The sequence below is a fragment of the Cololabis saira genome, chromosome 21, assembly GCF_033807715.1.
Source record: "Cololabis saira isolate AMF1-May2022 chromosome 21, fColSai1.1, whole genome shotgun sequence".
NCBI lineage: Eukaryota > Metazoa > Chordata > Actinopteri > Beloniformes > Belonidae > Cololabis > Cololabis saira.
Window position 1 is genome coordinate 572539 of NC_084607.1, and position 72089 is coordinate 644627.

Below are 72089 nucleotides of genomic sequence, written 5' to 3' on the forward strand. Positions count from 1 at the left end.
CGCATGCGTTTTTTCGTGCCTTCGTTCGTGCGTGCGTCCATGCATGCATTTTTGCGTGCGTGCGTTTTGCGTGCCAGCGTGCGTTTTTTCGTGCGTGCGGGCGTGCATTTTTAAGTGAGTTCGTTCGTGCGTGCGTGCGTGCGTGCGTCCATGCGTGCATTTTTGCGTGCGTGCGTTTTGCGTGCGAGCGTGCGTTTTTTCGTGCGTGCGTTTTTTCGTGCGTTCGTTCGTGCGTGCATTTTTGCGTGCGTGTGTTTAGCGTGCGAGCGTGCGTTTTTTCGTGCGTGCGGGCGTGCGTTTTTAAGTGCGTTCATTCGTGCATGCGTCCATGCGTGCATTTTTGCGTGCGTGCGTTTTGCGTGCGAGCGTGCGTTTTTTCGTGCGTGCGGGCGTGCATTTTTAAGTGAGTTCGTGCGTGCTTGTGTGCGTGCATGCGTTTTGCATGCGAGCGTGCGTTTTTTCGTGCGTGCGTTTTTTCGTGCGTTCGTTCGTGCGTGCATCCATGCGTGCATTTTTGCGTGCGTGCGTTAAGCGTGCGAGCGTGCGTTTTTTCGTGCGTGTGTTTTTAAGTGCGTTCGTTCGTGCGTGCGTCCATGCGTGCATTTTTGCGTGCGTGCGTTTTGCGTGTGAGCGTGCGTTTTTTCGTGCGTTCGTTCGTGCGTGCATTTTTGCGTGCATGCGTTTTGCGTGCGAGCGTGCGTTTTTTTGTGCGTTCATTCTTTCGTGCGTTTTCGACATTTCGACTTTTTTCTCAAAATTTCAACTTTTTTCTCGACTTTTTTCTCAAATTTTTGACTTTTTTCTCAAAATTTCAACCCTCTAGCTTCATACTGTAGTACATTATTATGTACTACAGTCCTCACAAATATCATTCAGGATCAAACAGACTGGTTTATTCTTCTGGTTTATTATCATTTCATCAGTATTTTTCTGTAATTCCTGTTCCAGGTCCAACAAGAACCCAGAACCGGTCCAGTGTCCTGTAGCCCCCCCTGGTGGCCCGGTGGCCCCCCCTGGTGGCACGGTAGCTCCTGGTGGCAGGTGAGGACCGGTGTGAGCGCACTCAGACAGCGGGTCACATGCCCTTCATTCATCCATTCATCCATTAATCCATTAATCCATTCATCCATTCATCCATTCATCCATTCATCCTCTTCCTCCTCAGCTCCAGCTTCGGGAAGCCCGTGGCTCCGCCCACAATCCCGCCCACCTGGCAGGCTCCGCCCGACTGTGACATCATCACCTCCCTGCTGGACGAAGCCCCGCCCCCTCCACCGCTGACCAGTGATGATGATGTCACTTCCTCCTCGGCCCCGCCCCCTCCTCCTCCTCCTCCTCCTGATTCGTCGGGAGGGATGTTGGCCCCGCCCCCTCCTCCTCCGCCTCCCCCTCCTTCAACGGCCAATCAGAGCCCTCCGGCTCCGGCTCCGCCCCCAAACCTGGGACTGGAGACAGGTGAGGAAATAAGAGCACTTTCAGAATAAAAGCACGTTTCAGAATACAAGCACATTTCAGAATAAAAGCACGTTTCAGAATACAAGCACATTTCAGAATAAAAGCACGTTTCCAAATAAAAGCACGTTTCAAAGTAAAAACACGTTTCAGAATGAAAGCACGTTTCAAAATAAAAGCACGTTTCAAAATAAAACCAGTTTTCAAAGTAAAATCATGTTTCAAAATAAACGCACGTTTCACAATAAACGCACGTTTCAGAATAAAAGCACGTATCTGAATAAAAGCATGTTTCAAAATAAAAGCACGTTTCAAAGTAAAAGCACGTTTCAAAATAAAAGCATGTTTCAAAATAAATCCAAACCATTAATAATCATTATTTACTCCATATTCCGGTCCCTAGCTTCCTTGTTTAAGGTTCCCGCTAAATTCCAGTTCCTTTCTGACATTTAAACATGTTTTTTTTTGCGTTCCGTCTGTTCACTTGCTGCTACTACACTGCTGTTTGTTTACACTCACAAGGCTGCCAACATGGCCACCGCGTCCCAGAATGCAACTTGACAATAAAGCCCTATTAAAAATTCTCCGGGACGTTTACGTGTCGCTGGTTTGAGCCCCCACAGATTGTGACGGCGGAGAGATGATCACTCTGACAACATCTAAGCCTCGTCACACGGCAGCCTCTGATTGGCTTGATGACATCACTCCTCTCTCTCTCTCTCCTCAGTGGTGGAGGAGAACGGGCTCCTCCCTCCTCCCCCTCCCCTCCCTGATGACGAGCTGCTGGCCCCGCCCCCTCCGCCGCTGGCCCCGCCCCCTCCAGTCCAGGACGTAGACGGTACTGTTCTCTGATTGGCCGAGCGCCAGAGCGCTGCTCTTCTTCTTCTGCTGCTGAAAATGCTGCTCCTGTTTTTTCCCAGCATGCTCTGTTTTTCCCAGCATGCTCTGCTTCTGCTGCTGAAAATGCTGCTTGTTTTTTCCCAGCATGCTCTGCTTCTGCTGCTGAAAATGCTGCTTGTTTTTTCCCAGCATGCTCTGCTTCAGCGGCGCTGCAGCCCCGGAGGAGCCGCCGCCGCGGCTCGCCGCCCGCCGCTCGCTCCGCCTCCCTGAGGGTCCGATCAGGCCCCGCCTCCCGCCGCCGAAGCCACGCCCACTCCCTCTTCCTGCCCGCCGTCCAATCACGTAAGCTGCTCCGGGCTGGCGGCCAATCAGGAGGCAGGAGACAGAACATGTGGTTAAAATCTATAAAATACAGGTTAATAGTTGAGAATACTGTTGAGTTTCCCAGGACTGAATAGATTATTCCCTCCTTCCTCCTAACGAGCAGCAAAAACAGCATGTGAGATTTTTTAGTATGTACTCTATAGTATGTACTATCCATACTCTAGTATGTACTATCCATACTCATTTGGTTGCTAAGTGATACGTATATGTCATAAGTATAATATTAAGTATATTAATATTATTATATAATATTAATATTATAATATTGGTATATTTTAATATTATATAATGTCATCTTGACAACTCCCCCTCCCAACGGCAGGAAGTGCTGCTGTTACCATGGTAACAACTCCCCCTCCCAAGGGCAGGAAGTGCTGCTGTTACCATGGTAACAACTCCCCCTCCCAACGGCAGGAAGTGCTGCTGTTACCATGGTAACAACTCCCCTTCCCAACGGCAGGAAGTGCTGCTGTTACCATGGTAACAACTCCCCTTCCCAACGGCAGGAAGTGCTGCTGTTACCATGGTAACAACTCCCCTTCCCAACGGCAGGAAGTGCTGCTGTTACCATGGTAACAACCCCCCCTCCCAACGGCAGGAAGTGCTGCTGTTACCATGGTAACAACTCCCCCTCCCAACGGCAGGAAGTGCTGCTGTTACCATGGTAACAACTCCCCTCCCAACGGCAGGAAGTGCTGCTGTTACCATGGTAACAACTCCCCTTCCCAACGGCAGGAAGTGCTGCTGTTACCATGGTAACAACTCCCCTCCCAACGACAGGAAGTGCTGCTGTTACCATGGTAACAACTCCCCTTCCCAACGGCAGGAAGTGCTGCTGTTACCATGGTAACACTGTGCTGAATTTAAGTTTACTTTTTTGTATTTACTGTTTAGTTTGGGATTTTGGACGCAGCGTATGACAGATGTTAATAGATTATCTATAACAGACGTTAGATAGATTGTCTATAACAGCAGATGTTTGACTCCATCTTGGTTTTCCCAGAATTCACCTGTGTCTCACCTGTCAGTCATGATCCCCCCTCCCCCTCCCTACCCCCCTCCTCTGGCCCCGCCCACTCAGGCCCCGCCCACTTCCTCTTCCTCTTCTGCTCTGCTGCGTCGCTGCTCCTCTTCCTCACCGCGGCTACCGGCTAGCCTGGAGCACCTGGGTGAGAAACTGGTAGTACAAGTACTGCACTGGTGGTACAAGTACTATGGTGGTAGTACAAGTACTATGGTGGTAGTACAAGTACTATGGTGGTAGTACAAGTACTGCACTGGTGGTACAAGTACTATGGTGGTAGTACAAGTACTGCACTGGTGGTACAAGTACACACCCTGCTAGTACAAGTACTACACTGGTAGTACAAGTACTACACTGGTAGTACAAGTACACACCCTGGTAGTACAAGTACACACCCTGCTAGTACAAGTACACACCCTGCTAGTACAAGTACACACCCTGCTAGTACAAGTACTACGCTGGTAGTACAAGTACTACACTGGTAGTACAAGTACACACACCGGTAGACAGATTGGTATAAGTACAAGTTTTACTCTCCTAATAGAAATATTGCAGCTACAAATCCAGTGCCTGAAGCTCCGCCCCTTTAACCTGATTGGCTAATGGCCCTGTCACTCTTAGATCTGGAGATTCCAGCCCCGCCCCCTTTCCTGGGGTTTGATGACATCATGCCGCCAGGGGCGGGGTTTGATGACATCATGCCGCCAGGGGCGGGGTTTGATGACATCATGCCGCCAGGGGCGGGGTTTGATGACATCATGCCGCCCCTCCCCCCCCCGGTGGATTACGACACGGACGTCCCCCCGGAGTTCCTGGAGAAAGGTACTTTTACTGATATTTATACTGTTACCGCTACTTCCTGCTAGTAAAGCTGTTACTGCTACTACAGTGACATCACTGTCATCACTTCCTGTCATCACTTCCTGTCATTGTCACTACCTTATTTGAGTGACACATGCGCAGTCGCGTCCAACATCGTCGGCCATCTTGGAAAGCAAAATAATGCGTTTTTTCATGCGTTCGTGCGTTTTTTCGTGCGTTTTTTCGTGCGTTTTTTCGTGCGTTTTTTCGTGCGTTTTTTCGTGCGTTTTTGTGTGCGTTTTTGCGTGCGTTTTTTCGTGCGTTTTTTCGTGCGTTCGTGCGTTTTTTTGTGCGTTTTTTTGTGCGTTTTGCGTGCGTTTTTTCGTGCGTTTTGCGTGCGTTTTTTCGTGCGTTCGTGCGTTTTTTCCTCAAAATTTCTACTTTTTCCTCAAAATTTCTACTTTTTCCTCAAAATTTCTACTTTTTTCTCAAAATTTCAACTTTTTCCTCAAAATTTCGACTTTTTTCTCAAAATTTCAACTTTTTCATCATGTCATGTCATCACTGTCATCACTTCCTGACATCACTTCCTGTCATCACTTCCTGTCATTGTCACTACCTTATTTGAGTCCCTACCCGATTTGAGTCACACATGCGCAGTCGCGTCCAACATCGTCGGCCATCTTGGAAAGCAAAATAATGCGTTTTTTCGTGCGTTTTTTCGTGCGTTTTTTCGTGCGTGCGTGCGTTTTGCGTGCGTTTTTTTTCGTGCGTTCGTGCGTTTTTTCGTGCCTGCGTGCGTTTTGCGTGCGTTTTTTCGTGCGTTTTTCCGTGCGTTTGTGCGTTTTTGCGTGCGTTCGTGCGTTTTTTCGTGCGTTCTTTCGTGAGTTTTTTCGTGCGTTCATGCGTTTTTTCCTCAAAATTTCGACTTTTTTCTCAAAATTTCAACTTTTTCTCAAAATTTCGACTTTTTCCTCAAAATTTCGACTTTTTCATCATGTCATCATGTCCTCATATCCTCATGTCATCACTTCCTGTCATCACTTCCTGTCATCACTTCCTGTCATCACTTCCTGACATCACTTCCTGTCATCACTTCCTGTCTCCGTCCAGTCGTAGTGCTGCACGGCTACGTAGCTTCCAAACCGGATGACCTGTCCATCGCCGAGGGCGACGTCATCTTCCTGACGCATCGCCATGACGACGGCTGGTCCGAGGGCTTCTTAAAGGGCCGGCGCGGATTCTTCCCAAACAACTTCGTTCAATCGTGGACGGGCTGAGCCGCCGTCGCCGTGGAAACGCCTCTCCAATCAGCACCCGGGATACGTTTAGAATGATTTAATAGATAAAACTCACGATTAAAAAGTCTAGATTCATGGATTCACTCACCTGGAAGGAGTCGAGTTGTTGTAATTAATAACAGAAATAAAGTTTATTTTACTGAAACCACCATGGTGGTGAAACTGTGTTGTTCTTTGTGTGAGACTCAATCAGTGCCTCTTTAATTCAGAATTAAAATTAAATCCGATTTAAAATGAGTAAAAATTACCATGAAAACACCTAATTCTGAATTAAACTTAATTCCGAAGTGGTTGGTTTATTCTGATTTTAAATCCGAATACAATAATTTCACGACCATGTAAACACTCATTCAGAGAAAAGAAAAGTTAAAAAAAAAAAATAAATTGTCCACTAGCACTAGTTACGTTGCTAAACTAATTAGATAACATAGGTAACCTTGCTAACCTGCTAGCTGACCTAGCTAACTAACATCAATAACCTGGATTGTACATTAAGGTACCTAGCCAATCTAGCCAGCTAAGTTAGCTAACCTTGCTAATTTAGCTACCTAATTTAGTAGACATAAATAGTTAACCGAGCTATATAGCTTATCTAATCTTACTAGCTAATCTAGTTAGCATAGCTATGCTACTCAGGAAACCCGGTTGATTAGAAACCTGTTAGAATAGCTAACGTAGTTAACTATTGATTGATTGTAATCTTTATTACGAGCATCCAGAAAAAACAAAAAACAATTACACAAAACAAAAAAACAATACAAATAAATTCAGAAAAAGAAAAAATAAATAAATAAAAATTAAAAAAATAAATAAAAGAAAAGAAAAACAAGAAAGAAAAGTAAAATTAAATAAAAATTAAATAATAAATAAATTACTTTTTTGTTCTTAATTAAAAAAAATAAAATAATTGTTTAATAAATAAATGTTTTTTTGCATTATTGTGGTTGTAATTTCTAGTTCTTTTGGTCGGAAGTCTGACGCTAGTGTCCACTAGCGCTCAGGCTAACCCGGACACAGATGAGACTCGTCCTCCACCGGTTTGAGTTAGCGCTTTATTTTGAAACCAGGGAGACTCCTCCCCCTGATGACATCATCACAGATGCTCAAACACACACATCTGATTGGTCGACATCAAGTAGCGTTAGTTTATAATCGATCATAAACCTGAACCACCATGAGTCGGCAAAAATCAGCAAAGTAATAAAACATCAAGTCATACCTTTGTTCTTGTTCAACAGAATGTAGTTTTAAGATCTTTTCATGCGAGAATATAGTTATTATAACTTCATATTTTTGCTAAAGTTGTAAAGATGGGGCCTATTTTTAAAATTTCCTACAACTTTTTCAGGTTTTTTTATTCTTTTCACTTCCACCAAAACTTTATTCAGAACACGACTGATGTACAAATTGGTAAAACACGTCCAAAACAAAGTATAACGGTTATAAACCGGTCGTTTCTGAGTCGTTATCGTGTTGATTTTATACCCAGTTAGCATCACAGCTAACAGGCTAACGGCGATGGCGTCCAGTTCACTGGTTCCGATTGCAGAAGAAGGTCCTTGAATCCTCCAGAAAAAAACAAACTGACAAGTTTCTTAAGTCCAGACTTCTTGGAATTGATCAACGGCCAACGAGACACGATTCACAGACCATGTGATCATGTGATCATGTGATCATGTGATCATGTGATCGTGTGACCATGTGATCATGTGATCATGTGACCATGTGACCATGTGACCATTAGGGATGGGCGGTATGGACTAAAAAAATTATCACGATAATTTCTGGCATTTATCCTGATAACGGTAAAAATGACGATAAAAAAAATATCAATTCAACTCTTTCTTTCTTTCTTTCTTTCTTTCTTTCTTTCTTTCTTTCTTTCTTTCTTTCTTTCTTTCTTTCTTTCTTTCTTTCTTTCTTTCTTTCAGGCTCATTTCTTTCTTTCTTTCTTTCATCATCAACGGGAATTTATCATTTTTACCGTGAGATACAAATTCTTACCGTGGGGAATTTTTTTGGCGGTTTATCGTGAACGGTAAAATATCACCCATTCCTAGTGACCATGTGATCGTGTGATCGTGTGATCGTGTGATCATGTGACCATGTGATCGTGTGATCGTGTGATCGTGTGATCATGTGATCATGTGACCAGAGCAAAACGGTTTTGCTGTAGAAACAACAGAAGCTGAAAATGACCAGTTTTTGGTCAAAGTCAAAGGGGAAGAAAAGGAAACTATCCGTGTTTTGAAAGATCAGCAACGTATCTGAACTAAACTGATCAGTTGAATCAGAATCAATACTTGAACACGGAGTCAGTTTGACGATAACCCAAGGGCGTAGGTTTGGTCTCAACATCGGTAGGGACGATATAACAGCATAACCTGCATGTACTATTAGCTGGGGACGGGACATTAATCAGACCAAACAGATTGGGTGAACGGGGGTCAGGGCTCCATTTGTCACAAATATGAACCTAATTAATTGATAGGCTAAATGATCAATGCAAAATAAATCTGTATTGACTTATACTAACGTTCATGTGTTCACCTGATACACGGTTCCATTTAAACCTTTGTTTTCAAAAACTACTAAAGGGTCAAGTCATGAGCCAATCAAACGTGCATTTGAGGAAAAAAATGTGCCGGCGAATTCAGCAAGTGAAAAGAGGTAAATGTAAGTGTGAACATAATGAAAATAATTCACTTAATAATGGTAGGGTCAATTCTATCCTTACAACATTTGGGAAGACAATCTAAATTACCTTTATATCTGAACTCATTATATAATGCAAATAAGGTTGTTTGGTGGGGACAATTTGAGCCTCCTGAAAAGTTGATAGTGTTATGTCCATACCGTCCCTATGCAAACCTACGCCCTTGCGATAACCAGAAAGAGACCTGAGCGGGAAACAGGACGGTCTGGATTTGGCTGTTTGGGGCTCCCGTACCTTTAAATGGGGATAAATAACTCAAAAAACATTTCAGGTCTTCATGTCTCCAGGATGTCGACTCTTCAGTTTCCAGGATCAGTTTCCAGGACCAGTTTCCAGGATCAGTTTCCAGGATCAGTTTCCAGGATCAGTTTCCAGGATCAGTTTCCAGGACCAGTTTCCAGGATCAGTTTCCAGGATCAGTTTCCAGGATCAGTTTCCAGGATCAGTTTCCAGGATCAGTTTCCAGGACCAGTTTCCAGGACTAGTTTCCAGGATCAGTTTCCAGGATCAGTTTCCAGGACCAGTTTCCAGGATCAGTTTCCAGGACCAGTTTCCAGGATCAGTTTCCAGGACCAGTTTCCAGGATCAGTTTCCAGGACCAGTTTCCAGGACCAGTTTCCAGGATCAGTTTCCAGGACCAGTTTCCAGGACCAGTTTCCAGGACCAGTATCTCGTCTACATGTGTCATAATCCAGGACTTTTCCTGGGGTTCCAGCTCATCCATGGTCCCCCCAGGACTCAGTTCCGGTCCTGGTCCAGGTCCTGGTCCTGGTCCTGGTCCTGGTCCTGGTCCTGGTCCAGGTCCAGGTCCAGGTCCAGGTCCAGGACTCAGTTTCTATCCTGGTCTCGTCTGCGTTGCTTCTCCTTCTGCTTCTCCAGTTTGTCCAGAGCTTTTTTCTGCTTCTCTGCGGCTGATTGGACGTCTTTGATTCGACGCTTCAGAGCGCTGCGATCGGAGGAACTGAGGACGCCCAGACCCTGCAGGAGAAAAGAGACAAGAGACAAATAAAAACCTCTAAAATTAAAATAAAATCCCCCAGACCCTGCAGGAAAAAAGTCAAAATGTTGAGAAAAAAAAAACAGGCCAATAAGTCTTCTGTGCTGTAACTACAAAATTTTGACTAAAGCCCTTGCGCAACGATTGGACCCTATAATTTCCACCATTATAAATGAGGACCAAACAGGCTTCATCCCTGGATGCCAATCATTTTTTTAATATGAGGAGATTATTCAATGTGTTGTTTTCTCCCCATTCTAAAGTACAACCTGAAGTTATTCTAAGCCTCGATGCAGAAAAGGCCTTCGACAGAATCGAATGGACCTACCTTTTTGCAGCATTAGAAAAATTTGGAATGGGTCCAACTTTTTGTAGGTGGATCAAAGTCCTATATTCAACACCTGTGGCTGCAGTCAGGACAAACGGCCTGATCTCGGAATTTTTTTCCCGCTTCATAGAGGTACAAGACAAGGTTGCTGTCTGTCGCCCTTCCTGTTTGACATTGCGATCGAACCACTGGCAATTGCTATTAGGTCAGATGACAAGATTAAGAGTATATCCAGGGGTGAAACAGACCATAAAACATTGCTTTATGCTGATGATCTGCTTTTGCAAATATCGGACCCAATTAAGAGCATACCCTACCTTCTCCATTGGCTGCGAAAATTCAGTAGCATATCAGGTTACAAAATGAATATGTCAAAATCTTTACTGTTTCCGTTGAATAATCTGGCGAAACGGATCACTTATCAAGATTTGCCCTTTAGAATTGAACAGGACAAGTTTACGTACCTGGGAATAGAAGTGGCAGCGTCAGTTAAGGCTATTTTTCAACATAACTTCAGGCCTATTTTAGACCGTACTAAAAAGGATTTTGACAGATGGTCGAAACTTCCATTCTCACTGGCAGGGCGAATAAATGCAGTGAAGATGACTGTAATGCCCAGGTTTCTTTACTTATTTCAAATGATTCCCATCTTTCTCCCAAAATCCTATTTTGCTCAGTTGGATCGCTTTATCTCTTCGTTCATATGGAATAAAAAACCTGCACGTATAAAGAAGGCAAGCCTAGAGAGAGTTAAATCTGATGGTGGCTTAGGTTTACCAAATTTTTTGTTTTACTACTGGGCAGCTAATATTGTTAAGCTGACATATTGGATCACCATGTTTGCAGATAAAGAGGGTCCGGTCTGGGCGGATATGGAACTGAGAGCTACGCTCCCATTTTCCCCGATTTCAATCCTAACTGCCCCTCTCCCACTGAATATTAAAGCATCTGAACTGAACTCTAACTTGGTAGTCCAAAATTCGAGGGGGGGGGGGGTACAACTTTTGTAAGAAATGCATAACTAATGATGCCGATGTTTTTGATATGGAAAAATGATAAATAAAGTTGTTAAAAAAAAAGTTGAGAAAAAACTGAAAACTGAGGACGCCCAGACCCTGCAGGACCAGAGAGACAAGCCTGAGACATCCAAACCTCTAGACGTCTAAACATCTAGAACTCAAAATAACAAACAAATATCCCCAAAAAGTCATAAAAGTAGTCAAACGTACAGAAGTTATCACACTTGTAATGCTACGTGTTTTCATGATGTTAAAAAATGATCTAATCCCAGTTTATAGACCACTATGTAGTGTTTCTGTCAGCCTGTTTCAGTTCTAGTTTTAGTTTGGGTCGAGCTATCATTTTAGTTTTAAATTCACCATACAAATTGTTACAGATTACTTTTGTTATCCTGTATTTGACCCGGTCTTTGTACGTTTTGACCGTATTGAAACGTAATTCTTGCCATTGTAAGAATGAGATGAACCTGCTGGACTCTAGCTGGCTGGTAGCCTAGCTGGCTGGTAGCCTAGCTGGCTCGCCAATTTCTGGAACAGTTTCCCCGGATGAAAGGTAAACGGTGCCTATACGACGAGGGTTCGAGTGCGTTCCTACCTTCAATCTTTAGTTGCTGCTTGCAGCTTTAATTATTATTATTATTATTATTATTATTATTATTATTATTATTATTATTATTATTATTATTATTATTATTATTATTATATCCTCACCTTGAGCTTGCTAGCGTCCATCTGCAGCAGCGTCTCCCCGTCCACGTCCCTGCGGCTGAACTCGGGGACGTACTGGTCCATGTGGAGGCTCCGGAGCCACGAACAGACCTGCTGGGTCGTCCAGGAGGAGACGGAGGTGGAGACGGAGGACGAGACGGAGGACGAGACAGAGGACGAGACGGAGGACGAGACGGAGGATGAGATGGAGGACGACGGCTCGTCGCAGGGCTGAGGAAGAGGAAGGAGAGGTGATTCCAGACCTTTTCTCAGAAACTTTGAGTGTTTACCGGGTGATTTACCTCGTCGGAGGACTGGGACAGATGGATAGATAGAAAGATAGATAGATAGATAGATAGATAGATAGATAGATAGATAGATAGATAGATAGATAGATAGATAGATAGATAGATAGATAGATAGATAGATAGATAGATAGATAGATAGATAGATAGATAGATAGATAGATACCTCGTCGGAGGACTGGGACAGCGTCTGGTAGGGATGGGAGGATCTGGAGGAGGACGAGTCCGCCGGAGGAGGAGAAGTGGAGGAGGACGAGGGAGGAGGAGAAAACTCCTCACTGAGAGACGACTCCTGCAGACAGAGGAGACAGAGAACTAAATAACTAAACCAGAGAACTAAACCAGAGAACTAAATCAGAGAACTAAACCAGAGAACTAAACCAGGGAACTAAACCAGAGAACTAAACCAGGGAACTAAACCAGGGAACTAAACCAGAGAACCTAACCAGGGAACTAAACCAGAGAACCTAACCAGGGAACTAAACCAGAGAACCTAACCAGGGAACTAAACCAGGGAACTAAACCAGGGAACTAAACCAGAGAACTAAACCAGGGAACTAAACCAGGGAACTAAACCAGAGAACTAAACCAGGGAACTAAACCAGGGAACTAAACCAGGGAACTAAACCAGGGAACCAGGACCATCTCACTAGTTCCTGCCGTCTCTAATGACCTGATGAACTGCTGTCTATGATCTGTGTGAGGTTAATCAACCCTTTTGAATGAAGTTGTCATTATGAAACTATCAGAATCAAGTCAGCTTAGGAGAACTGACTGTTTCCACATGTTATCACATGCAGATCACAGGCCACTTCCTGAAGTTTTGTCAGGGGGGTCGACTGACAGCTGCCTCATTGTCTTTAAAGGTTAGCTAAGTGTTAGTTGGACCATCTGGTGACACAAGACCCCCTTGACCATTTGAGTTATTTAAAAGGATGTCTGTTGCTCTGCACACCACAGATATTAACTGAAAAGTCATAGGTGTGACCTTTTTAACCATCATCTGTTACCATGTCTGTTCTCCATCTGTTTCCTGTTTTCGTCCATTGTCCATTCACTGTTCCAAATATGGTCATGTTCCTGTCAGTTTTTCAATAAATACCTCCTGCAAAGAAGGACCCAGCAAGCATTTCGTCGAGAGCCAGAGAGGGCCATGTTGCTCTGCAAGCTCTGACTTTGCTTCACTTCTGCGCAGAAGGCCTGAAAAATCATTTCTAACAGTCTCTGTGTCTTTCCTAAGTTATTAACTTATGTATGTTGATTTAGGAACCTAACAATCTGTTCCATTGTAATTATTGTTGGTCAGTTTAACGTCCATGTGGACGACCCCCAGGACAAAGGGACTGAAGACCTGAGTAACTCTGGAAACGTCTGGACCGACTCTGGACTGAAACAGAAATCACACCCACGATAGAGGGCACACGCTAGACCTGGTGGTCTCTGAGGGTTTATAGGAGTTCCACAGGGCTCGGTGCGGGAGTCCCCTCTGTTCTTCCATCTACACAACATCATTGGTTCACGTCATCTGCACAAGTTCTCTTATTTATGCAGATGATAGCCAGATTTTCCTATCAATGTCACCAAATGACCCGAATCAAGATCACCAACATTTACCACACCTTCCAAGGTGGTGAAAAACCTGGGTGTCATGATTGATGACCAGGTATCCTTCTCTAAACAAGTTACTGCTGTTACCCGGTTCACCCAACTACACCTGAACTGAACCTTGAATAATCCTAAACCGGGCCTAAATCGGAATCAATAGAAACTGGAGTCAAACTGAATGAATCTTAAAGGAGACCTATTATGGATCTAATACCTATTTCAAACAGGCCTTGAATGTCTTAAAAACTTTTGATTGTTTTTGCTAAATACATTTCTCACATATCTAACAATGTACCAATAATATAAGCTAGCAAGGCTAGTTAGCAATGTCCATGAAGGTATGGAATTGCTAAACCTAGTTAACTTTATCAGTACATGTACTAGGTTAGTGCAGAGTACGATACAGTTCTGTACTGCTCCGCCCCTACCCCTGCCCAGGCTCTCTGTTATTTACAAGAGGCTTTTAATGTTGTGCAACACACCCTTGGTGACCTTAAACTTGTCTTGAATATTGATAAGACTAAGCTTATGATGTTCTCAAACAAAAGGTCTAAGCCTGTGAACATCCCCCGTATCACCTCGTCCCAGGGCTTTGAGATTGAGACTGTGTCCCAATACAAGTACCTGGGAATTTTGATCGATGACTCTCTCTGTTTTAAGCCACAAATTCATCAACTTGTTAGAAAACTTAAGTTGAAACTGGGTTTTTTTTTCAGAAATAGGGCATGCTTTTCTTTTGATGCTAGGAAGAGGTTGGTTGCAGCCACTTTTATGTCTGTGCTGGATTACGGTGACATTCTGTATATGCATGCATCTTCTCAATGCCTCCACTCGCTTGACACTGTTTAGCATGGTGCATTGAGATTTATTACGAATATGAGAGCTCTCACTCACCATTGTACATTGATGCCCGGGTGGGTTGGTCGGCCTTGTCCACTCGCAGGCTCAACCACTGGTACATTTTCGTCTATAAGGCTATTCTTGGTCTGATTCCAATATATTTACAGTCATACATTGACCGTAAAGAATCAGGAGGCTACCATCTACGCTCTCAGGAGCGTCTGCTACTCTCTGTCCCTAGAGTGCATACCGAGCTGGGAAAGAAGGCCTTCAGGTATGCTGCGCCCTCCTCCTGGAACCAGCTGCAAAACACCTTAATCTCAGAGAACTGGTCTCACTTAATGCTTTTAAATCGCTCCTGACAGATCTGCAGATGTCCAATTCTGCCTGCAAATGCTATGAGTAATGTCAACAGTGTTTTGTTTTGTTATGTGTCGTGTCATATGTTCGGAATCATGTTACTGTGTTGCTGCCTGTCTTGGCCAGGACCCTCTTGTAAAAGAGATTTTTAATCTCAATGAGTTTTGTTTCCTGGTGAAATAAAGGTTAAATAAAAACTAATAAGTTCAGAAGAAGAGAACTGGGACTGGGACTGGGACTCGTACCTGGGACTGGGATTCGTACCTGGGACTTGTCTCGTACCCGGAACTTGTCTCCTACCTGGGACTGGGACTTGCAGGGTTTCTGGGACTCGGGACGGATCTTGGGGGATCCCGGCGTCCCGGAGGACGAGTTTGACCCCCGACCTTCGCTGAACCAGGAGAAGGAGACGAAGGAGCCGGAGGAGCGAGACGGACTCTCAGACGGCTCTCTGGGGACGGAAGTTCAGGTCAGGACCAGGACCAGGACCAGGACCAGGTCAGGACCGGGTCAGGACCAGAAACCATTTCTAGTAGGAGGTTTGGTGGTGACGGACTCACCTGCTGCCGACCGAGAGACGGTTGGATTTATCTTTCCTCACCCGGATGTAGGAACGCCGGAGCGTCACCCTGAAACCAGAAACAACCAGAACAACGGAGTTCAGGAAACTTCTACACTGATGTGTGAAGGTTCCACCAATCAGGTTCAGGGCTGGACTCGTCGAGCTGATATTCACCCCCTGTTGACGTATGAAAACTAATGCGTTGCCCATGGGCATGTGCACCATCTGAAACTGGAACCATCGCCCTAACGAGCAGCAAAAACAGTATGTGAGGTTTTTTAGTGCGTCCGAAACATTAGTACGTACTAAATAGTATGTACTATCCATACTCAATAGTATGTACTATTCATACTCAGTAGTATGTACTATCCATACTCTAGTATGTACTATCCATACTCTAGTATGTACTATCCATACTCAATAGTATGTACTAGGGCTGGGCGATATATAGAGATTTTAATATATATCGATATATTTTCAAACGCGATATGGTACGAGACAATATCGTTCATATCAATTAAAAAAAATAATAATAATGATAATTTTTTTTATTTATGATTTTGATATAGCTTATTTTGTGACAAATTGACTTGAATGTTTTATTTGAGATTTGCACAAATGTGTTGTTATTTGCACAACTGTCAACCTCAGTGGAAAAGTCTGCCTGTTACTGTCTACATTGTATTAATTACAGTGTATTTTAATTTAATTGTTATGCAGGAAAGGGATATTTGTTTTATTTTATTCAAGTAGCATTTTATTCTATATATGCAGGCAGTTTATTTTTATTTCATTTGTTTTATACATGTTGATATTGTGCAGACCTCTGTTAATAAAGGTACCTGTGTGACATTTGGCACGAGGCTTTGTATTAAAACGAGAAGCTAACAGAGATGCTAACAGAGATGCTAACAGAGATGCTAACAGAGATGCTAACAGAGATGCTATGCTATAATGCTTCGGGGGAAACCCCAATTATGGCACAGAAAAAATATCGATATATATCGAGTATCAACATTCAGCTAGAAAATATCCATATATTACTTTTGGTCCATATCGCCCAGCCCTAGTATGTACTATTCATACTCAATAGTATGTACTATCCATACTCAATAGTATGTACTATCCATACTCATTCCGGAGAATTATTTTAGTATGGATTGATGGACACTAGCTAAGCAGAAACTTCCCACAATGCAATGCATCGGTGTTTGGTTGCTAAGTGCTGCGTAGATACGTAAAGTATAATGTATGTAATGTAAAGTATGATGCAAGGTCTTTGGATGAGTTTGCTAAACTACTGTCAATTATGTGCATGGATGTTGATTGTGTTGTTTTAGTGAGTAATTTTAACATTCATGTTGATAAACCTAACGATGGAACTCTTAAATATTCTGGATAATTTGGGTCACGGATCCAACGCTTAACAAGGGACACATATTAGTTCTGGTTATCTCCAAAGGTCTTAATATCTTAGAGGTTGTGGTGAACGATGTTGCTCTGTCTGATCACTACTGTGTTTAAAATGAACTTTAGATTCACAGATCGAAGTTATTTTCATTTCAAAGTGTGACAGAAAACAGAAACTCACCCCAGGTCCAGGAAACGCCGCTTGGTTTTCTTGTCAAAGACGACGGTTGGATCAGCCAATCCGGAGTCTTGATCTGTATCAGCAACAAGAACTGGAAACACACACACACACACACACACACACACACACACACATCCGTGGACTTGAAGAAAACACAGGAGTCAAAGTTTCGGCTGGCATTCGTCCAACAAATACTGTGGAGGTCCTTTATTCCAAAAAAAAGTACAAGACGTCCACAGGAGAGCATCGCATGTTCCGCGGTCCAAGGAAAACTCTGAAATTTTTATCTCCGGACCACGGCTTTTATAGGTAGATAAGAGACATATGACGTTAGATGCATTATTCTCACCATCAATGATCCTACACATCTGTTCATGCTACTTTGAAGTTCTTGTTATTTTCCCTTTATCATTGCTAGATAACTGCCACATAGGAACCTGAAGCTTTGGTGCTCATTTACAATCATCTTCATTATTTCGCCTCTCACCTGCTTTGCCACAGTTGCTCAAGGCCATGGGTTTGCAAGTGCAGCGGACTTCCCCCTCCCTTACCCGTGTGTGTGTGTCCGGCCAGTGTTTTTTTTCACTCTCTCTGTCTCTCTCTCCACTCTCAATATTAGTCTTAGTTAAATGTTTTACTTAGGTGTTAGATGATTATAAAATATTCACATAATTATATAAAAATATCCTCAACAACACACACACACACATCGGGTTGAATAAATCTGTAATCTGGTTAAATGTGTCTGTAATCTGGTTAACTGTGTTTGTAATCTGGTTAAATAAGTCTGTAATCTGGTTAAATAAGTCTGTAATCTGGTTAAATGAGTCTGTAATCTGGTTAAATGTGTCTGTAATCTGGTTAAATAAATCTGTAATCTGGTTAAATGAGTCTGTAATCTGGTTAAATGAGTCTGTAATCTGGTTAAATGAGTCTGTAATCTGGTTAAATAAGTCTGTAATCTGGTTAAATGAGTCTGTAATCTGGTTAAATGAGTCTGTAATCTGGTTAAATGAGTCTGTAATCTGGTTAAATGTGTCTGTAATCTGGTTAAATAAGTCTGTAATCTGGTTAAATGAGTCTGTAATCTGGTTAAATGTGTCTGTAATCTGGTTAAATGTGTCTTTAATCTGGTTGAATGAGTCTGTAATCTGGTTAAATGAGTCTGTAATCTGGTTAAATGAGTCTGTAATCTGGTTAAATGAGTCTGTAATCTGGTTAAATGAGTCTGTAATCTGGTTAAATGAGTCTGTAATCTGGTTAAATGAGTCTGTAATCTGGTTAAATGAGTCTGTAATCTGGTTAAATGTGTCTGTAATCTGGTTAAATAAATCTGTAATCGGGTTAAATGAGTCTGTAATCGGGTTAAATGAGTAAATGATGTTGATGTGTTTTCATACGTGTTTTCGTACGTGTTTTCGTACGTGTTTTCGTACGTGTTTTTGTACGTGTTTTTACGTGTTTTCGTACTTGTTTTCGTACGTGTTTTTATGTGTTTTCGTACGTGTTTTTACGTGTTTTCGTATGTGTTTTTACGTGTTTTCGTACGTGTTTTCGTACGTGTTTTTACGTGTTTTCGTACTTGTTTTCGTACGTGTTTTCGTACTTGTTTTCGTACGTGTTTTTACGTGTTTTCGTACGTGTTTTCGTACGTGTTTTTACGTGTTTTCGTACTTGTTTTCGTACGTGTTTTTACATGTTTTCGTCGGTGTTTTTACGTGTTTTCATACGTGTTTTTACGTGTTTTCGTACGTGTTTTCGTACGTGTTTTTGTACGTGTTTTTGTACGTGTTTTCGTACGTGTTTTTCCGTGTTTTCGTACGTGTTTTTGTACGTGTTTTAGTACGTGTTTTTCCGTGTTTTCGTACTTGTTTTCGTACGTGTTTTTACGTCTTTTCGTACGTGTTTTTACGTGTTTTCGTACCTTCATGTTGACGTGTTTTCGTAGCTACGTGTTTTCGTACGTGTTTTTACGTGTTTTTACGTGTTTTCGTACGTGTTTTTACGTGTTTTCGTACGTGTTTTTGTACGTGTTTTTGTACGTGTTTTTGTACGTGTTTTAGTACGTGTTTTTCCGTGTTTTCGTACTTGTTTTCGTACGTGTTTTTACGTGTTTTCGTACGTGTTTTTACGTGTTTTCGTACCTTCATGTTGCGTGTTTTTACCTTGGCTCTCGGCCCTGCGGCTCCTCCTCAGGTAAACCGGTGATCCGTCGGACGACGACTTGGACGGGGAGCCGGGCGTCACTAGCGCCTCCTGGGACGTAGCATTGGTTAGCTGGCGGTACCGCCCCCGCGGTGGAGCGGCCAATGAGGCGGCTCCGTCCTCCGGAGAGCCACGCCCCTAAAGTGGGATTCAGTCATTCATTCATTCATTCATTCATTCATTCATTCATTCATTCATTCATTCATTCATTCATTCATTCATTCATTCATTCATTCATTCATTCATTCATTCGTTGATTAATTCATGATGTCTGATAGTCTGAACCGAAGACATTTATACGTAGACGCCTCGTGACGTGCTGGAGCGTAATCCACATTTTTTCTCAACATTTCGACTTTTTTCTCAAAATTGTACTTCAACATTAATCTCGACAGTTCAACATTTATTTCTACTGAGAAAGGTTTTATCCCCGACAACAATCATCCATAACTTCCCGAATCTTTACCTGATTTTCACACGGTTTGGTTTTTGTTACAAACGGCAGAGATTTAGTTACGATACACGACGCTGTTACACATTAAAAATACGTACTTTTATGCTGAAAGACTATAATAAGTCGAAATGTTTAGAATAATGTTGAAATACAATTTCGAGATAAAAGTTGAAATGTCGAGAATAATGTTGAAATACAATTTCAAGAATAAAGTAGAAATTTAGCCGTTTTTCTCAACTTTTCCACTTTATTCACGAAATTTTGGGTGGCGCATTGCAGACCCATCCAAGATGGCGGCCGCGTTGGAGACCCATCCAAGATGGCGGCCGCCTTGGAGACCCATCCAAGATGGCGGCCGCATTGGAGACCCATCCAAGATGGCGGCCGCGTTGGAGACCCATCCAAGATGGCGGCCGCACTGAGCGTCAGCTCCAATAGCAGCGTCTACGAGGCGTCTACGTTTATGTCTACGGTATGGACACGTTAAAGAACCGTCCTGCGCTCTGATTGGTCTCACCAACGGTGCGTCGAAGGAGAAGGCGGGGCTTCGGGACGTCAGCAGCGAATCAGGGGAGGGGGAGGAGCCTCGTACGCCCAGGTGCAGAGGTGAGCGAGACGACTGTAGCGGACTGTCCTGCTGCAGACAGAAAAAGAAAAAGAAAAAGAAAAGAAAGAGCAGACTTTTAAAAGCTTTTAAGCAGAAAACATGAAAAACAGACATATTAAAGGCAGTGTCAATTTGACTCTGTAATCTGCATTACAAATGCATAATGACGGTTAAACACAACAGGCTCAACCAACAGAGCATGAAAACCTGGCTATATCGGCCAGTAGCCCATTAGCCAACTATTGTAGCCTATTTTCTGATCTGGCAGCGCATTGGCTCTGCGGCTACAACACAATAATTAACTATTAACAATAATTAACAATTTAACTGTACAAAGTAGCAACTAAACATCAACCCAAACAGCAGAGGTGTTAGCATGCTGCAGGACATTAGCTTACATCAGAGAGAAGTCACGCATGTAACGGTGGACTCAGTCCGAGGCCCTGGCAGTGTCTTCTTCAAGTTTTGTTATTTTTAAATAACTAATCAATGAACTCTCTTTAGTACGGAAGAGTTTTAGGGCCAGGCAGGAGGAAAAAAAAATTATATATATTTTTTTTATTGTGCACTTCGAGAAAAAAGTCGAAATGTCGAGGAAAAAAGTCAAAATATCGAGATTAATGTTGAAGTACAATTTTGAGAAAAAAGTCAAAATGTTGAGAAAAAAGACGATAAAAAAGTTGAAATGTTAAAATTGTATTTCAACATTAATCTCGAAATTTAGACTTTTTTTCTAAAAATTGTATTTCAACATTAATCTCGACATTTGGACTTTTTTCTCGAAGTGCAATAAAAAATCATAAATAAAAGATTTTTCTCCTGCCTGGCCCTGATTCTTGTTGTGGCGATAAAGTCGGCTGCAACGCCGGCTAGCTTGCTGGCTACAGAACTCTACCTTCCCGTCAGGGTCGTCTCCCTCCGTGGAATATTGCAGGAATATTTCAGGAATATTTCAGGAATATTGCAGGAATATTCCAGGAATATTGCAGGAATATTTCAGGAATATTTCAGGAATATTGCAGGAATATTTCAGGAATATTCCAGGAATATTGCAGGAATATTTCAGGAATATTTAAGGAATATTTCAGGAATATTTCAGAAATATTGCAGGAATATTCCAGGAATATTCCAGGAATATTCCAGGAATATTTCAGGAATATTTCAGGAATATGCAGGAATATTTCAGGAATATTTCAGGAATATGCAGGAATATTTCAGGAATATTTCAGGAATATTTCAGGAATATTGCAGGAATATTCCAGGAATATTTCAGGAATAGTTCAGGAATAGTTCAGTAATATTCAGGAATATTTCAGGAATATTGCAGGAATATTTCAGGAATATGCAGGAATATTTCAGGAATAGTTCAGGAATAGTTCAGGAATATTCCGGGAATATTGCAGGAATATTCCAGGAATATTCCAGGAATATTTCAGGAATATTTCAGGAATAGTTCAGGAATAGTTCAGGAATAGTTCAGGAATAGTTCAGTAATATTCAGGAATATTTCAGGAATATTGCAGGAATATTTCAGGAATATTGCAGGAATATTTCAGGAATATTTAAGGAATATTCCAGGAATATTTCAGGAATATTTCAGAAATATTGCAGGAATATTCCAGGAATATTCCAGGAATATTCCAGGAATATTTCAGGAATATTTCAGGAATATGCAGGAATATTTCAGGAATATTTCAGGAATATGCAGGAATATTTCAGGAATATTTCAGGAATATTTCAGGAATATTGCAGGAATATTCCAGGAATATTTCAGGAATAGTTCAGGAATAGTTCAGGAATATTTCAGGAATATTTCAGGAATAGTTCAGGAATATTGCAGGAATATTTCAGGAATAGTTCAGTAATATTCAGGAATATTTCAGGAATATTGCAGGAATATTTCAGGAATATGCAGGAATAGTTCAGGAATAGTTCAGGAATAGTTCAGGAATATTCCGGGAATATTGCAGGAATATTCCAGGAATATTCCAGGAATATTTCAGGAATATTTCAGGAATAGTTCAGGAATAGTTCAGGAATAGTTCAGGAATAGTTCAGTAATATTCAGGAATATTTCAGGAATATTGCAGGAATATTTCAGGAATATTCAGGAATATTTCAGGAATATTGCAGGAATATTTCAGGAATATTTCAGGAATATGCAGGAATATTGCAGGAATAGTTCAGGAATAGTTCAGGAATATTCCGGGAATATTTCGGGAATATTGCAGGAATATTTCAGGAATATTTCAGGAATGTTGCAGGAATATTTCAGGAATGTTGCAGGAATATTTCAGGAATATTTCAGGAATAGTTCAGGAATATTTCAGGAATATGCAGGAATATTTCAGGAATAGTTCAGGAATATTTCAGGAATATTTCAGGAATAGTTCAGTAATATTCAGGAATATTTCAGGAATATTGCAGGAATATTTCAGGAATATGCAGGAATATTTCAGGAATAGTTCAGTAATATTCAGGAATACTTCAGGAATATTGCAGGAATATTTCAGGAATAGTTCAGGAATAGTTCAGGAATATCCCGGGAATATTTCGGGAATATTGCAGGAATATTGCAGGAACATTGCAGGAATAGTTCAGGAATAGTTCAGGAATATTCCGGGAATATTTCGGGAATATTGCAGGAATATTTCAGGAATATTTCAGGAATGTTGCAGGAATATTTCAGGAATATTCCAGGAATATTTCAGGAATGTTGCAGGAATATTTCAGGAATATTTCAGGAATATTCCAGGAATATTCCAGGAATGTTGCTCACCTTCCCGTCGGGGTCGTCTCCCTCCCCGGAGCTGATGCTGTCACGGTAACGGGACCGGGAGGGGCGGAGCCTCCGGGATTTGACGGACAGCTGAGCTCGACCTTTCTGGATACTGTTGTCGAGCAGCTCCGTCTCCGGGACGGCGGCGTTCAGGTCTGGAGGGAAAACACGGAAAAAACACGATAAATCAGGTCTGGAGGGAAAACATGGCGAAAACACGTTAAATCAGGTCTGACACAGCAAACTTTACCGGAACAACAGGAATACTGCAGGAATATTGATGTAGCATTGCAGGAATATTGATGTAGCATTGCAGGAATATTGATGTAGCATTGCAGGAATATTGATGTAGCATTGCAGGAATATTGATGTAGCATTGCAGGATTATTGATGTAGCATTGCAGGAATATTGATGTAGCATTGCAGGAATATTGATGTAGCATTGCAGGAATATTGATGTAGCATTGCAGGAATATTGATGTAGCATTGCAGGAATATTGATGTAGCATTGCAGGATTATTGATGTAGCATTGCAGGAATATTGATGTAGCATTGCAGGAATATTGATGTAGCATTGCAGGAATATTGATGTAGCATTGCAGGATTATTGATGTAGCATTGCAGGAATATTGATGTAGCATTGCAGGAATATTGATGTAGCATTGCAGGAATATTGATGTAGCATTGCAGGAATATTGATGTAGCATTGCAGGAATATTGATGTAGCATTGCAGGAATATTGATGTAGCATTGCAGGAATATTGATGTAGCATTGCAGGATTATTGATGTAGCATTGCAGGAATATTGATGTAGCATTGCAGGAATATTGATGTAGCATTGCAGGAATATTGATGTAGCATTGCAGGAATATTGATGTAGCATTGCAGGAATATTGATGTAGCATTGCAGGATTATTGATGTAGCATTGCAGGAATATTGATGTAGCATTGCAGGAATATTGATGTAGCATTGCAGGAATATTGATGTAGCATTGCAGGATTATTGATGTAGCATTGCAGGAATATTGATGTAGCATTGCAGGAATATTGATGTAGCATTGCAGGAATATTGATGTAGCATTGCAGGATTATTGATGTAGCATTGCAGGAATATTGATGTAGCATTGCAGGAATATTGATGTAGCATTGCAGGAATATTGATGTAGCATTGCAGGAATATTGATGTAGCATTGCAGGAATATTGATGTAGCATTGCAGGAATATTTGCAGGAATATTGTTTTATAATATTATAATACATAATAATACAATACACTTAAATTCCAAGACATAGTTAATATGAACACCACTGTAATAATATACAAGGCTTATAACAATTTACTTCCGGGCTGCAGGAACTGTTCAAGCCAAGAGAGGAAAACATGAGCTCAGGGGAACTGCAATGTTTGACACAACAACAGTTAGAACAAACACAAAGGGCAGATGTTTATCTGTTTTAGGAGTAAAACTGTGGAACTCATTACACAACGACCTTAAACTAGCAAACTCAATAAAAGCATACAAGATATTATTCAAAGCAAAGATAATGGACACATATATAGGAGCACAATAAGCAAACAAAGAAGAATGCACACATGCACGAGATAAAATGACAACTTAAATTGGTTTTGTCGGTTTCCTTAGCATCTTTTCACTTTCTGTTTTCAGAGCTATCATTATTATTATTATCATTATTATTACTATTATTACAGTTATTTAAGCTATTATTATTATTATTATTATTATTATTATTATTATTATTATTATTATTATTATTATTATTATTATTACTATTATTATTACTTCGTGTAGCCTCATGATACTTCATTTGTTCTTCTTGTATATTCTATTCTGTTAAAAGGTGGGTAGATAAGCTTTATGCTTCAAGCCCAGACCTTTTCGGTCAAAATAATGTTGACCAGGGAAAAACCTGTGTTATCTTGTTTGTTGATTTTTATGTTTGTGATTGACCGAAATAAATATTAACTAACTAAAAATACTGCAGTTTCTTCCTTCAACCACCAGGTGGCGTCGCTGAGTCGTTTTCCTGCTTGTAGCACAAACACGACTCAGCGAACTGAACTGAAACTTAACCTTCAAACCAAAAACACACTGTTCTTCAGTTTCTAGGATCTTGGAACGTCTTCAGTCGCGTTCAGGCCGTTACGCCGCTAGCTCGGTGTCAGGGAGATTGTTAGCGGATTAATTACCCCTAATTACCCTTAATTACCCCTTAATTACCCTTAATTACCCCTGGCCGGGTACAGGCCCGGAGCACTCATTAGGATGAGTTTTAACCTGTTTGGGTGGGCGGGGCTTAGACTCACCGAACACGCTGTCGTCGTCCAGGCCAGCAGACATGACTCAGCAGAATCTGTTCAGAAACACACCGTTAGCATGAGGAGCTAGGAATACTGCAGGAATACTGCAGGAATACTGCAGGAATATTGCAGGAATATTATAGGAATATTGCAGGAATATTTCAGGAATATTGCAGGAATATTATAGGAATATTATAGGAATACTGCACGAATATTGCAGGAATATTATAGGAATATTGCAGGAATATTGTAGGAATATTGCAGGAATACTGCAAGAATATTATAGGAATACTGCAGGAACACTGCAGGAATATTATAGGAATATTGCAGGAATATTATAGGAATATTGCAGGAATACTGCATGAATATTGCAAGAATACTGCATGAATATTGCAGGAATATTTCAGGGATACTGCAGGAATATTGCAGGAATACTGCATGAATATTGCAGGAATACTGCAGGAATATTATAGGAATATTGCAGGAATATTGCAGGAATACTGCATGAATATTGCAGGAATACTGCAGGAATATTGCAGGAATATTGCTGGAATATTGCAGGAATATTATAGGAATATTGCAGGAATACTGCAGGAATATTATAGGAATATTGCAGGACTATTGCAGGAATATTGCAGGAATATTGCAGGAATACTGCAGGAATACTGCAGGAATACTGCAGGAATATTGCAGGAATATTGCAGGAATATTGCAGGAATACTGCAGGAATATTGCAGGAATACTGCAGGAATATTGCAGGAATATTGCAGGACTATTGCAGGAATATTATAGGAATATTGCAGGAATACTGCAGGAATATTATAGGAATATTGCAGGACTATTGCAGGAATACTGCAGGAATATTGCAGGAATATTGCAGGAATATTTCAGGAATACTGCAGGAATATTTCAGGAATATTTCAGGAATACTGCAGGAATATTGCAGGAATATTGCAGGAATATTTCAGGAATACTGCAGGAATATTTCAGGAATATTTCAGGAATATTTCAGGAATACTGCAGGAATATTGCAGGAATATTGCAGGAATATTGCAGGAATACTGCAGGAATATTGCAGGAATATTGCAGGAATATTGCAGGAATACTGCAGGAATATTTCAGGAATACTGCAGGAATATTGCAGGAATATTATAGGAATACTGCAGGAATACTGCAGGAATACTGCAGGAATATTGCAGGAATATTATAGGAATATTGCAGGAATATTTCAGGAATATTATAGGAATATTATAGGAATACTGCACGAATATTGCAGGAATATTATAGGAATATTGCAGGAATATTGTAGGAATATTGCAGGAATACTGCAAGAATATTATAGGAATAATGCAGGAACACTGCAGGAATATTATAGGAATATTGCAGGAATATTATAGGAATATTGCAGGAATACTGCAGGAACACTGCAGGAATATTATAGGAATATTGCAGGAATATTATAGGAATATTGCAGGAATACTGCATGAATATTGCAAGAATACTGCATGAATATTGCAGGAATATTTCAGGGATACTGCAGGAATATTGCAGGAATACTGCATGAATATTGCAGGAATACTGCAGGAATATTATAGGAATATTGCAGGAATATTGCAGGAATACTGCATGAATATTGCAGGAATACTGCAGGAATATTGCAGGAATATTGCTGGAATATTGCAGGAATATTATAGGAATATTGCAGGAATACTGCAGGAATATTATAGGAATATTGCAGGACTATTGCAGGAATATTGCAGGAATATTTCAGGAATATTTCAGGAATACTGCAGGAATACTGCAGGAATATTGCAGGAATATTGCAGGAATATTGCAGGAATACTGCAGGAATATTGCAGGAATACTGCAGGAATATTGCAGGAATATTGCAGGATTATTGCAGGAATATTATAGGAATATTGCAGGAATACTGCAGGAATATTATAGGAATATTGCAGGACTATTGCAGGAATACTGCAGGAATATTGCAGGAATATTGCAGGAATATTTCAGGAATACTGCAGGAATATTTCAGGAATATTTCAAGAATACTGCAGGAATATTGCAGGAATATTGCAGGAATATTTCAGGAATACTGCAGGAATATTTCAGGAATATTTCAGGAATATTTCAGGAATACTGCAGGAATATTGCAGGAATATTGCAGGAATATTGCAGGAATACTGCAGGAATATTTCAGGAATACTGCAGGAATATTGCAGGAATATTGCAGGAATATTTCAGGAATACTGCAGGAATATTTCAGGAATATTGCAGGAATACTGCAGGAATATTGCAGGAATACTGCAGGAATATTTCAGGAATATTGCAGGAATATTTCAGGAATACTGCAGGAATATTTCAGGAATATTTCAGGAATATTTCAGGAATACTGCAGGAATATTGCAGGAATATTGCAGGAATATTGCAGGAATACTGCAGGAATATTTCCGGAATATTGCAGGAATATTTCAGGAATATTGCGGGAATATTTCAGGAATACTGCAGGAGTATTTCAGGAATATTGCAGGAATACTGCAGGAATACTGCAGGAATATTGCAGGAATATTGCAGGAATATTGCAGGAATATTGCAGGAATATTTATGTAGCATTGCAGGAATATTATAGGAATACTGCAGGAATATTGCAGGAATATTGCAGGAATATTTATGTAGCATTGTAGGAATATTATAGGAATACTGCAGGAATACTGCAGGAATATTTATGTAGCATTGAAGGGATATAAACTTATTTACACACTTCTGTGAACGGATGAAAAGACTGAGGTCGCTACAAACATATTCCATTTTCACTGCTAACCGCTTCGGTTTGTGTTGTTCTGGTCTCTGATGAAGTTTCTAGCCGTCTAAGAATAAACCTCGGAACATCGGAGATCTGAACCCTTTAAGAAACACACTGATGCTTTTATTTTGAAAACCGTCTGCTTCCTGTTATTGCGCCTGGACTTCCTGCTGCACCGATTATTGATTCTTCTCAGCTGTGGTGCGTTCAGGTTCCCGTGGTGCGTTCAGGTTCCTGTGATGCGTTCAGGTTCCTGTGATGCGTTCAGGTTCCTGTGGTGCGTTCAGGTTCCTGTGGTGCGTTCAGGTTCCTGTGATGCGTTCAGGTTCCTGTGATGCGTTCAGGTTCCTGTGGTGCGTTCAGGTTCCTGTGGTGCGTTCAGGTTCCTGTGGTGCGTTCAGGTTCCTGTGGTGCGTTCAGGTTCCTGTGGTGCGTTCAGGTTCCTGTGGTGCGTTCAGGTTCCTGTGGTGCGTTCAGGTTCCTGTGGTGCGTTCAGGTTCCTGTGGTGCGTTCAGGTTCCTGTGGTGCGTTCAGGTTCCTACAGCTGTGGTGCGTTCAGGTTCCTGTGGTGCGTTCAAGTCCCTGTTCAGGTTCCTGTGGTGCGTTCAGGTCCCTGTGGTGCGTTCAGGTTCCTGTTCAGGTTCCTGTGGTGCGTTCAGGTTCCTGTGGTGCGTTCAGGTTCCTGTGGTGCGTTCAGGTTCCTGTGGTGCGTTCAGGTTCCTGTTCAGGTTCCTGTGGTGCGTTCAGGTTCCTGTGGTGCGTTCAGGTTCCTGTGGTGCGTTCAGGTTCCCGTGGTGCGTTCAGGTTCCTGTTCAGGTTCCTGTGGTGCGTTCAGGTTCCTGTGGTGCGTTCAGGTTCCTGTGGTGCGTTCAGGTTCCTGTTCAGGTTCCTGTGGTGCGTTCAGGGTCCTGTGGTGCGTTCAGGTTCCTGTGGTGCGTTCAGGTTCCTGTTCAGGTTCCTGTGGTGCGTTCAGGTTCCTGTGGTGCGTTCAGGTTCATGTGGTGCGTTCAAGTTCCTGTGGTGCGTTCAGGTTCCTGTGGTGCGTTCAGGTTCCTGTGGTGCGTTCAGGTTCCTGTGGTGCGTTCAGGTTCCTGTGGTGCGTTCAGGTTCCTGTGGTGCGTTCAGGTTCCTGTGGTGCGTTCAGGTTCCTGTGGTGCGTTCAGGTTCCTGTGGTGCGTTCAGGTTCCTGTGGTGCGTTCAGGTTCCTGTGGTGCGTTCAGGTTCCTGTGGTGCGTTCAGGGTCCTGTGGTGCGTTCAGGTTCCCGTGGTGCGTTCAGGTTCCTGTGATGCGTTCAGGTTCCTGTGGTGCGTTCAGGTTCCTGTGGTGCGTTCAGGTTCCTGTGGTGCGTTCAGGTTCCTGTGGTGCGTTCAGGTTCCTGTTCAGGTTCCTGTGGTGCGTTCAGGTTCCTGTGGTGCGTTCAGGTTCCTGTGGTGCGTTCAGGGTCCTGTGGTGCGTTCAGGTTCCTGTGGTGCGTTCAGGTTCCTGTGGTGCGTTCAGGTTCCTGTTGTGCGTTCAGGTTCCCGTGGTGCGTTCAGGTTCCTGTGGTGCGTTCAGGTTCCTGTGGTGCGTTCAGGTTCCTGTGGTGCGTTCAGGTTCCTGTTGTGCGTTCAGGTTCCCGTGGTGCGTTCAGGTTCCCGTGGTGCGTTCAGGTTCCTGTGGTGCGTTCAGGTTCCTGTGGTGCGTTCAGGTTCCTGTTCAGGTTCCTGTGGTGCGTTCAGGTTCCTGTGGTGCGTTCAGGTTCCTGTTCAGGTTCCTAAGGCTGTGGTGCGTTCAGGTTCCTGTGGTGCGTTCAGGGTCCTGCGGTGCGTTCAGGTTCCTGTGGTGCGTTCAGGTTCCTGCAGCTCTGCACTTAAAACAAGACTCATCACTGGAAAAAACAACAATTTTCACTTGAAATAAGTAGAAAAATCTGCCAGTGGAACTAGATTTTTTTGCTTGTAATGAGAAGATAAATCTTGTCCCACTGGCAGATTTTTCTACTTATTTCAAGTGAAAATTTACTTGAAACAGGTGAAAATTGTCAAATAAGTTATTTTTCTGGTCATGAGTCTTGTTTTAAGTGTAATGAGATTTTTTGACTAAAAATGAGACATTTTAACTAGAAATAAGATAAATATTCCTGGTAAGATTTTAGTTTTTGTAGATGATATTCTGGTATAAAACCTTCCTGAGCTGCAGCTGATCAGAGTTTAATGACATTATGTGATGATTCTGTACTCGGTTAACCTTTAACCTTCTTAACTCTATCTCTTAACTTTGTTTAAAATATTGTTATGTTAATAATGTTGTTTCTAAAACTAAGCAGTTTTTTTTTATCTCATTGTGATGTTTTTAATGTATTTTATTTGCAGATAAAGACCAGTTTAGTGGCTGTTATAGTTTCATAGGAACCTATTGATGCGCTTCTAGTTTAAGGCTCACAATAACCTGTAACAATGATATAGTAAAGTATATTCTACATTTCCTGAATCTTTATGGTCCTGTGAGTATTCCATTTCTGTATTTTGTGTCTCTGTTGTTCCTAGACGACACAGGGATAAAAGATAGTAATTAATTTAGGTGAAAACGGTGTAAAAGTGTGTGTAGTTTCTAGTTTAAAGAGCTGCAGTTTCCTCCATGTTGGTCAGAAAGATTCACATCTTAACTTGAATAAATGATTAAATGTTCCTTTAAAATGAAACCAAAGACAATCTAGTGAAACGTCAGATTTCCTGAACGTGAGTCTGAACCAGGAAATGCAGCAGATGAAACTTCATGATCTGATAAATCTGATCAGATAAAACTCAGGAAGGTTTTATACCAGAATATAGACAGATATTTAAGAATATCATCTACACACGTGGATATTTATTATTATAACCAGGTTTTATCACCTTTAGTGGTTCTGATTTCTGCTCTGGAACACTGTTTGTTTTTCTGCGTCGTCTGGTGTTTTTATGTCAATTTAGATTTATTTAATCAAGTGTTTCTGTTATTACATCATAACTGCAGAGAAACATTCACAGCAGAGAAAACACACACACACACACACACACACACACACACACACACACACACACACACACACACACACACACACACACACACACACACACACACACACACACACACACACACACACACACACACACACACACACACACACACACACACACACACACACACACACACACACACACACACACACACACACATATAAACGTTCCTGTCAGTAAATCAGTGAATCAGTAAATCAGTAAATCTCAGCGTTGGTTTCAGAGAGAAAACGATGTCAGATGTGAGAGAAACAAACAGATAAACAGATAAACGTTGACTCACCTCTCTGTCGTCATGGCATCCTCTCCTCTTCTCTTCCTCCTCCAGCATCAGCAGCCTCCTCCCCGGTGGAACTACGACTCCCAGGATGCCGCGGGGCAGCTCTCAGGCTCAGGGAGCTGGCTGAGGCAGCAGGGGATTGTGGGTAATGTAGTTCCTCCGGTGTGGGAGCGTCAGGATGAGAGAGAGAAACGATGAGAGAGAAACGCTGGCTCACTCTCCGTTGCTCAGCAGAAACAACTGAAGCTTCAAGGACGGAGAAGAGGAGAGAGGGAGATGGAGAGGGATGAGAGAGAGGAGGAGGGAGGGAGGGAGGAGGGAGGGAGACAGAGAGATGATTGGAGGAAGGAGATGGATGGAGAGAGGCAGAGAAACATGTGACTGAATGGAAACATAAAACCTGGTCATATTAAATTATATTTTTTATTATTGTTTGTTTATTTGCTTTTTACGGAAGATTATTAGGGTCATGCAGAAAACAATGTTTAAAAAAAGGGAAAAAAATAAGAAAAAAGAATAAGAAAAAAGAGAAAAAAAGGAAAAAGAAGAAAAAAATAATAAAAGGAAAAAGAAGAAAAAAGAGAGAAAAAGGAAAAAAGAAAAAAAGAAAAAGAGAGAAAAAGGAAAAAAGAAAAAAGAAAGAGAGAAAAAGGAAAAAAGGAAAAAAAGCAGAAGAAAGGAAAAGAAGAAGAAAAAAATGGAAAAAAAGAAGAAAAAAAGAAGAAAAAAGGAAAAAGAAGAAAAAAAGAGAAAAAAGGAAAAACAAGATAAAAAGAGAAAAAAGGAAAAAAAGAAAAAGAGAGAAAAAGGAAAAGAAGAAGAAAAAAAAGAGAAAAAAGGAAAAAGAAGAAAAAAAGAGAAAAAAAGGAAAAAAGGAAAAAAAGAAGAAAGAAAGGAAAAAATAAGAAAAAAATAAGAAAAAAAGGAAAAAAGAAAAAGAGAAAAAAAGGAAAAAAAAGAAGTAAAAGGAAAAATAATAAGAAAAAAAGAAGGAAAAAAAGGAAAAAAGAAGAAAAAAGAAAAACAAAAAAGAAGGAAAAAATAAAAAAGGAAAAAAGGAAGAAAAAAAGAGAAAAAGAGGAAAAAAATGAAAAAAATAAGACAAGTTATAAAATTGACGTTTCACATTCTAGAATGTTTTTGATAATATACTTTATAGTTATAGTGTTTTATATTTATTTACAATATTTTCTTTAAACATTTTCTTCAACTTGTGGATAGAACTGCACATTTTAGGTCGTTGAGAAAAGAGAAAAAAAGGAGAAAAAAATATATATCATCATTTCTCAGCGGCGTCTCCTCAAAATACTGTAGTGAATTAAATCCACCACCAGATGGAGACATTTACCTTAAAACAGTATAAAACTTCTTAAAAAAATAACTAAATGTTGTAATGCTCAAAAAAAAAATAAAAAAGCCATGATGGAAGAGAAAAGCAACACAAAACTAAATCTAAATCTACGGTAATGTAAATATAACATATTTAAATCCGTGATATTAACAGTTAAAAATGAAGTTTGTTGTTTTGCATGAAAACATCAGGTTTGAACTTAATCTGAATTTGTTCAAAAAACAAGACATTGTAATGTTTTCCTGAACCAGCAGTTTTTCTGTAATTAATCCCAGTAATCTTTACATTTACACAAACTACATATTTACTTTTCCTTTAACAGTTTTAATCTATTGGGCAGATTGACCAACGTTTAGATGAAACATGTTTTATTTGTTTAAGTAAAAACCACAGTAAAAAATATCTGGATCTACTTTAAAATAATTAAGGCGACTTTTTCACATGAGATTTTTATGTAGATCAAGAAAAACTAGTCTTTGTATAAAATACTTCATTTTTAGTTTGTACAAAATTCATTTGCAAGTAAAGTCAACTTAATTTTTTTATTTTTCCTTTTTTTTCCTCTTTTTTCCTTTTTTTCTCTTCTTTTTCTTTCTTTTTAAAAGGTCAACTTAATTTTGTAAAGTAAACTTAACACAATAAAGTTGACTGTACTTGCAAAATGTATTAAATTAAAATTAAGTAGTTTATACAAAGACTAGTCTTTCTGGATCTACATAATAATCTTGACTTATTTTTTTAAGTAGATCAAGCCACATATTTGTATAAATACAGTGTGAAGATGCAAAAACACGTCAGCACAGAAAAGCAACTCGTAACTAATGAACAAACATAATAATGAACTCGGGCATTTCCTCAAGTTCACACAACGTTTTATTCTCACGCTGAGAAATTAACTTAAACCACACAGTAATTACTTAAAACCACAGTAATTATTGTAACAGAATCTTAGGAACGAGTTGAGGCAGGAAACTGAAAATACACACAGTTATACACACAGGGACACACAAACTATCAAAACAAATCAATCCTTATTTGTTTAGCGCTTTTCATACAAAATAAAAAATGCAACGCAAACCTCTTTACATAAACGTATTAAAGCCCTCCACTCCAGCACGGAGGAAACACTGGAGCTGAGATGGATAAGAGTTAAAATACACACTAAAAGAGTTTAAAAGGACAACATCAAATCCTAAAAGAAGGTCTAGAAAGCACGACCTGCTAAAACAAACATAAGGACAAGTTAGAACCATAAGAGCATAAGACCTGGGTTAAAATAACAAGAACAGCTATTAAAACAAGGGTAAATCAGCTAAAAGAACATTTAAAAAGGTCTTGAGCTGCTTTGAAAAACATAACACCGTTCATTTGGGGCTAAATGTGTTTTTCTTTAATTTTTCATTTGTATTTTACAGCAGGATGAGATCATTGCTGTTCAATTATTATTATTATGAATTATTATCATTATTATTATTATTATTGTTGTTGTTGTTATTATTATCATCATAATTTATTATTATTATTATTATTATTATTATTCAAATTATTTAATAAATCAGAATCAGAAAGAAGTAGTTTTTTTTGTGACTAAATTAACATTTAATTTATGAGAATAAAGTCGTAATATTACCAGAATAAAGTGGTAATTTATGAGAATAAAGTCGTAATTTATGAGAATAAAGTCGTAATATTACGAGAATAAAGTGGTAATTTATGAAAATAAAGTCGTAATATTATGAGAATAAAGTCTTAATAATATGAGAATAAAGTCGTAATATTACGAGAATAAAGTCGTAATATTACGAGAATAAAGTGGTAATTTATGAGAACTCTAACAGGAAGAGCATTTTCTCTCTGTGTTAAAATGAGGAATAACTTGTGAAGTTATATTTATATATTATATTATATATTACGACTTTATTCTCACAACATTATGACTTTATTCTGGTAATTCAACGACTTTATTTTCGTAATTTCCATTTTTTTTTTTGTCTTAGTTTGGCCCTAATACTCCGTCGTACGTTTGTTGGGTAAATTTCATTTCATTTTATTTTTCATTTTGAAGTTTACCTCTTTTATTTTCGGTGGAAGTGGAAATTAAATATATTCTTTTCTTATTTTCCTAATCTTTTCCACTTCAAATTCCTTTAGCTCTCGTTTCATCCACAGCTCTGCCGGTCCTGCGCATGCGCGTTTCTGCTCTGGACCAGTCATGCCGGTCCTGCGCATGCACGCCTCTGCTGCTGCTTTTTTCCCAGAATCCCCCGCGGCTGATAGTGTTTAGTCACCGCAGATTCAGACGGTCGTTGTTTTTATCCCCATTAAAGTTGTTATTTGCCAGCATGAAGGAGACTGCGGCCAAGCGGCGGGACAAGGCGGGAGCCCGGGACCAGAACCGGGACCAGAACAAGGACCAGAAGAGCAAGGAAGAACCGCAGGACGTGGAGATGAAGGAGGAGGAGGGAGCTAATGTGGCTAATGCTAACCGGGACGGAGCCACGCTGGACGGTAAAAGTTAATTAATTATTATTAATTAATATTAACACTAGCAGGGACGGAGCCACGCTGGACGGTAAAAGTTAATTAATTATTATTAATTAATATTAACACTAGCAGGGACGGAGCCACGCTGGACGGTAAAAGTTAATTAATTATTATTAATTAATATTAACACTAGCAGGGACGGAGCCACGCTGGACGGTAAAAGTTAATTAATTATTATTAATTAATATTAACACTAGCAGGGACGGAGCCACGCTGGACGGTAAAAGTGAATTAATTATTATTAATTAATATTAACACTAGCAGGGACGGAGCCACGCTGGACGGTAAAAGTTAATTAATTATTATTAATTAATATTAACACTAGCAGGGACGGAGCCACGCTGGACGGTAAAAGTTAATTAATTATTATTAATTAATATTAACACTAACAGGGACGGAGCCACGCTGGACGGTAAAAGTGAATTAATTATTATTAATTAATATTAACACTAGCAGGGACGGAGCCACGCTGGACGGTAAAAGTTAATTAATTATTATTAATTAATATTAACACTAGCAGGGACGGAGCCACGCTGGACGGTAAAAGTTAATTAATTATTATTAATTAATATTAACACTAACAGGGACGGAGCCACGCTGGACGGTAAAAGTGAATTAATTATTATTAATTAATATTAACACTAGCAGGGACGGAGCCACGCTGGACGGTAAAAGTTAATTAATTATTATTAATTAATATTAACACTAGCAGGGACGGAGCCACGCTGGACGGTAAAAGTTAATTAATTATTATTAATTAATATAACCACAAACTAACAACTTTATTGAACTCACTTTATGTGACACGGACCAGATCCAGGCTTGGTTTTATGATACCGTCTTTTTCACACTGAGTACGAGTATTTTAATTTGTGTACTCGCCGATACCGAGTACCGATACTTCTACCACAAAAATAACTAGAATAAAAATGCAATGAAAAATGCAATGAATTGGAAGACGGGTTTGATTTGCAACAGATAAATTCAATAAAAATAAATACAATGAGTAGAATAACTATTTTAAACAAAACTCAGCCGTCTGGACCAGCGGGTTAATGTCTCTTGTCTCTTGCCATCGTCTCTTTTGTCTCTGAGCTAATGTAGCGGGTGTGTTCTTGCAGTAGTAAACTCCGTATCCTCAGCTTTATGATGATCTGAACTGGAGATGTTTTATCCAGTTGCTGGTTTTAAACCACGTATTCTCCTCCTCTTGACACCTTAGCATTAGCACGTAGCTTCTGTCGTTGTCCCTTATTTTTAAATATGTCCAACTGCTGACGGTCCGCTGCATTAATTGTTGCTAACCTGAAACGGTGCTGCCAGTCCCACTCACGTATAGGGATGCAAATTATCGATTATTTCATTAATTGATAGTTGATAACCTTATTGATCAATCATCGATTAGTTGATAAGCGGCGTTTTTCCCCCATCTGAGATACAAACATAATTTTTTTTGCTTATATAAAATACAAAGGACATTTTAATGTATTCCTTAATCAAATATTTATTTGATACAAAAGTAACAAAAAGACATTTTTGTACCACAAGGAATATAATATAAAGTGCACTTCAAGGCTGTTAGTAGCAGCAGCCATAATAGTGTCATTTGTGTCAAGCTAATTTTAAGTTCTAGTTACGTTTTAAGTTAGAGTTTCTGCAGTGTTCAAAATAAAATGATGAGACCTGCTGTATTGGAGCACATTTTCTTTTAGTTAAAACTGTAGCGGGGACAGATGTTTAGAGGAACCTATGTATGTACCGGGTGAAGATGATTTATGGTTCCGCGTTACAACAACGCAGACCTACGCCGTAGGCTACGGCGTAGGCTCTGCGTCGATTTAAGGCGGAACCATAATTCAGGCTTTAGGGGAGACTATCGGAGAACAACCAGAAGAATATAGAGTGGATTAAAAATAAAAGTTAAGCACTGAGCTACATGTGTCTCCCGTCTGGGCCATTGCAGACTCATGGCCTGAGCATGTTACTAAAACCAAACATATCCGCCGTCTCTTTCTTCTGTGCGCGCCGCGGCGGCAGCGTGTTGTGTCGCATTAAATGTGGTCCGGGCGTAATACCAGCTGGTGAAATTAAATGAAAAAAAATAAAAAATAAATAAATAGATTAATTGTAATCGTTAATTTTAATCGGGTAATTTCATAACGGCAATTAATCGAAAATCGGTTAATTATTAACATCCCTACTCACGTATCAGTGACTGTGTTTCCAGCATCAATAACCTTTTAAAACCCAAATATTGGCAATAACCCGAATTTGCTTTAAAAACCTGAATCTGACCCCTGGGTTACTCCTTTTTAAAACCTGAATATTGGGTCATGTAAACAACAAACGGAATATCCCCATCAAACGGAACAGGAAGTTGTTTTCTGCACATGCTCTGTTCACAAGGAATCCTGGTGTTTTGAGTCCAGGAAGTTCTTCTAAACACGGAGAAACAAGACCAGGAGGAGACTAATCACTTCATAAATGTAATGAAGGATATGAACATTTCTGCATTTGTAGACGCTAGAAAGTACCGGGATAGAAGATTTACAAGAAGGAGAGAGAAAAGTTGAATTTGGATCCAGGAAGAAGAAGCAGAAATGACGGTAATTGTGTCATCACGTTCTCCGTGCGTCGCTGGTTTGATCCAGATAAATGATTAATCACCATGGAAACGGAATATTCCCAATGTTTCAGTAACCGGAATATTAGCAATAACCTGAACTTAGACTGATGGAAACGTAGTCACTCTCCTCATCACTGTTGACTTCAGCTCAACATCTCCCCCTAGAGTCACTAACCAGTAACTACAACAACAATGAGGTATCGGTGCTGGTAGGGCTGGGCGATTTTGGACAAAAATAAAATCCTGTTTTTTTTTTTTCTCTGAAAACCCGATTTTCGATTTCGATTTTTTTGGTAAAACTACAAAAGACAATGGAATTAATTGTTTCAAATATTTTATCTTTATTTTTAAAGAAAAATAGCAAGCAAATTTCCCTATTGGGAATGAAGTGCAATTGAAAGATACTGAAAATCCTCCTTGAGTTTAGTAAAGTGACAGCATTTACCATTTTCTTGACCAAACAAAGATGACTAGACGAGTCTGTCTGTAATGCAGCTGCAGAAAAGGAATATCCATTTTACCATTTTCCTTTTTTTAACATCGATTGTGATTAATAAATCTGATTTAGATTTAAAATCGATTAATCGCACAGCCCTAGGTGCTGGTATCGGAGAATCTTAGAGAGTACGAGTCTATGAGAGCAGTATTGCCCCTAATACCAGTACCGGTACCGGGGCATCCCTAGTTTTACCCCAGGCCCTAGACCTGGTCTAGACCTAACCTGGTCCTCTCCCCCCCAGACATCCGGGAGCACGTGAAGCAGATAGAGAAGGCGGTGAACGGGAAGGAGCCCCGGTTCGTGCTCAGAGCTCTCCGAGCTCTTCCCTCCACCAGCCGTCGTCTCAACGCCTCCGTGCTGCACAAGACGGTGTCCGGGTTTTACACCAGCAACCCCAGCGCCAGGGACTTCCTGCTGGGATTCCTGGAGGAGGTGAGGCCCGTCTCTGCTGGTTCCTGGTTCTAGTTCCTGGTTCCTGGTCACATGACCTCTGTTCTCTGTTCCAGCCCATGGAGACGGCAGAAGGGGAGGTCCAGTTCCGTCCCCGTATGGGGAGGGCTGATATTGTGATGTATTAATGTTACGTGTCTCTGTTCCAGCCCATGGAGACGGCAGAAGGGGAGGTCCAGTTCCGTCCCCGTACGGGGAGGGCTGATATTGTGATGTATTAATGTTACGTGTCTCTGTTCCAGCCCATGGAGACGGCAGAAGGGGAGGTCCAGTTCCGTCCCCGTACAGGAAAGGCTGCAGCTGCTCCTCTGCTGCCGGAGGTGGAGGCTTATCTGCAGCTGCTGCTGGTGGTGCACCTGAACAACCACAAGAACTACACCCAGGTGTGGTCCTATGGTCTCTTCTTCCTGGTTCCTCTTCTTTAGTGATGCACCGAAATAAAAATTTGTGACCGAAAATAATAATAAACACTTGGCCGAATACTGAACAATACGGAACACGGTTCTTCAGCAGTTTTTCATTTATTTTTCCAGTTTTTTCACCATTGCATAAATCAAATACATTTGATTTAGGCTTTTCAAAGAAAAAAATCTTTTACAAAATTACAAGGTAGAAAATATTTATTGAACATAAGAAAATGATTTTTCAATTTCCAGCATTATGTTGTTTTGGTTCCAGCTCCTGGTGAATGTTGGTAAAATTCTTATGGGGTTAGTTTCTGGTTGGCCCAAAACGTTACGTTACGGGACGGAGCGGCCAGTCTATTTCCTTATTTTACAACACCGTTATTAATTGTTCGTTTTTTTCCCACTTATTCCACCGAACAGCGAAAATGTTTTTTTGCCATTTTCGGCCGAACAGTTTCGGTTACTGAACAATCGGTGCATCACTACTCTTCTTCTCTGGTCTCTTCTTCTTCTCTGACTCTGGTTCTGACCCGTTCTCGTCCTCCAGGCCCAGAAGGTTTCAGACGACCTGATGCAGAAGATCGGATCTAAGAAGAGCCGGGCCCTGGACCTGATCGCTGCCAAGTGTTACTACTACCACACCCGGGTGTACGAGTACCAGAACCAACTGGACGCCATACGCAGGTACGGAACCAGAACCAGCTGGACGCCATATGCAGGTACGGAACCAGAACCAGAACCAGCTGGACCCATACGCAGGTACGGAACCAGAACCAGAACCAGCTGGACCCGTACGCAGGTACGGAACCCTGGACCGCCTCGGAGAACCTAACCTCTGCTAGGATCTCGGCTCGCTTGTTTTGTCCCGCATCTGAGCGCGATTGCTGTACCAAACGATCCGATCTTTAGGGGGAAACCTGTCCTGTCTCGTCTTCAGAGTCTCTTCTTTTCACTCCTCCCAAACTCTACAATCATGGAATTGATTAACTGGTCTCTCAGCACAACCAGAAGTCAGGAGGTAAGGGAGCCCTCCTGCCCCCATGGGACATTTTTTACTGGATACACAATGGATTCCTGGAAACATTGGAAACCGTTGTGTTTGGTGATTCTGTCTGTCGAGGACGTTGAAGATGCTTCATAATTGGATTTATGATAGCAGGATTTCTCCTGATCGAAGGAGGGGGATTCCTGGTCTACCGACCAACGCGTAAGTGGTCGACAGCTGTTCTGGCTCTTTCAGAGCTGCCGGACGTGGCTGAAGGATCAAGCAAGGTGATCAACACTCAGACTTTAACGCTGGGGGAGCAAAGCCGTAAGCTGGATGTGATTCTTGAACAGAATCTCAGGCTGGCGGCGTCTTTGAGCTCATTGGTTAAGATGGAGAAGACCTTGGAGAAGTTGGAAGCTCGGCTTGGCGGGAATTGATCACAAATTCGTCTGATTGGAGTCGCCATTGATGAACCAGAGACTGAAGGCAGATGGAAAATTACCGAGTCTGTCTGTTTTCAATATAATTGTTGATTCTATAATCTGACCTTGACAGGGCGGTTTGACCGATCACTCTGGTCACAATCTCCCTGGTGGAATGTAAACAAGGTGACTCTGCCCCCACTAGCCCTCCCCTCTCAGGAACATCTGTGGACCTGTTTCAGAACTGATAAACCTGATTCTGATTTAGTCTAGTTTTAGTCAAAGATTGTATTTAGCCAAACCCATTTTACAATTCAAACCAGGTTATCTTATTATTCTATAATTGTTTCCTTCTACACTCCAGAATACTTTAATTCCAGAAACAGAAGACTCATCTGAGTCACAGTTTATGCAGATGATTCCCAGATCTACGTTGAAGTCTCTTTAGGATTCTGTTTTTATTTTAGTGTCTAACCCGAGTGCTCCTCTCCCCTCCAGCTTGCTGCACCACCGTCTAACCTACGTTGTTTCCTCCTCCAGCTTCCTGCACCACCGTCTAACCTACGTTGTTTCCTCCTCCAGCTTCCTGCACCACCGTCTAACCTACGTTGTTTCCTCCTCCAGCTTCCTGCACCACCGTCTAACCTACGTTGTTTCCTCCTCCAGCTTCCTGCACCACCGTCTAACCTACGTTGTTTCCTCCTCCAGCTTCCTGCACCACCGTCTAACCTACGTTGTGGTTCCTCCTCCAGCTTCCTGCACCACCGTCTAACCTACGTTGTTTCCTCCTCCAGCTTCCTGCACCACCGTCTAACCTACGTTGTTTCCTCCTCCAGCTTCCTGCACCACCGTCTAACCTACGTTGTTTCCTCCTCCAGCTTCCTGCACCACCGTCTAACCTACGTTGTTTCCTCCTCCAGCTTCCTGCACCACCGTCTAACCTACGTTGTTTCCTCCTCCAGCTTCCTGCACCACCGTCTAACCTACGTTGTTTCCTCCTCCAGCTTCCTGCACCACCGTCTAACCTACGTTGTGGTTCCTCCTCCAGCTTCCTGCACCACCGTCTAACCTACGTTGTTTCCTCCTCCAGCTTCCTGCACCACCGTCTAACCTACGTTGTTTCCTCCTCCAGCTTCCTGCACCACCGTCTAACCTACGTTGTTTCCTCCTCCAGCTTCCTGCACCACCGTCTAACCTACGTTGTTTCCTCTCCCTCCAGCTTCCTGCACCACCGTCTAACCTACGTTGTTTCCTCCTCCAGCTTCCTGCACCACCGTCTAACCTACGTTGTTTCCTCCTCCAGCTTCCTGCACCACCGTCTAACCTACGTTGTTTCCTCCTCCAGCTTCCTGCACCACCGTCTAACCTACGTTGTTTCCTCCTCCAGCTTCCTGCACCACCGTCTAACCTACGTTGTTTCCTCCTCCAGCTTCCTGCACCACCGTCTAACCTACGTTGTTTCCTCCTCCAGCTTCCTGCACCACCGTCTAACCTACGTTGTTTCCTCTCCCTCCAGCTTCCTGCACCACCGTCTAACCTACGTTGTTTCCTCCTCCAGCTTCCTGCACCACCGTCTAACCTACGTTGTTTCCTCCTCCAGCTTCCTGCACCACCGTCTAACCTACGTTGTTTCCTCCTCCAGCTTCCTGCACCACCGTCTAACCTACGTTGTTTCCTCCTCCAGCTTCCTGCACCACCGTCTAACCTACGTTGTTTCCTCCTCCAGCTTCCTGCACCACCGTCTAACCTACGTTGTTTCCTCCTCCAGCTTCCTGCACCACCGTCTAACCTACGTTGTTTCCTCCTCCAGCTTCCTGCACCACCGTCTAACCTACGTTGTTTCTCCCTCCAGCTTCCTGCACCACCGTCTAACCTACGTTGTTTCCTCCTCCAGTTTCCTGCACCACCGTCTAACCTACGTTGTTTCCTCCTCCAGCTTCCTGCACCACCGTCTAACCTACGTTGTTTCCTCCTCCAGCTTCCTGCACCACCGTCTAACCTACGTTGTTTCCTCCTCCAGCTTCCTGCACCACCGTCTAACCTACGTTGTTTCCTCCTCCAGCTTCCTGCACCACCGTCTAACCTACGTTGTTTCCTCCTCCAGCTTCCTGCACCACCGTCTAACCTACGTTGTTTCCTCCTCCAGCTTCCTGCACCACCGTCTAACCTACGTTGTTTCCTCCTCCAGCTTCCTGCACCACCGTCTAACCTACGTTGTTTCCCCCTCCAGCTTCCTGCACCACCGTCTCCGTACGGCGACCCTGCGTCACGACGCCGACGGCCAGGCCGTTCTGCTGAACCTGCTGTTGAGAAACTACCTGCACTTCAACCTGTACGACCAGGCGGAGAAGCTGGTGTCCAAGTCCGTGTTCCCCGAGCTGGCCAACAACAACGAGTGGGCGCGCTACCTGTACTATACTGGTGAGTGGACACGCCCCCTCTATCTGTACTATACTGGTGAGTGGACACGCCCCCTGGTCCTGGCCCCGCCCCCTCAGCCCTGGCCCCGCCCCCTACCTGTACTACAGCGGTGAGTAGAAGCTGGTGTCCAAGTCCGTGTTCCCCGAGCTGGCCAACAACAACGAGTGGGCCCGCTACCTGTACTACACCGGTGAGTGGACACGCCCCCTCAGCCCTGGCCCCGCCCCCCTCTACCTGTACTACACCGGTGAGTATCCCTGGCCCCGGCCCCGCCCCCTGGGCACGTGTTTTGGGAGAAATCTCACTTTAAGGTTCTAGGAGTGGTCGGCTGCACCAAAATGAATCACACACACACACACACACACACACACACACACACACACACACACCTCGCTTTTGCTATAATGACATATGGATCTTTATTACCAGCCAGAAAAGCAAGCATTTGCATAGAAGACACACACAATTACTCTTTTTGCTAGGACAAGGTGTCAAGTTATCCCCCACAAATGGCAGAGCAATATTCCTCACACACAACTACACAGGGCCAAGGCCTCATACTCTTACCTCGACACGGGACTGGAGAGCCGAACAGTCCTGATACAGAGTAGCCAAAGAAACCGCGCTGGGCGTCCTGCACTAGACCCACAGCAGACTCTGAACCCGGACTTCCGGCTCTCGCGTCTTTATACCTTTATACTCAGCACCTTGGGGATGGGGGGGGGGGGGGGAGGCCTATTCGCCCCCCCCCCCCCCCTCCGCCGTCCGCAAGTTCTCAAAATAAGTCTTGGCTCACACGGGACCAAAATCCCGTGTGAACTAGCTCCTCTCTCACAGAAAAACAAGCATTTGTTACAATAAACAGCAGGTGCATGGCTGATTAAAGCTGTGTTTTGGGAATCCAGGGAATTTCAGGACACAAAATTTATTTTTCTCCCTTCACCCCGCCCCTCTGGTCCTGGCCCCGCCCCTCTGGTCCTGGCCCCGCCCCTCTGGTCCTGGCCCCGCCCCTCCGGTCCTGGCCCCGCCCCTCTGGTCCTGGCCCCGCCCCCTCTAATCACTCTCTTCCTCTCTCTCCAGGTCGTATCAAGTCCATCCAGCTGGAGTACTCGGAGGCCCGCAGGACTCTCACCAACGCCCTGAGGAAAGCTCCGCAGCACACGGCCGTGGGATTCAAGCAGACGGTACGTACCCGTACCGGGGTCAGGTGACCCGTACCGGGGTCAGGTGACCGGTACCGGGGTCAGGTGACCCGTGGCGGTGCGGTTGCACCAGCCCCCGGGTCTGGCACTCAGAAGGCGCGCCGATTTTTTCCAGTGTCCAACCGCGGTACTGCAACAAAAAATCCCATGCGGCCCAGAAAGCTTTTTTCCCATAGACCGCAATAGTAAAAGATCGTCCTCTAAAACTGTTCACAGGAACCTCCAGCTGTAATCCCCGGCAATTACTAATCTTTGTATTCTATATTTTTAAGTCATGGACTTTATATCCGTCAAAAATGTTTTATAACGACCAGAAAAGTCAAAGAAAAGTCTCTTTCTGGGCGTGACGTCACGGCTGACGTCACAGCCGTGTCCGTGCATTCCACGGATGTTTATATTAATATATATTATGTAATTATATTATATTAATACATTAATAATATATGTAATGCTATACATGTAATAATATACATTAATTAATATATTATATTAATATATATTATATAATTATATTATATTAATACATTAATAATATATGTAATACTATACATGTAATAATATACATTAATTAATATATTATATTAATACATATTATATAATTATATTATATTAATACATTAATAATATATGTAATACTATACATGTAATAATATACATTAATTTATATATTATATTAATACATATTATATTAATACTCGCGTCATTGCCCCGGGGCATGATGGGAGGCCCCAGAGCATCATGGGAGGTGACTCAACTGCGCATGCTCTATGGGCCGCTGTATGCGGAAGTAAACCCGGAAGTCAGAGATTTTTTCGGCTTATGCGCTGGCTGAGCAGAATGCATTGAAATGAATGGGCGGCCATTTTTAGTCTCCAATCCAGTTTCTATAATACATCCATGGGTTGCACCCCCTGCTGACCCCCGTCTCCATGGTAACCCCCCTCCCTCCTCTCTCTGTTCCAGGTCCACAAGCTGCTGATCGTGGTGGAGCTGCTTCTGGGAGAAATCCCTGACCGTCTGCAGTTCAGACAACCGTCACTCAAACGCTCCCTGATGCCGTACTTCCTGTTAACTCAGGGTAAATATATAAATATTTATAAATATATAAATATCACTGATGCCCTACTTCCTGTTGACCCAGGGTAAATATATAAATATTTATATATATATCACTGATGCCGTACTTCCTGTTGACCCAGGGTTGGTATTAAAACCTTATCCTTATAAACCTAATGAATTTATAGACTCCCCTGGAGTCTATAAATATATATATATATATATATATATATATATATATATATATATATATATATATATATATAGACAGACTCCAGGGGAGTCTGTATGTATATGTATATATTAGGGCTGAACGATTTTTGAAAATAATCTAATTGCGATTTTTTTCCTCAATATTGCGATTGCGATTTAATATGCGATTATTTTTTTCAAGGTCCTGTTCTCATGTATTTTTCAACTACACAAGCAATAAATCGGTCTGTCTTATAATGAACAATGCCAGATTTATTTAAAGCACAGATTACAACAATAAAGAAAACCAATCTGTGCCTTTATCTCTTTAACACGTCTACACATGGGTCGTTCTCTCTGAACCCAATCACACGACACCAAACCGGGTTAAACTTTAGACAAAACGAGGCGTAGTTTAATAGAAAAACACAGAAAAACTCCCACAGGGAACAAAAAACCTTCCTCACAGGCAGTACTCGAGTTGTAAAAAAAAAAAATCAGGAGGGATGGTGGATTTTATCATATGGGGACAGATAATTTGTGCTGATTACAAATAATATAATATATTACAAATAATAGCAGTGACCAAAACAGCTGCAGAAATACTGCAGGAATGACATAGCAGCAGTTAAATGCAGCCTTCTGTAAGCTTTAAATATCCACTGGGCTTACATCAAATACATCAAAACACAACAATAAAAAACACTTTTCTGAACTTATCAATATGACTCTGTCCTTCACAGGATAAGTAAAATGGATCACTGCAAAAACTCACAATCTTAACAAGAATATTTGTCTTATTTCTAGTTAAAATGTCTCATTTTAGTAAAAAAATCTCATTACACTTAAAACAAGACTCATCACTGGAAAAAACAATTTTCACCTGTTTCAAGTAGATTTTCACTTGAAATAAGTACAAAAATCTGTCAGTGAAACAAGATTGTTTTGCTTGTAATGAGAAGATAAATCTTGTCCCACTGGCAGATTTTTCTACTTATTTCAAGTGAAAATGTACTTGAAACAGGTGAAAATTGTCAAATAAGTTATTTTTCTGGTGTTATTTTTCTGGTGATGACTCTAAATGTTGAAATAGCAGTAAAACCACATTCATTGATGAAATGACATAAGGGATGGAAAGGGGGGATGGCAGTTTTACAGGGGGGATGATTTGGACCGTTTTTATTTCAGGGGGGATGATTTGGACCGTTTTTATTTCATCCCCCTTCAACTCGAGTACTGCTCACAGGGAACTCAGAACTTCTTCATAAATAACTCAAAAATCACAGAGAGAAAAAAAAACACCAGCAAACTAACAAACAAACCAATAAAGCTTTCAGAGTTAACAAAACGAACCAGCAATGAACTCGCAGCCCCGCTGTTTAACCTGCTGCAGGTGTGGTTTAAGGTTGATTTATGGTTCCGCGTTACACCAACGCAGAGCCAACGCCGTATGGTACGCGGTACGTGCACCGTACGGTGCGCGTCGCCGCGTAACCCACGGCGTATGCTCTGCGTCGATTTAACGCGGAACCATAAATCAGGCTTCACAGCGCAACTCGCTGTGCGCCCGGCTCGTGCTCGGCGCCGCGCCGCGCACAGCTCCTCGCCGACTCCGCGCTCATATATTTAATACGTTTATAAAGCCCATATATTTATAAAGCCCCACCTGGCCGAGCCCTAACACTGAGGCCATGGTAGAAACAGTAGGTTACAGGCGGACATGCGGCACTGTTGACTTTTTTTCGCTGCCGGCAACGTGACCGGATCACGTGACCAGTCACGTGACCGGATCACGTGACCAGTCACGTGACCAGATCACGTGACTGGTCAAATCGCAGCCTTTGCGGTTAGAAAATCTCGTTTTATCACATCGCGATATTATCGCAAATGCAATTAATCGTTCAGCCCTAGTATATGTGTATATATATATATATATATATATATACATATATACATATACATATACATTATATATATATATATATATATATATATATATATATATATATATATATATATATACATACATATATATGTATATTTCTCTCCACAGCGGTGAGGATGGGGAACCTGTCCAAGTTCAACCAGGTTCTGGAGGAGTTTATGTGTATTTATATATATTTATATATATATTTATATGTATTTCTCTCCACAGCCGTCAGGATGGGGAACCTGTCCAAGTTCAACCAGGTTCTGGAGGAGTTTGTGTGTATTTATATATATTTATATATATATTTCTCTCCACAGCCGTCAGGATGGGGAACTTGTCCAAGTTCAACCAGGTTCTGGAGGAGTTTATGTGTGTATTTATATATATTTATATGTATTTCTCTCCACAGCCGTCAGGATGGGGAACTTGTCCAAGTTCAACCAGGTTCTGGAGGAGTTTGGGGAGAAGTTCCAGACTGATGGAACCTACACACTCATCATCAGACTGAGACACAACGTCATCAAGACGGGTAGGAATCACTGATCAATCACACTCTGACATCACTGGTCCTGATCAATCACACTCTGACATCACTGGTCCTGATCAATCACAAGCACCTCTGACATCACGCTGGTCATGATCAATCACACGCTGCTCTGATCAATCACACGCTGCTCTGAGCCAATCACACTCAGCTCTGACATCACGCTGGTCATGATCAATTACACTAGCTCTGATCAATCACACGCTGCTCTGACATCACTCAGCTCTGACATCACTGGTCCTGATCAATCACACTAGCTCTGACATCACGCTAGCTTGTCCAACACACACTCACCTGTAAAGCAGGTGATGATGCAGAAACCAGGTTTATTAGGAACAACCAACTCCTGAGACAGCAAGATTATATGATCATACCACACATGGAAAACAGTAAAACTAATGAAATATTCTCCAAACAAGCCCTGAAAGTACTGGATAAAAACCTAAACATTTCATCACTGTCAGATATTAAAACAACTGGGACAACATTGTAAAATAAAAAAGTATTTCATTATTGTAACATGCATTTTTTGCTCAGGTCATTGTATATCCTATCCATGCTGCTTTTAAATGCTGCTAAATCTATTTAGCTACCATGTGTGTTTAATGCTAGTTCTTGTTCTCTCAGGTGTGAGGATGATCAGTGGTTAATATTTAATATTTATTCTTTATTCTCAGGTGTGAGGATGATCAGTCTCTCCTACTCCCGGATCTCTCTGGCCGACATCGCCCAGAAGCTGCAGCTGGACAGTCCTGAAGATGCTGAGTTCATCGTTGCCAAGGTAACGGGATGAGACCGGGGTGGTTTCTGTAGGAGGACAAACATGACACAAATATTTTGAACGTTTTCCAACGCTGTTAAAATGTGTAGAATAAATATTACATTTCAACATTTCTGTTAAAGATTTGTACGGAAGAGAATCAGGGCCGAGCAGGAGAAAAAATATTTGAGAGGGGAAGATTTTTTTTTTATTGTGCACTTCAAGAAAGAAGTGGAAATGTCGAGAAAAAAGTCAAAACTTTGCCTTTTTTCTCAACATTTTGACTTGACCACCAGCTAGGAGGGTTAGTCATGTTTCCCATGTTTCCCCCCCCAGGCGATCCGTGACGGCGTGATTGAGGCTAGCTAACATGTCCCTCTCTCCCCCAGGCGATCCGTGACGGCGTGATTGAGGCTAGCTAACATGTCCCTCTCTCCTCCAGGCGATCCGTGACGGCGTGATTGAGGCTAGCTAACATGTCCCTCTCTCCCCCAGGCGATCCGTGACGGCGTGATTGAGGCTAGCTAACATGTCCCTCTCTCCTCCAGGCGATCCGTGACGGCGTGATTGAGGCTAGCTAACATGTCCCTCTCTCCTCCAGGCGATCCGTGACGGCGTGATTGAGGCTAGCTAACATGTCCCTCTCTCCTCCAGGCGATCCGTGACGGCGTGATTGAGGCTAGCTAACATGTCCCTCTCTCCTCCAGGCGATCCGTGACGGCGTGATTGAGGCTAGCTAACATGTCCCTCTCTCCTCCAGGCGATCCGTGACGGCGTGATTGAGGCTAGCTAACATGTCCCTCTCTCCTCCAGGCGATCAGAGACGGCGTGATTGAAGCTAGCTAACATGTCCCTCTCTCCTCCAGGCGATCAGAGACGGCGTGATTGAAGCTAGCTAACATGTCTCCCCTCCTCAGGTGATCAGAGACGGTGTTATCGAGGCTAGCTAACATGTCTCTCCCTCCAGGCCATCAGAGACGGCGTGATTGAAGCTAGCATCAATCATGAGAAAGGCTTCGTCCAGTCCAAGGAAACTATGGACATTTATGGAACCAGAGAACCTCAGTTAGCCTTTCATCAGAGAATTTCCTTCTGCCTGGACATCCACAACATGTCAGTCAAGGTGAGGACACGCCCCTACAGACCACGCCCCCTACAGGCCCCGCCCACTACAGGCCCCGCCCCCTACATGCCCCGCCCACTACAGGCCCCGCCCCATGGATCCATTAATTAAAAACTGGATGGAACATCGAAAATGGCCGCACATTCATTTCAATGCATTCTGCTCAGCGGCGCATACGCTGAAAAAGTTCCTGACTTCCGGGTTTACTTCCGTGTTAACGGGCCCATAGAGCATGCTCAGTTGAGTCACCTCCCATGATGCTCTGGGGCCTCCCATCATGCCCCGGGGCAATGACGCGAGTATTAATATAATATGTATTAATATAATATATTAATTAATGTATATTATTACATGTATAGTATTACATATATTATTAATGTATTAATATAATATAATTATATAATAATATAATATATAAATTAATGTATATTATTACATGTATAGTATTACATATATTAATATAATATAATTATATAATATATATTAATATAATATATTAATTTATGTATATTATTAGATGTATAGTATTATATATTATTAATGTATTAATATAATATAATTATATAATATATATTAATATAATATATGAATTAATGTATATTATTACATGTATAGTATTACATATATTATTAATGTATTAATATAATTATATAATATATATTAATATAAAATATGAATGAATGTATAGTATTACATGTATAGTATTACATATATTATTAATGTATTAATATATTAATTAATGTATATTATTACATGTATAGTATTACATATATTATTAATGTATTAATATAATTACATAATATATATTAATATAAACATCCGTGGAATGCACGGACACGGCTGTGACGTCACGCCCAGAAAGAGACTTTTCTGTGAAACCGGCGGGCTGCTGAGTGGAGATTGGGGGCTGCTCCTCCCCTACAGGCCCCACCCCCTACATGCCCCCTGGTACAGGCCCCGCCCCCTACATCAGACCACGCCCCCTACATCAGGCCCCGCCCCCTACAGCTGTCTTCATTAATTAACTTAACTGTGTGTGTTTGTGTTTCCTCAGGCCATGCGGTTTCCTCCTAAAGCTTATAATAAAGACCTGGAATCAGCTGAGGTAACAGACACACACACATGTACACACTTATATACACACACACACACACACACACACACACACACACACACACACACACACACACACACACACACACACACACACACACACACACACATAATAAAGACCTGGAATCAGCTGAGGTAACAGACACATACACACATGTACACACTTATATACACACACACACACACACACACACACACACACACACACACACACACATAATAAAGACCTGGAATCAGCTGAGGTAACAGACACATACACTCATGTACACACTTATATATATACACACACACACACACACACACACACACATAATAAAGACCTGGAATCAGCTGAGGTAACAGACACATACACTCATGTACACACTTATATACACACACACACACACATAATAAAGACCTGGAATCAGCTGAGGTAACAGACACATACACTCATGTACACACTTATATATATACACACACACACACACACACACACACATAATAAAGACCTGGAATCAGCTGAGGTAACAGACACATACACTCATGTACACACTTATATATATATACACACACACACACCAGGGATTAAAGTTCTCCGTCTCTAGACGGATTTCCGTCAATTCGAAAATTAGGGAAAAAAGAAAAAAACAAAAAAACATTTGCACGTGCGTTATCATGTTAAACCTGAATTATGGTTCTGCGTTAAATTGTTATTCTCCGTTGGAGTAACGCTGAACCATAAATCAGCTTTTAGGCATTAAACTGGCGTTATTGTAAACCAATTAAGCGAGCCAGAGCCTTGGTTTTAGCCAATCAGGAACATATGGGGGCGTGTTGGATCAAGGGGGTAGTCTGGGGGAGCAGTCGCCCCATCGCCCTCCTCTCCCCGCCGCCGGAGGTGCGGCGTTCGGCCCGCCTCGCGGGGCCTTCGTCCAGCGGCGTTGGCGCGTCGTCGGGCGGGGGTCTTTTCGCGGGGCGGTGTCCGGCACTGCGCGGAAGGCGGACCGGCGGGGGGATCGGGTACTGCGGTCGGCGGCGGCTCTGGACGCGCGCCGGGCCCTTCTCGCGGATCTCCCCAGCTGCGACGCCCGCCGGGGACCCGTTAACGCGGGCCCCGGGTCGCCTCTAGGGTTGTCACCTTTTAGAAATAGAAATAAGGAACGCCTGATTTCAGCAGCGCAGGCGCCAAAAAAGGGACATCCGACAGCTGTATAGAAAATGTAATGTAGAAATGTATTTATTTTATATATAAAAAAAAAAAATGCTTTGATTTAAAGTGCTTTAATAGCATTGAACTTGCACGACTGTATAGACAGCCAACCATACCAGTAACTGAAATAGCCTATCCTCCTATGCTACTGTACGTCTACATCAGCCCAGATGTAGAATATAGCTATAGACAGTTCTGGAGTTGAGGGGGGATGAGGGGGGATGGCATCCCCCCTGAAATAAAAACGGTCCAAATCATCCCCCCTGTAAAACTGCCATCCCCCCTTTCCATCCCTTATGTCATTTCATCAATGAATGTGGTTTTACTGCTATTTCAACATTTAGAGTCATCACCAGAAAAATAACACCAGAAAAATAACTTATTTGACAATTTTCACCTGTTTCAAGTAAATTTTCACTTGAAATAAGTAGGAAAATCTGTCAGTGGGACAAGATTTATCTTCTCATTACAAGCAAAAAAATCTTGTTTTTTCTTTTCCAGTGAGGAGTCTTGTTTTAAGTGTAATGAGATTTTTTTACTAAAATGAGACATTTTAACTAGAAATAGGACAAATATTCTTAAGATTTTGAGTTTTTGCAGTGATCCATTTTACTTATCCTGTGAAGGACAGAGTCATATTGATAAGTTCAGAAAACTGCAGAATTTGGTTGCTTTCCTCCTTCTCTGAGTTGGCATGCTGAGGGGAGACCACTTATATGTTAAAGACAGAAAAAAATGGTTTTCACAATAGGTGCAGTGCATAGATGGAGGGGGAATATGAACTGGCCTGAAAAATTTTTTTCAGTCAAAAATATTTTTTTTGCTTTAATCCCTGCACACACACACTTACACACACACATAATAAAGACCTGGAATCAGCTGAGGTAACAGACACATACACTCATGTACACACTTATATATATATACACACACACACACACACACACACACACATAATAAAGACCTGGAATCAGCTGAGGTAACAGACACACACACACACATGTACACACTTATATATATATACACACACACACACACACACACATAATAAAGACCTGGAATCAGCTGAGGTAACAGACACACACACATGTACACACTTATACACACACACACACACTGATTGGTTCCTGTCTCCTCCCCCCTGATTGGCCCCTGATTGGTCTGTTATTTTCCTGTTTTCTCCTCCAGGAGCGTCGTGAGCGAGAGCAGCAGGACCTGGAATTCGCTAAAGAGATGGCTGAGGACGACGACGACAGTTTCCCATGATCCTCTCTGTTCACTTCCTGTTGAGAATACTACCCATGATCCTCTCTGTTCACACTTCCTGATTACCCACAATGCCCCTCTGCCCACTTCCTGTTCTGAATATTACCCACTTCCTGTCCTAAAATACCCACAATCCCCCTCTGCTGCCCACTTCCTGTTGAGAATATTACCCACAATCCCCCTCTTCATGTTTCTCTCTGCTGTTTGTTTCTGTCTGACTCCAATAAAACTGTTGTTAAAAACTGGTTCTTGTTATTGCCCCGCCCCTACAGGCCCCCCTAAAAATAGATAATTATCACATGTTAATGGAGTTTTCTCAATCACAAAAAATAACTTAAAGGCTTTTTTTCATCTTTCTATTTTTTCTTTCCCCCCCAATTTTTTTTTTTCATTTTCTTTCTTTTTTTTTCTTCAACCCCCTCTTCACCAAAGAAAGAAATTAAGTTTTCTTTTTCATCAAAAAAGATATTGAAGGGTTTTTTTTCTTCTTTTTTTTCCTCTATTATATAAATATATATATACATATTTCTGAAGACATTTTTAGTCATTATTAGTTTATTTTGTTTTTTCTTGGAGTTTGAGTTAATTCCATCTAATTTTAAAATCATTATTTTTCATTTTTATATTTTTAAAGCTGCAGGTACATTTTTCTATTCATATTAAAATGGAGCCGTTTTTATTTTACTTTTACACAAATATAGACTAAAGTTGACAGTTTAATTTATTTCAAAGTTCACCTACAAATGCACTTCCGTTGTTATATTTAGTGGTTGTAACGGCTAAAATACATTTTAAAATATGTTATTTCTTGCGGCTCCCGACTATTTTTCTTTCTTAGAAGTTTGAGGCAAAATGGCTTTTGATAATAAAAGTTCGGGAGTCAGAAATATATACCGGTATATATTGTTTGACCTCATTTTCAAAAATACAAAAAAGAGGCTTTTGATTAATATAATGGGATTTATGAATAAATATTTTGCCAATAATAAGATTAATGATATAAAATAGTTTTTTTTTAACAGGATAGTCAATGAAGCCAAACAATAAATGTTTAAAGCAAAGAGAGAAATGTGTTTCAACACAAACACTAATCACATTACATAATCAATCACACACGGATATGGTTCCATAGTTTTGTAGAGAAAGATCAACTAAATAAATGAAACATCTTCATTTTCCTTCACAGAAACATTGTCTTTTTTGAAACGTTGAGAAACTTTACATGGGTCGACTGAATTATTTTAAAAGATACTTCCTTCATTTATTTAGTAATTAAGTAAAATCTCTCAGATAACGACCAAATCTTTTTCCAGTAAAGATTGTTAAAGTTATTCCAATAAGAAAAGAAACCACATGTGGAACTGATACGACTGATACGACATCCTTCTGAAACGTACACGTAAATTACCATTATTATTATTATTATTATTATTATTATTAATATTATTATTATTATGATTATTATTATCATTATGATTATCATTATTATTAATGATATTATTATTATTATTATCATTATTTATTATTTTTATTATTATTATTATTATTACTATTATTATGATGATTATTATTATTATTATTATTATTACGTCTTGAGGAAAAAACAAATCTCACCAATTTCAAGTTTGATCGGATCAAAAGACAAATTTAAATTCCAGTTCTGTCCCTGGAGTTTTCCCAGCAGCCCCTGCAGGTCCGAGCTGGTCCAGCTGGAACTGGGACTGGGAACTGGAACTGGACCTGATCCTGCTGCAGGAACTCCTGGATCCAGGAGTTCCTGCCAGGAGTTTTCAGGATTACAACACCTGCAGCAGAAACCTGACTCAGGTTTCTGCTGCAGGTTTCATGGCAGGTGCCGAGTCGTGTCCAGACCTGCTGACTCCTCTGATCCTCTGATGTTTAACATGATCCACCTGGGAGTTTCTCAACTTTCCTCACTTCAGAAGATCTGGGTCACATGACCCAGACCTGGTTCTGGGGTCGATGACGTCGACTGAACCCGCTTGTGTAACAGAGGAAAACGTTTCTGCTGCGGGAGCTTCATCAGGAACGTGAGTGACGTCCATGACGATGCCGGAGTGACGTCAGGGTGAGTCCAGAGTGACGCCACACACCCGGAACCTCCGAGCTTTTACTGCAGCGGGGTGTTGAGCTGTTCAGGAAGTGGAAGAACTTCCTGCTGACTCAGAGGTTTCCAGGATTTCTTAAAGAGCTGCACAAAAAAATAATGCACACATACAAATACACACACTCTCTCACACAGATACAAACAAGCACACATATTTACACATTTACACATTTACACATTTTCACTCTCTCTCTCTCTGTCAGTTTGTTTTCTCTCTGAATTCTGAACGACTTGTTCCAACTTGTTGATGGATTTGTATCCGTGCGTGAAGAAGAAACACTGAAACAATAAAACACTAAAACAATAAAACACTAAAACAATAAAACACTAAAACAATAAAACACTAAAACAATAAAACACTAAAACACATGTTTTCTCACTCTGGAGGAGAAAAACACAACGCCTAAAGGGAAAGACATAAACACAACGCCTAGAGGGAAAGACATAAACACAACGCCTAGAGGGAAAGACATAAACACAACGCCTAGAGGATAAGACATAAACACAACGCCTAGAGGATAAGACATAAACACAACGCCTAGAGGATAAGACATAAACACAACGCCTAGAGGGAAAGACATAAACACAACGCCTAGAGGATAAGACATAAACACAACGCCTAGAGGATAAGACATAAACACAACGCCTAGAGGGAAAGACATAAACACAACGCCTAGAGGATAAGACATAAACACAACGCCTAGAGGATAAGACATAAACACAACGCCTAGAGGGAAAGACATAAACACAACGCCTAGAGGATAAGACATAAACACAACGCCTAGAGGGAAAGACATAAACACAACGCCTAGAGGGAAAGACATCAGCTCCAGCTCTGGTTCCTGCAGGACTCATGAGGTCATGACGTCACAAACACTCGTTCTCCTGAAGCCGCGGTGCAGGACTGTTTTAGAGAGAAGAACATAGTTCTGGGTCGTTGTCGCTTCTTCTAAACCGACATGGACCATGGATTCTATCTGAGACTGTAATGAACGATACTGGATATTGATGAGGAGAAAGTTAATCTCAAAAGAAAAGGAAGAGGCAGCAGTGATTCTCAGGCAAAGAACGGCATGAGAAGAGAAGAGAAGAGAAGAGAGCAGGAAGAACAGAGTGTGGTTAGTAATGCAGGTACAGATGAGGAGATGAAGATTGGGAGGATGAGTGTGAAACATTTTATTGTTTCTGTTTGATATTATTACCATTATAAAAAAATCAAGAAGGTGTGACAAAATTATATTATATAATATAATATAAATAACCCTATTTTCGCCTTTTTATCGCCTTTTTTCGCCGATTTTTCGTACGAACGCACGCAAAAACGCACGAAAAAACGCACAAAAAAAACGCACAAAAAAAACGCACAAAAAAAACGCACGTAAAAACGCACGAATGCACGCAAAAAGTATCTGGGGGTTAAAGTATCTGGGGGTTAAAGTATCTGGGGGTTAAAGTATCTGGGGGTTAAAGTATCTGGGGGTTAAAGTATCTGGGGGTTAAAGTATCTGGGGGGGGTTAAAGTATCTGGGTTTTTTCGCCTTTTTTTCGCCTTTTTATCGCCTTTTCTCGCCAATTTTTCGATTTTTTTTTCGCATTTTTTTCGCATTTTTTTCGCCGATTTTTCGCCTTTTTTTCGCATTTTTTTTCGCATTTTTTTCGCCCTTTTTTCACCTTTTTTTCGCATTTTTTTCGCTCGCAGGAAAAAACGCACGCAAAAGCACGAAAAAACGCACGCAAAACTGCAAGAACGCACGCAAAAACGCACGCAAAAACGCACGCAAAAACACACGAACGCACGCAAAAACGCACGCAAAAACGCACGCAAAAACGCACGCAAAAACGCACGAAAAAACGCACGCAAAAACGCACGAACGCACGCAAAAACGCACGCAAAAACGCACGAAAAAACGCACAAAAAAACGCACAAAAAAACGTACGAAAAAACGCACGCAAAAACGCATGAACGCACGCAAAAACGCACGCAAAACCGCACGAACGCACGCAAAAAACGCACGCAAAAACACACGAACGCACGCAAAAAAGCACGAAAAAACGCACGCAAAAACGCACGCAAAAACGCACGCAAAAACGCACGCAAAACCGCACGAACGCACGCAAAAACGCACGCAAAAACGCACGCAAAAACGCACGAAAAAACGCACAAAAAAACGTACGAAAAAACGCACGCAAAAACGCACGAACGCACGCAAAAACGCACGAAAAAACGCACGCAAAAACGCACGCAAAAACGCACGCAAAAAAGCACGCAAAAACGCACGAACGCACGCAAAAACGCACGCAAAAACGCACGAAAAAACGCACGCTCGCACGAAAAAACGCACGAACGCACGCAAAAACGCACGCAAAAACGCACGAAAAAACGCACGCTCGCACGAAAAAACGCACGCAAAACCGCACGAACGCACGCAAAAACGCGTTAAAGTATCTGGGGGGGGTTAAAGTATCTGGGGGTTAAAGTATCTGGGGGGGGTTAAAGTATCTGGGGGGGGTTAAAGTATCTGGGGGTTAAAGTATCTGGGGGTTAAAGTATCTGGGGGGTTAAAGTATCTGGGGGTTAAAGTATCTGGGGGTTAAAGTATCTGGGGGTTAAAGTATCTGGGGGTTAAAGTATCTGGGGGTTAAAGTATCTGGGGGTTAAAGTATCTGGGGGTTAAAGTATCTGGGGGTTAAAGTATCTGGGGGGGGTTAAAGTATCTGGGGGGGGTTAAAGTATCTGGGGGTTAAAGTATCTGGGGGGGGTTAAAGTATCTGGGGGGGGTTAAAGTATCTGGGGGTTAAAGTATCTGGGGGTTAAAGTATCTGGGGGTTAAAGTATCTGGGGGTTAAAGTATCTGGGGGGGGTTAAAGTATCTGGGGGGGGTTAAAGTATCTGGGGGGGGTTAAAGTATCTGGGGGTTAAAGTATCTGGGGGTTAAAGTATCTGGGGGTTAAAGTATCTGGGGGTTAAAGTATCTGGGGGTTAAAGTATCTGGGGGTTAAAGTATCTGGGGGTTAAAGTATCTGGGGGTTAAAGTATCTGGGGGTTAAAGTATCTGGGTTTTTTCGCCTTTTTTTCGCCTTTTTATCGCCTTTTCTCGCCAATTTTTCGATTTTTTTTTCGCATTTTTTTCGCATTTTTTTCGCCGATTTTTCGCCTTTTTTTCGCATTTTTTTTCGCATTTTTTTCGCCCTTTTTTCACCTTTTTTCGCATTTTTTTCGCTCGCAGGAAAAAACGCACGCAAAAGCACGAAAAAACGCACGCAAAACTGCAAGAACGCACGCAAAAACGCACGCAAAAACGCACGCAAAAACACACGAACGCACGCAAAAACGCACGCAAAAACGCACGCAAAAACGCACGCAAAAACGCACGCAAAAACGCACGAAAAAACGCACGCAAAAACGCACGAACGCACGCAAAAACGCACGCAAAAACGCACGAAAAAACGCACAAAAAAACGCACAAAAAAACGTACGAAAAAACGCACGCAAAAACGCATGAACGCACGCAAAAACGCACGCAAAACCGCACGAACGCACGCAAAAAACGCACGCAAAAACACACGAACGCACGCAAAAAAGCACGAAAAAACGCACGCAAAAACGCACGCAAAAACGCACGCAAAAACGCACGCAAAACCGCACGAACGCACGCAAAAACGCACGCAAAAACGCACGAAAAAACGCACGAAAAAACGCACAAAAAAACGTACGAAAAAACGCACGCAAAAACGCACGAACGCACGCAAAAACGCACGCAAAAACGCACGAAAAAACGCACGCAAAAACGCACGCAAAAAAGCACGCAAAAACGCACGAACGCACGCAAAAACGCACGCAAAAACGCACGAAAAAACGCACGCTCGCACGAAAAAACGCACGCAAAACCGCACGAACGCACGCAAAAACGCGTTAAAGTATCTGGGGGGGGTTAAAGTATCTGGGGGTTAAAGTATCTGGGGGTTAAAGTATCTGGGGGTTAAAGTATCTGGGGGTTAAAGTATCTGGGGGTTAAAGTATCTGGGGGTTAAAGTATCTGGGGGTTAAAGTATCTGGGGGTTAAAGTATCTGGGGGTTAAAGTATCTGGGGGTTAAAGTATCTGGGGGGGGTTAAAGTATCTGGGGGTTAAAGTATCTGGGGGTTAAAGTATCTGGGGGTTAAAGTATCTGGGGGTTAAAGTATCTGGGTTTTTTCGCCTTTTTTTCGCCTTTTTATCGCCTTTTCTCGCCAATTTTTCGATTTTTTTTTCGCATTTTTTTCGCATTTTTTTCGCCGATTTTTCGCCTTTTTTTCGCATTTTTTTTCGCATTTTTTTCGCCCTTTTTTCACCTTTTTTTCGCATTTTTTTCGCTCGCAGGAAAAAACGCACGCAAAAGCACGAAAAAACGCACGCAAAACTGCAAGAACGCACGCAAAAACGCACGCAAAAACGCACGCAAAAACACACGAACGCACGCAAAAACGCACGCAAAAACGCACGCAAAAACGCACGCAAAAACGCACGAAAAAACGCACGCAAAAACGCACGAACGCACGCAAAAACGCACGCAAAAACGCACGAAAAAACGCACAAAAAAACGCACAAAAAAACGTACGAAAAAACGCACGCAAAAACGCATGAACGCACGCAAAAACGCACGCAAAACCGCACGAACGCACGCAAAAAACGCACGCAAAAACACACGAACGCACGCAAAAAAGCACGAAAAAACGCACGCAAAAACGCACGCAAAAACGCACGCAAAAACGCACGCAAAACCGCACGAACGCACGCAAAAACGCACGCAAAAACGCACGCAAAAACGCACGAAAAAACGCACAAAAAAACGTACGAAAAAACGCACGCAAAAACGCACGAACGCACGCAAAAACGCACGAAAAAACGCACGCAAAAACGCACGCAAAAACGCACGCAAAAAAGCACGCAAAAACGCACGAACGCACGCAAAAACGCACGCAAAAACGCACGAAAAAACGCACGCTCGCACGAAAAAACGCACGAACGCACGCAAAAACGCACGCAAAAACGCACGAAAAAACGCACGCTCGCACGAAAAAACGCACGCAAAACCGCACGAACGCACGCAAAAACGCGTTAAAGTATCTGGGGGGGGTTAAAGTATCTGGGGGTTAAAGTATCTGGGGGGGGTTAAAGTATCTGGGGGGGGTTAAAGTATCTGGGGGTTAAAGTATCTGGGGGTTAAAGTATCTGGGGGGTTAAAGTATCTGGGGGTTAAAGTATCTGGGGGTTAAAGTATCTGGGGGTTAAAGTATCTGGGGGTTAAAGTATCTGGGGGTTAAAGTATCTGGGGGTTAAAGTATCTGGGGGTTAAAGTATCTGGGGGTTAAAGTATCTGGGGGGGGTTAAAGTATCTGGGGGGGGTTAAAGTATCTGGGGGTTAAAGTATCTGGGGGGGGTTAAAGTATCTGGGGGGGGTTAAAGTATCTGGGGGTTAAAGTATCTGGGGGTTAAAGTATCTGGGGGTTAAAGTATCTGGGGGTTAAAGTATCTGGGGGGGGTTAAAGTATCTGGGGGGGGTTAAAGTATCTGGGGGGGGTTAAAGTATCTGGGGGTTAAAGTATCTGGGGGTTAAAGTATCTGGGGGTTAAAGTATCTGGGGGTTAAAGTATCTGGGGGTTAAAGTATCTGGGGGTTAAAGTATCTGGGGGTTAAAGTATCTGGGGGTTAAAGTATCTGGGGGTTAAAGTATCTGGGGGTTAAAGTATCTGGGTTTTTTCGCCTTTTTTTCGCCTTTTTATCGCCTTTTCTCGCCAATTTTTCGATTTTTTTTTCGCATTTTTTTCGCATTTTTTTCGCAGATTTTTCGCCTTTTTTTCGCATTTTTTTTCGCATTTTTTTCGCCCTTTTTTCACCTTTTTTTCGCATTTTTTTCGCTCGCAGGAAAAAACGCACGCAAAAGCACGAAAAAACGCACGCAAAACTGCAAGAACGCACGCAAAAACGCACGCAAAAACGCACGCAAAAACACACGAACGCACGCAAAAACGCACGCAAAAACGCACGCAAAAACGCACGCAAAAACGCACGCAAAAACGCACGAAAAAACGCACGCAAAAACGCACGAACGCACGCAAAAACGCACGCAAAAACGCACGAAAAAACGCACAAAAAAACGCACAAAAAAACGTACGAAAAAACGCACGCAAAAACGCATGAACGCACGCAAAAACGCACGCAAAACCGCACGAACGCACGCAAAAAACGCACGCAAAAACACACGAACGCACGCAAAAAAGCACGAAAAAACGCACGCAAAAACGCACGCAAAAACGCACGCAAAAACGCACGCAAAACCGCACGAACGCACGCAAAAACGCACGCAAAAACGCACGAAAAAACGCACGAAAAAACGCACAAAAAAACGTACGAAAAAACGCACGCAAAAACGCACGAACGCACGCAAAAACGCACGCAAAAACGCACGAAAAAACGCACGCAAAAACGCACGCAAAAAAGCACGCAAAAACGCACGAACGCACGCAAAAACGCACGCAAAAACGCACGAAAAAACGCACGCTCGCACGAAAAAACGCACGCAAAACCGCACGAACGCACGCAAAAACGCGTTAAAGTATCTGGGGGGGGTTAAAGTATCTGGGGGTTAAAGTATCTGGGGGTTAAAGTATCTGGGGGTTAAAGTATCTGGGGGTTAAAGTATCTGGGGGTTAAAGTATCTGGGGGTTAAAGTATCTGGGGGTTAAAGTATCTGGGGGTTAAAGTATCTGGGGGTTAAAGTATCTGGGGGTTAAAGTATCTGGGGGTTAAAGTATCTGGGGGGGGTTAAAGTATCTGGGGGTTAAAGTATCTGGGGGTTAAAGTATCTGGGGGTTAAAGTATCTGGGGGTTAAAGTATCTGGGTTTTTTCGCCTTTTTTTCGCCTTTTTATCGCCTTTTCTCGCCAATTTTTCGATTTTTTTTTCGCATTTTTTTCGCATTTTTTTCGCCGATTTTTCGCCTTTTTTTCGCATTTTTTTTCGCATTTTTTTCGCCCTTTTTTCACCTTTTTTTCGCATTTTTTTCGCTCGCAGGAAAAAACGCACGCAAAAGCACGAAAAAACGCACGCAAAACTGCAAGAACGCACGCAAAAACGCACGCAAAAACGCACGCAAAAACACACGAACGCACGCAAAAACGCACGCAAAAACGCACGCAAAAACGCACGCAAAAACGCACGAAAAAACGCACGCAAAAACGCACGAACGCACGCAAAAACGCACGCAAAAACGCACGAAAAAACGCACAAAAAAACGCACAAAAAAACGTACGAAAAAACGCACGCAAAAACGCATGAACGCACGCAAAAACGCACGCAAAACCGCACGAACGCACGCAAAAAACGCACGCAAAAACACACGAACGCACGCAAAAAAGCACGAAAAAACGCACGCAAAAACGCACGCAAAAACGCACGCAAAAACGCACGCAAAACCGCACGAACGCACGCAAAAACGCACGCAAAAACGCACGCAAAAACGCACGAAAAAACGCACAAAAAAACGTACGAAAAAACGCACGCAAAAACGCACGAACGCACGCAAAAACGCACGAAAAAACGCACGCAAAAACGCACGCAAAAACGCACGCAAAAAAGCACGCAAAAACGCACGAACGCACGCAAAAACGCACGCAAAAACGCACGAAAAAACGCACGCTCGCACGAAAAAACGCACGAACGCACGCAAAAACGCACGCAAAAACGCACGAAAAAACGCACGCTCGCACGAAAAAACGCACGCAAAACCGCACGAACGCACGCAAAAACGCGTTAAAGTATCTGGGGGGGGTTAAAGTATCTGGGGGTTAAAGTATCTGGGGGGGGTTAAAGTATCTGGGGGGGGTTAAAGTATCTGGGGGTTAAAGTATCTGGGGGTTAAAGTATCTGGGGGGTTAAAGTATCTGGGGGTTAAAGTATCTGGGGGTTAAAGTATCTGGGGGTTAAAGTATCTGGGGGTTAAAGTATCTGGGGGTTAAAGTATCTGGGGGTTAAAGTATCTGGGGGGGGTTAAAGTATCTGGGGGTTAAAGTATCTGGGGGGGGTTAAAGTATCTGGGGGTTAAAGTATCTGGGGGTTAAAGTATCTGGGGGTTAAAGTATCTGGGGGTTAAAGTATCTGGGGGTTAAAGTATCTGGGGGGGGTTAAAGTATCTGGGGGGGGTTAAAGTATCTGGGGGTTAAAGTATCTGGGGGGGGTTAAAGTATCTGGGGGGGGTTAAAGTATCTGGGGGTTAAAGTATCTGGGGGTTAAAGTATCTGGGGGTTAAAGTATCTGGGGGTTAAAGTATCTGGGGGTTAAAGTATCTGGGGGGGGTTAAAGTATCTGGGGGTTAAAGTATCTGGGGGTTAAAGTATCTGGGGGTTAAAGTATCTGGGGGTTAAAGTATCTGGGGGTTAAAGTATCTGGGGGTTAAAGTATCTGGGGGTTAAAGTATCTGGGTTTTTTCGCCTTTTTTTCGCCTTTTTATCGCCTTTTCTCGCCAATTTTTCGATTTTTTTTTTCGCATTTTTTTCGCATTTTTTTCGCCGATTTTTCGCCTTTTTTTCGCATTTTTTTTCGCATTTTTTTCGCCCTTTTTTCACCTTTTTTTCGCATTTTTTTCGCTCGCAGGAAAAAACGCACGCAAAAGCACGAAAAAACGCACGCAAAACTGCAAGAACGCACGCAAAAACGCACGCAAAAACGCACGCAAAAACACACGAACGCACGCAAAAACGCACGCAAAAACGCACGCAAAAACGCACGCAAAAACGCACGCAAAAACGCACGAAAAAACGCACGCAAAAACGCACGAACGCACGCAAAAACGCACGCAAAAACGCACGAAAAAACGCACAAAAAAACGCACAAAAAAACGTACGAAAAAACGCACGCAAAAACGCATGAACGCACGCAAAAACGCACGCAAAACCGCACGAACGCACGCAAAAAACGCACGCAAAAACACACGAACGCACGCAAAAAAGCACGAAAAAACGCACGCAAAAACGCACGCAAAAACGCACGCAAAAACGCACGCAAAACCGCACGAACGCACGCAAAAACGCACGCAAAAACGCACGAAAAAACGCACGAAAAAACGCACAAAAAAACGTACGAAAAAACGCACGCAAAAACGCACGAACGCACGCAAAAACGCACGCAAAAACGCACGAAAAAACGCACGCAAAAACGCACGCAAAAAAGCACGCAAAAACGCACGAACGCACGCAAAAACGCACGCAAAAACGCACGAAAAAACGCACGCTCGCACGAAAAAACGCACGCAAAACCGCACGAACGCACGCAAAAACGCGTTAAAGTATCTGGGGGGGGTTAAAGTATCTGGGGGTTAAAGTATCTGGGGGTTAAAGTATCTGGGGGTTAAAGTATCTGGGGGTTAAAGTATCTGGGGGTTAAAGTATCTGGGGGTTAAAGTATCTGGGGGTTAAAGTATCTGGGGGTTAAAGTATCTGGGGGTTAAAGTATCTGGGGGTTAAAGTATCTGGGGGTTAAAGTATCTGGGGGTTAAAGTATCTGGGGGTTAAAGTATCTGGGGGGGGTTAAAGTATCTGGGGGTTAAAGTATCTGGGGGTTAAAGTATCTGGGGGGTTAAAGTATCTGGGGGTTAAAGTATCTGGGGGTTAAAGTATCTGGGGGGGGTTAAAGTATCTGGGGGGGGTTAAAGTATCTGGGGGTTAAAGTATCTGGGGGGGGTTAAAGTATCTGGGGGTTAAAGTATCTGGGGGGGGTTAAAGTATCTGGGGGTTAAAGTATCTGGGGGTTAAAGTATCTGGGGGTTAAAGTATCTGGGGGTTAAAGTATCTGGGGGGTTAAAGTATCTGGGGGTTAAAGTATCTGGGGGTTAAAGTATCTGGGGGTTAAAGTATCTGGGGGTTAAAGTATCTGGGGGTTAAAGTATCTGGGGGGTTAAAGTATCTGGGGGTTAAAGTATCTGGGGGTTAAAGTATCTGGGGGGGGTTAAAGTATCTGGGGGGGGTTAAAGTATCTGGGGGGTTAAAGTATCTGGGGGTTAAAGTATCTGGGGGTTAAAGTATCTGGGGGGGGTTAAAGTATCTGGGGGTTAAAGTATCTGGGGGTTAAAGTATCTGGGGGGTTAAAGTATCTGGGGGTTAAAGTATCTGGGGGTTAAAGTATCTGGGGGTTAAAGTATCTGGGGGTTAAAGTATCTGGGGGTTAAAGTATCTGGGGGTTAAAGTATCTGGGGGTTAAAGTATCTGGGGGTTAAAGTATCTGGGGGGGGTTAAAGTATCTGGGGGTTAAAGTATCTGGGGGGTTAAAGTATCTGGGGGTTAAAGTATCTGGGGGTTAAAGTATCTGGGGGTTAAAGTATCTGGGGGTTAAAGTATCTGGGGGTTAAAGTATCTGGGGGTTAAAGTATCTGGGGGTTAAAGTATCTGGGGGGGGTTAAAGTATCTGGGGGTTAAAGTATCTGGGGGTTAAAGTATCTGGGGGGTTAAAGTATCTGGGGGTTAAAGTATCTGGGGGGGGTTAAAGTATCTGGGGGGGGTTAAAGTATCTGGAGGTTAAAGTATCTGGGGGGTTAAAGTATCTGGGGGTTAAAGTATCTGGGGGTTAAAGTATCTGGGGGTTAAAGTATCTGGGGGGTTAAAGTATCTGGGGGTTAAAGTATCTGGGGGTTAAAGTATCTGGGGGTTAAAGTATCTGGGGGTTAAAGTATCTGGGGGTTAAAGTATCTGGGGGTTAAAGTATCTGGGGGTTAAAGTATCTGGGGGTTAAAGTATCTGGGGGTTAAAGTATCTGGGGGTTAAAGTATCTGGGGGTTAAAGTATCTGGGGGTTAAAGTATCTGGGGGTTAAAGTATCTGGGGGTTAAAGTATCTGGGGGTTAAAGTATCTGGGGGTTAAAGTATCTGGGGGTTAAAGTATCTGGGGGTTAAAGTATCTGGGGGTTAAAGTATCTGGGGGTTAAAGTATCTGGGGGTTAAAGTATCTGGGGGGGGTTAAAGTATCTGGGGGTTAAAGTATCTGGGGGTTAAAGTATCTGGGGGTTAAAGTATCTGGGTTTTTTCGCCCCTTTTTTCGCTTTTTTTCGCCTTTTTATCGCATTTTTTGCACATTTTTTTCGCATTTTTTGCACCTTTTTTTTGCCTTTTTTTCGCCGATTTTTCGCATTTTTTTCGCCGATTTTCCGCATTTTTTTCGCTTGCAGGAAAAAACGCACGAAAAAACGCACGCAAAAACGCACAAAAAAACGCACGTAAAACCGCAAGAACGCACGCAAAAACGCAAAAACGCACGCAAAAACACATGCAAAACCGCACGAACGCACGCAAAAACGCACGAACGCACGAACGCACGCAAAAACGCACGCAAAAACGCACGAACGCACGCAAAAACGTACGAACGCACGCAAAAACGCACGAAAAAACGCACGAAAAAACGCACGCAAAACCGCACGCAAAACCGCACGAACGCACGCAAAAACGCACGAACGCCAGCAAAAACGCACGCAAAAACGCACGCAAAAACGCACGAACGCAAAACCGCACGAACGCACGCAAAAACGCACGAAAAAACGCACGCAAAAACGCACGAAAAAACGCACGCAAAACCGCAAGAACGCACGCAAAAACGCACGAACGCACGCAAAAACACACGCAAAAACGCACGAACGCACGCAAAAACGCACGAAAAAACGCACGAACGCATGCAAAAACGCACGCAAAACCGCACGCAAAACCGCACGCAAAACCGCACGAACGCACGCAAAAACGCACGAACGCCCGCAAAAACGCCCGCAAAAACGCACGCACGCAAAACCGCACGAACGCACGCAAAAACGCACGAACGCATGAAAAAACGCACGAACGCCCGCAAAAACGCACGCAAAAACGCCCGCAAAAACGCACGCAAAAACGCATGCAAAAACACACGAAAAAACGCACGCAAAAACACACGAAAAAACGCACGAAAAAACGTACAAAAAAACGCACGCAAAAACGCACGAACGCACGCAAAAAGTATCTGGGAGGTTAAAGTATCTGGGGGTTAAAGTATCTGGGTTTTTTCGCCTTTTTTTTCGCATTTTTCGCATTTTTTTCGCCTTTTTTTCGAATTTTTTCACATTTTTTTCGCCCCTTCTTTGCCTTTTTATCGCCTTTTTTGCCAATTTTTCGCCTTTTTTTCGCATTTTTTCACCTTTTTTTCTCCTTTTTTCGCCTTTTTTCACATTTTTTTCGCCCTTTTTTCGCCTTTTTTCGCTGTTTTTTGGCCTTTTTTTGCCTTTTTTTTCACATTTTTTTCGCTCGCAGGAAAAAACGCACGAAAAAACGCACACAAAAACACACGAACGCACGCAAAACCGCACGCAAAACCGCACGCAAAAACGCACGAACGCACGCAAAAACGCACGCAAAAACGCACGAACGCACGCAAAAGCGCACGAACGCACGCAAAAACGCACGAAAAAACGTACGAAAAAACGTACGAAAAAACGCACGAAAAAACGCACGAAAAAACGTACGAAAAAACGCACAAAAAAACGTAGGAAAAAACGCACGAACGCACGCAAAAACGCACGCAAAAACGCACGAACGCACGCAAAAACGCACGAACGCACGCAAAAACGCACGAAAAAACGTACGAAAAAACGTACGAAAAAACGCACGAAAAAACGCACGAAAAAACGTACGAAAAAACGCACAAAAAAACGTAGGAAAAAACGCACGAACGCACGCAAAAACGCACGAACGCACGCAAAAACGCACGCAAAAACGCACGAAAAAAGTATCTGGGGGTTAAAGTATCTGGGGGTTAAAGTATCTGGGGGTTAAAGTATCTGGGGGTTAAAGTATCTGGGGGTTAAAGTATCTGGGGGTTAAAGTATCTGGGGGTTAAAGTATCTGGGGGTTAAAGTATCTGGGGGGGGTTAAAGTATCTGGGGGGGGTTAAAGTATCTGGGGGTTAAAGTATCTGGGGGGGGTTAAAGTATCTGGGGGGGGTTAAAGTATCTGGGGGTTAAAGTATCTGGGGGTTAAAGTATCTGGGGGTTAAAGTATCTGGGGGTTAAAGTATCTGGGGGGGGTTAAAGTATCTGGGGGGGGTTAAAGTATCTGGGGGGGGTTAAAGTATCTGGGGGTTAAAGTATCTGGGGGTTAAAGTATCTGGGGGTTAAAGTATCTGGGGGTTAAAGTATCTGGGGGTTAAAGTATCTGGGGGGGGTTAAAGTATCTGGGGGTTAAAGTATCTGGGGGGGGTTAAAGTATCTGGGGGTTAAAGTATCTGGGGGTTAAAGTATCTGGGGGTTAAAGTATCTGGGGGGTTAAAGTATCTGGGGGTTAAAGTATCTGGGGGTTAAAGTATCTGGGGGGGGTTAAAGTATCTGGGGGGGGTTAAAGTATCTGGGGGTTAAAGTATCTGGGGGTTAAAGTATCTGGGGGTTAAAGTATCTGGGGGGGGTTAAAGTATCTGGGGGGGGTTAAAGTATCTGGGGGTTAAAGTATCTGGGGGTTAAAGTATCTGGGGGTTAAAGTATCTGGGGGTTAAAGTATCTGGGGGGGGTTAAAGTATCTGGGGGGGGTTAAAGTATCTGGGGGGGGTTAAAGTATCTGGGGGGGGTTAAAGTATCTGGGGGTTAAAGTATCTGGGGGGGGTTAAAGTATCTGGGGGTTAAAGTATCTGGGGGTTAAAGTATCTGGGGGGGGTTAAAGTATCTGGGGGGGGTTAAAGTATCTGGGGGTTAAAGTATCTGGGGGTTAAAGTATCTGGGGGTTAAAGTATCTGGGGGTTAAAGTATCTGGGGGGGGTTAAAGTATCTGGGGGTTAAAGTATCTGGGGGGGGTTAAAGTATCTGGGGGTTAAAGTATCTGGGGGTTAAAGTATCTGGGGGTTAAAGTATCTGGGGGTTAAAGTATCTGGGGGGTTAAAGTATCTGGGGGGTTAAAGTATCTGGGGGTTAAAGTATCTGGGGGTTAAAGTATCTGGGGGTTAAAGTATCTGGGGGTTAAAGTATCTGGGGGTTAAAGTATCTGGGGGGTTAAAGTATCTGGGGGTTAAAGTATCTGGGGGTTAAAGTATCTGGGGGTTAAAGTATCTGGGGGGGGTTAAAGTATCTGGGGGTTAAAGTATCTGGGGGGGGTTAAAGTATCTGGGGGTTAAAGTATCTGGGGGTTAAAGTATCTGGGGGTTAAAGTATCTGGGGGTTAAAGTATCTGGGGGTTAAAGTATCTGGGGGTTAAAGTATCTGGGGGTTAAAGTATCTGGGGGGGGTTAAAGTATCTGGGGGTTAAAGTATCTGGGGGTTAAAGTATCTGGGGGTTAAAGTATCTGGGTTTTTTCGCCCCTTTTTTCGCTTTTTTTCGCCTTTTTATCGCATTTTTTGCACATTTTTTTCGCATTTTTTGCACCTTTTTTTTGCCTTTTTTTCGCCGATTTTTCGCATTTTTTTCGCCGATTTTCCGCATTTTTTTCGCTTGCAGGAAAAAACGCACGAAAAAACGCACGCAAAAACGCACAAAAAAACGCACGTAAAACCGCAAGAACGCACGCAAAAACGCACGCAAAAACACATGCAAAACCGCACGAACGCACGCAAAAACGCACGAACGCACGCAAAAACGCACGCAAAAACGCACGAACGCACGCAAAAACGTACGAACGCACGCAAAAACGCACGAAAAAACGCACGAAAAAACGCACGCAAAACCGCACGCAAAACCGCACGAACGCACGCAAAAACGCACGAACGCCAGCAAAAACGCACGCAAAAACGCACGCAAAAACGCACGAACGCAAAACCGCACGAACGCACGCAAAAACGCACGAAAAAACGCACGCAAAAACGCACGAAAAAACGCACGCAAAACCGCAAGAACGCACGCAAAAACGCACGAACGCACGCAAAAACACACGCAAAAACGCACGAATGCACGCAAAAACGCACGAAAAAACGCACGAACGCATGCAAAAACGCACGCAAAACCGCACGCAAAACCGCACGCAAAACCGCACGAACGCACGCAAAAACGCACGAACGCCCGCAAAAACGCCCGCAAAAACGCACGCACGCAAAACCGCACGAACGCACGCAAAAACGCACGAACGCATGAAAAAACGCACGAACGCCCGCAAAAACGCACGCAAAAACGCCCGCAAAAACGCACGCAAAAACGCATGCAAAAACACACGAAAAAACGCACGCAAAAACACACGAAAAAACGCACGAAAAAACGTACAAAAAAACGCACGCAAAAACGCACGAACGCACGCAAAAAGTATCTGGGAGGTTAAAGTATCTGGGGGTTAAAGTATCTGGGTTTTTTCGCCTTTTTTTTCGCATTTTTCGCCTTTTTTTCGCCTTTTTTTCGAATTTTTTCACATTTTTTTCGCCCCTTCTTTGCCTTTTTATCGCCTTTTTTGCCAATTTTTCGCCTTTTTTTCGCATTTTTTCACCTTTTTTTCTCCTTTTTTCGCCTTTTTTCACATTTTTTTCGCCCTTTTTTCGCCTTTTTTCGCTGTTTTTTGGCCTTTTTTTGCCTTTTTTTTCACATTTTTTTCGCTCGCAGGAAAAAACGCACGAAAAAACGCACACAAAAACACACGAACGCACGCAAAACCGCACGCAAAACCGCACGCAAAAACGCACGAACGCACGCAAAAACGCACGCAAAAACGCACGAACGCACGCAAAAGCGCACGAACGCACGCAAAAACGCACGAAAAAACGTACGAAAAAACGTACGAAAAAACGCACGAAAAAACGCACGAAAAAACGTACGAAAAAACGCACAAAAAAACGTAGGAAAAAACGCACGAACGCACGCAAAAACGCACGCAAAAACGCACGAACGCACGCAAAAACGCACGAACGCACGCAAAAACGCACGAAAAAACGTACGAAAAAACGTACGAAAAAACGCACGAAAAAACGCACGAAAAAACGTACGAAAAAACGCACAAAAAAACGTAGGAAAAAACGCACGAACGCACGCAAAAACGCACGAACGCACGCAAAAACGCACGCAAAAACGCACGAAAAAAGTATCTGGGGGTTAAAGTATCTGGGGGTTAAAGTATCTGGGGGTTAAAGTATCTGGGGGTTAAAGTATCTGGGGGTTAAAGTATCTGGGGGTTAAAGTATCTGGGGGTTAAAGTATCTGGGGGTTAAAGTATCTGGGGGTTAAAGTATCTGGGGGTTAAAGTATCTGGGGGTTAAAGTATCTGGGGGTTAAAGTATCTGGGGGGGGTTAAAGTATCTGGGGGTTAAAGTATCTGGGGGGGGTTAAAGTATCTGGGGGTTAAAGTATCTGGGGGTTAAAGTATCTGGGGGGGGTTAAAGTATCTGGGGGTTAAAGTATCTGGGGGTTAAAGTATCTGGGGGTTAAAGTATCTGGGGGTTAAAGTATCTGGGGGTTAAAGTATCTGGGGGTTAAAGTATCTGGGGGTTAAAGTATCTGGGGGTTAAAGTATCTGGGGGTTAAAGTATCTGGGGGTTAAAGTATCTGGGGGTTAAAGTATCTGGGGGGGGTTAAAGTATCTGGGGGGGGTTAAAGGAGCAGCTGCAGCTACAAATGTTTTCCAG

The 72089-nt window shown here is 42.3% G+C and overlaps 3 protein-coding genes across 8 annotated transcripts in view; 2 read left to right on the forward strand and 1 right to left on the reverse strand.

The window, feature by feature from the left end:
* abi3a (ABI family, member 3a) overlaps window positions 1-5951 on the forward strand; it is an 11776-nt gene extending 5825 nt beyond the window's left edge. For 2 of the 3 annotated variants that reach the window (XM_061711408.1, XM_061711409.1), the window contains 7 exons: window positions 949-1041; window positions 1166-1455; window positions 2180-2290; window positions 2482-2634; window positions 3705-3845; window positions 4322-4522; window positions 5615-5951. In XM_061711408.1, coding sequence (XP_061567392.1) covers window positions 949-1041; window positions 1166-1455; window positions 2180-2290; window positions 2482-2634; window positions 3705-3845; window positions 4322-4522; window positions 5615-5781 — 1156 coding nt within the window. In that variant the 3' untranslated portion in view covers window positions 5782-5951. The remainder of the gene's footprint in view (window positions 1-948; window positions 1042-1165; window positions 1456-2179; window positions 2291-2481; window positions 2635-3704; window positions 3846-4321; window positions 4523-5614) is intronic. The other variant, XM_061711410.1, reaches the window with a different exon arrangement.
* Window positions 5952-7791: 1840 nt separating this feature from the next.
* Window positions 7792-31523, reverse strand: samd14 (sterile alpha motif domain containing 14). Its single transcript, XM_061711761.1, has 11 exons — window positions 31320-31523; window positions 25204-25250; window positions 22879-23033; window positions 20010-20129; window positions 18999-19176; window positions 16834-16924; window positions 15241-15309; window positions 14981-15131; window positions 12042-12167; window positions 11574-11801; window positions 7792-9496 (listed from the first exon to the last, which is right to left on the reverse strand). The coding sequence occupies exons 2-11, from the start codon at window positions 25235-25237 to the stop codon at window positions 9347-9349; spliced, it is 1302 nt and encodes a 433-aa protein (XP_061567745.1). The 5' UTR covers window positions 25238-25250; window positions 31320-31523; the 3' UTR covers window positions 7792-9346.
* A 3387-nt stretch (window positions 31524-34910) lies between these two features.
* psmd3 (proteasome 26S subunit, non-ATPase 3) lies at window positions 34911-53641 on the forward strand. Of its 4 annotated transcripts, none has more exons than XM_061711866.1 (13): window positions 34912-35175; window positions 38578-38768; window positions 39029-39169; window positions 39741-39877; window positions 42834-43024; window positions 44105-44208; window positions 45190-45304; window positions 47528-47562; window positions 47849-47933; window positions 48626-48729; window positions 49676-49831; window positions 50886-50936; window positions 53322-53641. In XM_061711866.1, exons 1-13 carry the CDS (start codon window positions 35010-35012, stop codon window positions 53397-53399), a joined length of 1554 nt encoding a protein of 517 aa, XP_061567850.1. In that variant the 5' UTR covers window positions 34912-35009; the 3' UTR covers window positions 53400-53641. The 4 variants fall into 4 exon arrangements, with proteins under 4 accessions (XP_061567851.1, XP_061567850.1, XP_061567848.1 ...); XM_061711864.1 differs by lacking the exon at window positions 47528-47562 and adding an exon at window positions 47630-47664; XM_061711863.1 differs by lacking the exon at window positions 47528-47562 and having other exon boundaries at window positions 47814-47933.
* Window positions 53642-72089: the final 18448 nt, after the last annotated feature.

Coding starts and splice junctions, on each gene's coding strand:
- psmd3 (XM_061711866.1), top strand. CDS start 35,010: ATGAAGGAGACTGCGGCCAAGCGGCGGGACAAGGCGGGAGCCCGGGAC. Junction 44,209..45,189: donor CCGTGGGATTCAAGCAGACG/GTACGTACCCGT, acceptor TCTCTGTTCCAG/GTCCACAAGCTGCTGATCGT. Junction 48,730..49,675: donor CTGAGTTCATCGTTGCCAAG/GTAACGGGATGA, acceptor CTCTCCCTCCAG/GCCATCAGAGACGGCGTGAT.
- samd14 (XM_061711761.1), bottom strand. CDS start 25,237: ATGTCTGCTGGCCTGGACGACGACAGCGTGTTCG. Junction 15,132..15,240: donor CGTCTCTCGGTCGGCAGCAG/GTGAGTCCGTCA, acceptor TTCCGTCCCCAG/AGAGCCGTCTGAGAGTCCGT. Junction 11,802..12,041: donor TGTCCCAGTCCTCCGACGAG/GTATCTATCTAT, acceptor CCTCTTCCTCAG/CCCTGCGACGAGCCGTCGTC.